Here is a 72,089-nt window from a genome sequence, read left to right on the forward strand (position 1 = left end):
AAGTATACAAAGATGTATCAGGAAAGACATTTTTCTGAAATGAAGGAAGAAGAGCCTTCCAGATCACAGAGGTGCATTTTCCAGAAAATAGGTTTTAAATGATGACTCTAAAGGCTTATCCTGGTTGTTATTAACCTTCAAGGGAAAAATCAAGAATTCTTCAGTCATCCAAACAGAGAAACTCCTGGGGCCTAGTTGGCTGGCCTTAGACTTGTCCATAACAATCTTCACAGCCAAAATACATTGGAGCAACGTTAGAAGGGAAAGAAACTCTGATCTAAGCATGTCACACCCAACCAAGATGTCATTCAAGTACAAAGACAAAAGGTCAAAAGTCCTGAACATGAAAGAACTCAGGAAATATAGCACCCTTGAGTCCTTTCTGCAAAACTATGTATTGATGACATGAAGCTCACCAGGGGCTACATGGAGAAACTGAGGACTAACATTTCATGCCAGAAGATAGGCCAGCAAAGTTTACAAGGTTTACAAGGTTTCCGCTTAGGGGAAAGTGATCCAGGAATTTGAGATCCAGCCAACTTTTCCTTTCAAACATTTAAGAATGAAATCCAGCCAAACGAGTGATAAATCAAAATAAAGAAACAAGGAATAGAACAGCCACAGTAAAAGAATAAACGGTAAGGCATCACTCACAAGTACAGCTAAGGCTAAGCAACCTGTGGTTATAAATGAAATAAATGTGTTATGAAACTTACTAGGAAGAATCATAATAAAGCGTAAGAGAAGTGTCAGGAAGAATAGAAGTACTCAAATGTCCCACTGTTCACAATAGGGGTGAATCTAGCCTATCTAATACTGAAACGTATTGTAAAATAGCCAATCATTTCTACCACTTATTGTTTTCCCATTTTTATTAACCATAGAAGGATATCTAGACCAGGCACAGTGGCTCATGCCTGTAATCCTAGCACTTTGGGAGGCTGAGGCGGGCAGATCACCTGAGGTCAGGGATTCTTTTTCCCTTTCTTTTTTAGATTTTCTGCATTGCTTAAATTTTCATAAAAATTATGAATTGTTTCTTCAAAAAGAATGAAATAGTTATTATTAAAGGAAAATAAAATTGGTCCCAGGTAGTGAAAAGTTGGATGGGGAGGGAGAGAGCTGTACACCCCAATAGTCAGTTTAAACAACTCTCCTACAGTGACAGAACTAATCCGAAAGACAAAGAAACCACTTCCTGACTTTGTGTGATTTGAAGGCACAAGAAGCTATCAGTCCATCCAAAATGATCATTCTTTCAAATGATTAACTATGAGTCTATCAAGGTGAACTCATTGATCAAATTCCCTTCCAACTTGTTAGTTGCTGAAAGACCACAAAGCATGCAAACAGGGGCCAGGCAAATTGTTTACCTCTTGGCTAGGGCAGACCAGTTTACAATTGAGAAGCAGGTGAGGATCTTTGCTGGGTGTGCAGAGTGACCAGCATGGATAGATCCCCTCACCCTGATCTATAGAACCCTCACTTTTGATGTATAGGAGGCTGGCCCCTTGCCACCTGAACATACCTTTTGCATCGGTTCTTCCACACTTTGCCTTGGCTTATTACAAAGGGTGTGTCCTACAGTTTCAACAGGGGCAAGACCAGTTGGTATGGGGGAAAGTGTGAAGATGTCAGGTTGACTTTGGGGGCTCACCCATCACCCATCTCCTCACACACACTTTTCAAGGCTATGATTTGCCCCCTCCCAGTGAAGACTCGGACATTGCCTGCTCCTCCCAGGCTACAACTGAGCCTCCATCAGAGTCAGCCCACTTGGATCATGCCTGATATTTAATGTTGTCATTGCACCCTTCAGGCACCAACATTGGAGAGTTGCGCCTATAATGTGAGCCAGGGTCCCCCCAGAGAAGAAGCTGGCACACAAATCTTGCCCAGGGAACTCTCTTAAAGGAACTCATCTGAACCTTTATTCTTCCACCTTATCTTCCCTTGGCTCTTAATCGACTTTGGTTCTCAGACTGACCTCCTCTGTGCTGTATGCAGTCTTGGGCTCTCTGGGTTGCTGTTTCTTGGCCAGTTTTGCTTCTGCCTACTATCTTGGCTTGCTTCCATCCTCATCCTCCGTGTGCCACAGGCCTCCAGCCATCTGCTGACCCTGGGATTGCTTTTCCTAACTCAATCAGGGTACCGATCACTGCTGTCATGGATCAGGGTGAGGAAATCTATCCGTGCTGGTCACTCTGCACACCCAGCAAAGACCCTCACCTGCTTCTCAATTGTGAACTGGTCTGCCCCAGCCAAAAAGGAGAAACAGTTTGCCCGGCCCCTGTTGCACAGCAGCAGAATGGAAATTGCACCGAGTCCTGTGAAGCTGGCTGAAACATGCTGAAACTCAAGATTTATTTCTAATTAGTGCAGTGTGTAGTAGAAGGTGCTCCTCAAGCAGCCTTGAAACACTCCCACTGTGTCAACAGAGTTCTCAAAGATTGTGTTTGGCAGCATCATGACCCAGTGGGCCAAAAAGGGAGAAGGGATTAATATCAAGCAATAGAAACTCATTTAAAAACCAGTATTAGTCACTCAAGTGTACATCCAAAGACTACAAAAGCCAAATACACATACTGCTTCACTAATGTGAAACTTGGAACGAAGTCGAGAAAAAACAGGCACACACAGGGTCAGAGTAGGAATAAAGAGCCACCTGTGAAATGCAGTAAGTGGTGGTCTCCTCCTGAAAGAGGCACGATGCCTCCGTTAAAGGCAGTTGAGGACTAAAGAGATGCTCTGAGCACAGCTGCTGAGAACAGCTTCTCATCACCACTTATAAAGACCATTGGACAAACCTACCTAACAGGTGTATGTAGAAAGCACCATGGAGATATGATTAGTCCATGGAAGAGAGCGAGTAGTGTGGCAAGAATGTTCTGTACGGTCACACACAGCTCCTCCTCTCACGGACGCTGTGGCCTTGGCCAATCACACAAACGCTCAGGGTCTCAGTGTTTGTCTGTAAAATGCACATTTGGTCAGCACCATTCACTTGGCCCCAGACCACAGGCCTTGGAGTCCTCCTACATTCTTCCATGGGTTGCTAAGTCCAGTGCACTCAGGCTTCCAGCATCGTTTGCCTCTTTCCCTCCTCATCCGCGTGCTGCGCCCAAACACCTGCCTTAAGTCATGGCGTCTCCCACCCAGGTCACTTCAGGGGCTTCCTCCCTGCCTGAGTCTCACCCTCTTCTAATCAGTCATCCACATGACTTTCAAAGTGATTTTTTAAAAACAAAAACCTTGTGCCGGGCACAGTGGCTCACACTGAAATCCCAGCACTTTGGGAGGCTGAGGCAGGTAGATTGCCTGAGCTCAGGAGTACAAGACCAGCCTGGGCAACAGGGTGAAACCCCGTCTCGACTGAAATACAAAAACTTAGCTGTAATCCCAGCTACTCGGGAGATTGAGGTAGGAGAATTGCTTGAACCTGGGAGGCGGAGGTTGCAGTGAGCCGAGATCAGGCCACTGCACTCCCACCTGGGCAACAGAGCGAGACTCTGTCTCCTCACCACCTGCCCCCGACAACAGCAACAACAACAACAACAAAAACCTTGTGATGTACCCTGTTTACCGCCGTTTTTATGGCTCCCAGTGGCTTTCCAGTTAAAGCCCCCTGACCTGGCCCGGGACAATCAGGGTGTGAATTATGCCCACCTGTCTGGTCTCATCCTCTTGCTGTTCCCAGGTGGCCAACTGTCCAAGTTTGCCCAGGACTGTCCTGGTTTTGGTCCTGCGTCCTGGGGAAACTCTCAGCCCCTGGCAAGCCAGGGAAATTGGTCTCCCCACCTGGGCCCTTCCCTGCAGCAATAAGACTTCCACAAAGGCTTCCTACCTGGGGCTTCCCCCATGGCATTTTGCATGCCTAGGATGGTCCTCTCCTTTTATTCCTCCTGCAAAACCCACCCAGCATCTCCTCCTCTAGGACAGTGGTTCTCAAAGGGCAGGCTCCCAACCACCAACGGCAACAGCCCCTGGGGGACTTTCTGGGAATACAAATCCTTGGGCCTTACCCCAGATCTACTGAATCAAACTCTAAGAGTGGGGCCCAGCAATCTGTGTTTAAACAGCCCTCCGGGGGGTTCTGGGGCACACTGAAGTGTGAGAACTGCTGCTCCCTAAAACCTTCCCCAAGCAGTGACTGCTTCCCAAAGCAGATTTGCCTAGTCCCCTCCACACATTACCATGGGTCTGTTTCCTATTTTTATTATTGTACCCATCCCACTAAATTGCAATTAGCTGCTAACATGTCTATCTCCCCAGTCCAACTACAATTTCTTTGCAGTGTTGCCACGTTCTGTTGCTTTCCAGGTAATATCAGTCTATGTTTATAAATCCTTGGCAGTTTTATTAGCTCTTTTATTAAGGGAACATGCTTCTTAAGTTATATTTAGTCTCCTAAGTCAAACTATGTCAAAGAGAAATATGTAATCCTAGCGAGAGGATTGTCAGAAAATGAAGAGGAGCAGGTGCTTCTATGCTTCCTTGAAGTATCTGTATGGGTAAATGTTGCCCTAATTCTCAATAAAAGTCACAGATCTTAGATGCTGTCATTTAATACTGAACAATAGACAGCCTTTCTCCTGCTCTAAGGATTGCCACCACTTTTCCAACTATCTTATCCCTTGAACTCTAAGGCCGTACACTGAATTTTTTGGCACTTCAAAAAGTGAAAAACAAAACAAAGCCTCTGACTATTCCCAGTCACTCCTGAGCATTTCACAGTCTGAGTTTGCACTGTCTTTGTACTAGGAAGAACCTCACTTTTGATCTCAATTAAAAACACTACCACATGTCTGCCATTAATAATGACAGCAATTTACTTCTGTTGAAATTGAAAGGCTTCGATTCACTTTGAAAATCCTAAATGCATTTCACATGGTTTACAGTCATATTTCAAAGCTTTCTTCTCCTTTATAGGTTTTTCTTTCCTTTCTGTTTTTTGAAATAGGCTTAACCTTCAAAGTTTATGGTGGCCATTTGGTGTCTGAAGATATACATCTAGACATACACATATGTATGCATATGTGTGTGTGTTCATATTGATTTTATATTGATGCTATTTATATGTTGTGGTCAAACAAATAGTTCTGCCTTCTGGAGCAGCTTGTTATTGTTCATGTGAATATAATTTAACTGGTTTTGTTTCTAGAATTTTTACTTGACATGTTGAAAGTCAATGAATCTAATGAAAAATAAAAAGGAAAAAAACCTTGCAATGAGGAAACATAATTGTTTTCAGCAAACCACATGTGCCACCTCAGATGTAGGTTTTATATGGTATTGTCTTGAAAGAGCGTATAATTGGCATGATTTTTAAAAGTAAATCATTAGGAGAAAACCTAAAACAACTAATTAACATTCATCAAACACATAAGAAGAAATGTGATTTTGACCACATCAAATGGCCAATCTTCATGCGCTGAACATTCGAAAAACAGATCCTGATTCAAAGGGATTCTTTTCTCCCCCAAACAAGTGCTAACGTTCTGGAAGGGCTAGATGGGTCCGGAAAGGACACCTGGAAGCAGTTAGGGCAGGACTTCCCAGTATTCAGTAGGAAGCAAATGCTATGCCAGGGACTTGGCTTTCCGAAGGACTCAGGAAACAGGGTCAAAACTAGGTAAATGGTTTGTAAGGTCATAACTTGGAAGATTCACTTTTAAAATTATCTTAAAGCCATTAACAACAAAGTTTGGGTTTTTGACTGGATTTCATTCAATCAAGTAGCCTAGCTGTCCCAGTTGCTGAATAGACACAAAATAAGCCAATGTGCAATCATGCAATTAAGTACAATATAGTGAATCCAGGAAATGTTCTATCTGTAAAATGTTCTATCTTTTTCATCATAAAGCATTTTCATTTATTCGTTAATTTATTTGTTCGTTACTGAAGCAGTGATCGGGTCCATTAGATGCTCCACAGATTAAATCTTTTAGTAATTGTTCAGTAGCTACTATGAACTCCTGACAGATAGTATATTTTATTATATTGCCTTTTTTTTTTTTTTTTTTTTTTTTTTTTTTTTTTTTTTTGAGACGGAGTCTGGCTCTGTCGCCCGGGCTGGAGTGCAGTGGCCGGATCTCAGCTCACTGCAAGCTCCGCCCCCTGGGTTCACGCCATTCTCCTGCCTCAGCCTCCCGAGTAGCTGGGACTACAGGCGCCCGCCGCCTCGCCCGGCTAGTTTTTTGTATTTTTTAGTAGAGACGGGGTTTCACCGTGTTCGCCAGGATGGTCTCGATCTCCTGACCTAGTGATCCGCCCGTCTCGGCCTCCCAAAGTGCTGGGATTACAGGCTTAAGCCACCGCGCCCGGCCTTATATTGCCTTTTTAACTTAAGTTTGTGCCCAAGAGTTGAACAGACCAAATATTTTAGGATTATATATTTATGAAGCCATAACGCGAAAGGCGTAGATAGATGCTGGGGTGGTGATTAATGAGAAACTAGTTGGAAGTGACAATATATTGGTGAATCAAAAGTAGGCAGGTAAATAGACTGAAAATTCAAATGCTGCTGTATTATCTCCACAGGAGTATGCAATTAAAATCAACTAAATATCAATCATAAAGAGCTCAGTTAAAATAACCAGATTTCAGTGAACATACAGAATACGCAAATCTTTGCAATAAAGTTAACATGGCATACATTATCCTGAGCAGACTAACGCAGGAAAAGAAAACCAAACACTGCATGTTCTCACTAATGAGTGGGAACTAAACATTGAGTACACAAGGACACAAAGACTGGAACGGCGGACAGTGAGGCCTACTTAAGAGTGGAGGGTGGGAGGATCAAAAAACTACCTATTGGGTACTACCTGTATTACCTGGGTGTTGAAATAATCTGTACACCAAACCCCCAAGACATGCAATTTACCTATATAACAAACCTGCACGTGTATTCCTAAACTTAAACTCAAAGGTTTTTTTATTTAAAGTGAATGTGGTGTAAACATTCACCAAAATTCCACTTTAGAGCGTATCATTTTTATTAGCCATTTGAAAAAAAAAAACTGCTTTTAGTAAACCAATTATTTAAAATATATCAAAATTAGAGCCTGGAAATAAGCCTTTTAAGACAAATGCAATTAAATTAAACAGGTTACTATATTCAAGTGGTCAACAATTTCTGTATGATTTTTCATGTACTGCTAACAGCTATTTTTGACCTTTGCTTATTAATGTAATGTTAAAAATCTCATAGTCAATACGTTTATAAATAGTTAAACATGTAAAATTGTACACACTTTCTCAGGTTAATAATCTTTGTCCTTCACTTCTTATTTGAGACATGAAATTAGCAAATTTCAGTCATCTCCTTGAAGTTTTAAATTTAGCTTTAAATTTTATATGGTGCAATTAAAACACCTTCTAACTTTAGAAGAAAGTTCAATGGAGAAGAGATCATCTTCCACTTGCCTCACCTGAAGGAAAGAAATCAAATTTCTCCAAATTTATAAAACATTTACAGCTGAAGTCTCTTATTACTATTTCTTTTTATCACATTAGTCCTATTGATTAAAGAAAAAAAAGTGTCACACTGCTATGTCCTTAAGGAGACATATAGGAAGACTAAGATTTTTAAAATGATGAACTAAAGGTAAACCAAGCAATATTTTAAAGCTTATCAATGATACAGAAATCTTGTTCCTGCATGGTTGACTATGCTTCTTTGAAAATCTTGCCTTTGCACTTTGTGATAAAGTGATTTAAATATCTGGCTCTCAGCTCATTTATCTGATTCTCTGCTATAGTGGCTTTGGTGGCTGAAGATGGCAAGACTCACATTTACATAGCTACAAATGGAAGAAACTCTATTGGCTGCGAGCACCCTAAATCACAACACTTATTCTTCAATCCCATCCACCAATTTTATCAGCATTTTAGAAATTTACGTACAAAGTTTTCATTTCCTTATTTCAATCAAGATTTTGCAGTGTTCTGTTTCTTTGCAAACTAATTAGAAAGTTTTGCACTTTAATTTTTGGACATTAAATTGGATATTTTAGAGAATTTTCTTTCCAACTGTTTAAAGAGTAGAGATATGAAGGTTTTTGTATTATTTTAGTAACAAAATCATATAATGATTGAAATAATCACGAACATCTATTTTCATCCTTTTCTGCACCAAGTGTTTCTTTTGAAATCCTTCCTCCCTTCCTTCCCACCTTCTTTCCTCCCTCCCTCCTTTCCTTCCTTCCTTTTTTAAGTCACTTTTTTTTACTTATTTTTGAGATTTGCTTTTCTAGGAGATAGCTTCCTACCAACCACCCAACAAAAACCCTGCTAGGTAGCTTTCCACTGACATAGAATGAGTTTTTGTTATAGAAAAGGTCAGAATTTCTAAAACATGTTGCCTTTTATTAATGAGAAATAATGCACTACCTATTTGTACATTAGACAACTTTTCTAAGAGCTTTACCATGAGATAGCAGTAAATCTCCGTGTGGTACAAAATATTTTCATGTTAACTCAGAATCTCATTACAAAATATTGTAAGTATTTCCATTCAAAATTCTTAGTGAGGTCAGGCATGGTAGCTCATGACTATAATCCCAGCACTTTGGGAGGCCAAGGCGGTGGATCACTTGAGGTTGGGAGCTCGAGACCAGCCAGGCCAACATGGTGAAACCCTGTCTCTACTAAAAATACAAAAATTAGCCGGGCCTGGTGGCGTACGCCAGTAGTCCCAGCTACTCGGGAGGCTGAGGCAGGAGAATCACTTGAACCTGAGAGGCAGAAGTTGCAGTGAGCCGAGACCACGCCATTGCACTCCAGCTTGACCAACAGACGGAGACTCCGTCTCAAAAAAAAAAAAAAAAAAAATTATTAGTGAAAGAGCCAGTGGCTGACACCCTAGGCAGATGGCATGCCACCTGTCACGGACTGGAAGGGAACAGGGAGAAAAGGTGCCTCCTGCCGTGTGGGAGTCCCCATGGGCTCACGGCATTTGATGTGTGATTTGAGACTTCCTGACATACAGACCAACTGAGGGTGACGGGCCAGCCTATGAGTTAAAAATTAGGGAATCTTCAGTATTTCTTATTTTTAACATAAGAATAACAACAAGGCAAAGTACTGCTATTGCCTTCCTGTCCTAAGGCAGCGGGCGCACGCACACCACGTTGGAAACCTCCCTGGCTTTCCCAGTCATGCCCTGTGGTTCTATCCTCCAGTCTCCAACCTACTTTCCGCCTGGGAAGAGGCAAAGCTATAGCTGCATTGAATGATGTCACATCAACATGTGCCAGTGATACCCTAAAAAGCTCTAGCTAGGGTGTTCTCCCTAGAACACCCTCTACCGACCCAGGGTTAGGGAAAGCTTTGATGATGTTCCATGAACTTTGCTGGCAGGGCTTACCTAGGAGTAAAGGCTCTCTGAGTACAGGGAGGGGCATGAGGAGTTTCTTCAACCTTTCTCAGTACACAGGACTGGGACTCAGATAGCCCAGGCCTGAGCCTGTGACGATGAATATGACACGCTGAACTCACCTCCCAGCAACACAGGCATCCCCGACTTCTCAGGACCACGGTCCCAGGTGCCGGAGATTTGAGTCAGCTCTCCTGTCTGCCCTCTCGTCGCAATGTCCAGCGTTGTCTTCCATCTTCACATCTCAACACGTTACTTTCTATTCCCAATTTGTTTTCCCTGGCTTCATCTCCCAGATGCCTTCTATAAGGAGGCCTGCCAGTTTCCTCCTTCTGAGCTATAGAGAAGATGGAGGCAGTTTCAGGTGGGTTGAGTCAAAGGAAAACACGTGGGCCTGCAGAGCCCAGGTGTCAGCCAGTCTTCAAACCTGGCTTCCTCTTGACACAGCTGCAAGGGCTGGAATCCACTCGGGAGCTCCAGTGCAGAATCAGGCAGCCCCGTGGGGCAGTCATGCAGAAAGCCTGAGTAATTTCAAGGGGCTCCAAGGCACAAAGCCCTCAGGAACACAAAGGGAGTCCTCCTGTGCCTAATGCAGTGAGTAGGAAAGGAACTCTCATTTCTGTGTCTTGTGAGGTGGTAGCACAGACCCAGCCCCTGACTAAGCTCCACTGCCTCCCGGCACGTGTCCCCATGCCTAGACTCTATGCCTTCTCTGTCTTTTCCTCCTATCTTTGACCTCTTTCCTGGCTCAGGACACAGCTTTTCTCATGATCAAAGAACACTTGGATTCTGTGGGAGACAGGAAGCCCAAACCCAGCGCATATGGCTCCCATAAAGGATTTATTCTTCAAGCGTGCTAAGAAGTACAAGAAGAGGCCATGGGAGAGGAATCTTAAGGACCCTCCGACAACACAGGCATGATTCTAACCATCATCTCAGGAGGTAATCAAAGTGCAAGGACCAAACCATCTGAGGGCACTGAATGCCAACTGTGTCCTAGGGACTGTTGTAAACGTCATGTAATTTATTCTTCCAGTTCCATTAGATATGATGATGATGCTCATTTTTCAGATACAGTAACTGGCATCCAGAGATCTGCTGTAACGACCCCACAAAGCTAGTAACCTCACAAAGCTAACAAATGATAGCGCGGGTTGCACCAGGTCTCCTGACTCTGTCCAGTCCTCTTTCCACCATCCACAGCTCTGTCTCAACTGTCAGATACGTAGAAGGTCTTTAAACACGCGAGCTCACTTCCCACTTCTGAGGCTGTGAGGAAATGGTACTCCCTTCACATTGGGCATAAAGGCAATGAACATAATCCAGGATATGAGAGAAAATTTTCTGCCTTGTCAAACACTCCAAACATCAGTCTATCATCGGCCTCTAGGGAATCAGTTCATTATTACAATCTGAGGGTGCAGACAGTGAGTAGACAACTACAGGAAACTCTAGGGACATCTGCCAGGGTCCTTGTAGTAGACATTTGTCATTTTTGCTAGCCTCCCAGCACGTGAACTCCATGGACGTGATTAGCGGAGGAGCCCACCTCCCACAGAAAAGCTAAAAACGCCTGCCCCCTTGCAGGTGGGGGTTCAGGCATGAGATCTAGGCACTGCCAAACAGCCCATCCACCCTAAGTTTGGATCATAAGCTCGTGGTGATAAGACGAGTTCTCTAGGAATCCCTTCTGCTATGGGTGGGGGCAGCAGGGGCAGCCGGCCACCATTTCAGAGGGGACAGGGGCATAGTTCTAGTGGCTATTCCCAGAGCCCAGGGTCAGTGGTGTCTGTGAGGCAATCTGCACTGTCTGGTGTGATGGTGCAGTGACTATGTCTTTACAAACCCAGCTCTATGCTTTGTGATTAAATTAACCAAACTTAGCCTCTGCTGCTTTACAACCAAGGGGTCTCCTAGCTTGTGCAATCTGATAAGTGGATCCAAGGCTGTGTGGAGTACTGCAGTCTGCTCTCAGAATTGGCTGTGGACACGGGCCCAGGCAAAGGCCAGCATCAGGAGGAGCTCACCTGCTCAGCTTCTCTTTGGGCTGCTCACCCATCACCACGATTGAACTTTCCGTGGTCATCTCACCGAATCTTCACAGCAGCCCTCAGAGATCAGCTCTGTTGCTGCTACCACTTTACAAAGGAGAAAGTAGGTGTTCAAGGGATACAGTGACAGGGCTGGGGCGGGGGTGGCTCATGCTTGTAATTTCAGCACTTTGGGAGGCCGAGGTGGGCAGATCCCTTGAGGTCAGGAGTTCGAGATCAGACTGGCCAACATGGTGAAACCCCGTCTCCACTAAAAATATGAAAATTAGCCAGGTGTGGTGGCGTGCACCTGTAATCAATGCTACTCAGGAAGCTAAAGCAGAAGAATTGCTTGAACCCAGGAGGTGGTGGTTGTAATGAGCCGAGATCGCACCACTGCACTCCAGCCTGGGCAACAGAGGGAAAGTCCGTCTCAAAAAGAGAGAGAGAGAGAGAGAGAGAGAGAGATCCAGTGATGCACCAGAGTCACACCGATACAGTGAAAACTTCACTGCAGCACATCAGACACTAACGTCTGCACTTATACCTGCTTCCGCAATCCAGTCTCACCAGCCATTCCTCCCAAACTCAGAGCTATTTATCACTATGCAGATCAGCACCTCGTTGCTAACCCTGACAGGAGTCTAACCTTTGATCCAGCATGAACTGATTTTGAAATGGGGAACAGGTTTCAACCTAGACATTCAGACCTCTGCTGCCAACAGCACAAGTTTGAGACGCCTCAAACAGCCAATTCAAGTCATGTCAAATGCAGCTGTGACCTTCAGTGTAACTGAAAAAAAGTTTGCCTAAAAAACTGTTGAGTACTTAGCCTTAAGGAACAGAACAGAAAGTGCTCTTCCACCATTCGGCAGTCTGTGGCACTGTCTCCTGGGAGCCTGCTGCAGCGTCCTGCCTTAGATGCCGAACACCGCATCACTGATAACACAGTCTAGTGGTGTTACGTTGCCAGACCATGAAACACTCTCAGAATCTTCCCTGAGCCTCTGATCAGCTGCCTCTCTGCCTTGGCCCGTTCAAACTCTCTTTTGTCATCTGTGTTGAGGCTGGGCAAGGCCGTCATGGAGTTGGGACAATACAAAAATCAGTGCTCTGAATGCTCATTCAATGCAGATACAAGGCCCAATAATGCCTCCCTGTGCATGGGTCTTGTTGAACAGATGGTTTGTTTTAGTGTTACAAAGCCATGTTGTCCAATCTAGTGACATGGCTCCACTTCATACAAAAGGAGTGGGTTCTGGACTCTATGGTTTTAATATTGTTCTTTTTTGTATGAATATTCATGTTAAAATGCTCAAAGAAGATTGTAAACTGGCTGGCAGTATTAACTTTGTCCAATTCTGCTTTGATTTCCTCTAACTTATTCAGTTTATTCATATTACCATGTGTATTTTGTAAATGTATGAAGTGAGCACCACACACACGTGCAGACACACACAAGCTTGATTGTTTAACGACTGCCTGAAGATGGCTTCTTTCGGGTAATAACATACAATGTCATTTAATACTCTTTTTTTCTTTGTGTAAATTCAGGCTGTATTTTAGTCACTCTGCATATTTTATGAACTTTAAATTAAATTGCACCCCAAAAAGAAAATGAAAGCTAAACCATCCCATTTCTGCTTTTGTAACACAAGTTTTGTAAAAACTTTGTAAGAACTTGTATCTCCACTTGAAATGAAATTAACTTAATGGGTTGAAGACACCACATCTTCATAGTGCTAGAAAAAGTCGTTCTACTTCGAAAGAAGAAAATAAACAAAGGGGAAATTTCGAATAAACATGGACAGTACACCTCTCAGTAGGACTAAAAGAAACTTCTCTTTGCATTTCCCATGTCTTTTAAAGAGTCATGAGGCTTGCTGTAGTCCGCAGAAATGTTTTTAGGTTTTTTGTTTGTTTTTGTCTTTTTGTTTCTATTTATTTTAACTTCAAAGAGTTTTGTATCTAAATGGAATAGAAAGTGCAAAAAATTGCATGGGGGGTGCGGGCAGGGTGGCTCATGCCTATAATCCCAGCACTTTGGGAGGCTGAGGCGGGTGGATCACAAGGTCAAGAGATTGAGAGCATCTTGGCCAACACGGTGAAACCCCGTCTCTACTAAAATACAAAAAAATTAGCTGGGCATAGTGGCGTGTGCCTGTAGTCCCAGCTAACTGGGAGGCTGAGGCAGGAGAATCACTTGAACCCGGGAGGCGGAGGTTGCAGTGAGCCGAGATCGCGCCATTGCACTCCAGCCTGGTGACAAAGCGAGACTGCGTCTCAAAAAAAAAAAAAAAAAAAAAATTGCATGGGAAGTCTGGTAAGAACATATCTTTGCTTTCATCTGCAAGATTGGCAAACCTCTAGCAATCCTATGGTGTCTGTCAAGGTCTGTACCATTTATTTATTTAAGCCAGGTACACTGTTATGGCAGACATTTATGAGATCAAGGTCCCAAATGTAAAGACAGACTATTTATCTTCTCCTTAGATAATACCAGAGTAATTTGCTTAGGTCTTGGGCCAGCCACCCCTCACTCCACCCAGCCCCAGGCCACTATCACCACTTTTGGGGCCCTTGACACGTCTTGAGATCCATCTAGAGCCTGTGAAATCCACCCCAACACAGCCTGCTACTTGCAGGTATCCTCAGGTTTTTCCATCTCACAGTGTTCTTGGACAATACGGAGGATCATCACCGTATTCAGTGCCAGCCCTCACCAGCTGTGGAATGCATCAACTGTTCATCTATTGGAAAGGACCTCGGGAGTGGGGCCACAGGCCAGCAGGGGCAAGCACTAGAGATCACAGATGCCCAGCTTGTTAGTGTTGGAGAAATCACCACTAGGAAATGGAAGAGAGAGATCAGGGCAAAATGTGGAATAAAAAGTTGGTAGTCTTTGGTTAGCGCCCTGCATGTGAAGTCTTTCTCAGTAATACCTATATCCCCTCTCTCCCAGGAGGAGGAGGGAGGGAAAGGAAGGGGAGGGAAAACGAGAGGAAGGAGGGAACCGCATGTGAGAAGCAGACAAACCTAAAAATTCAACTAACAGGTATGGTGGCGATCTGTAGACAAGTCCCACTCTTCCTTTTTGCTTTCACATGGGAAAGAGAAAGGTTTTGCAACCTGATTAATGGCTCAGATAATTGAGATACTGGATCTATATTACATAAGGTGGAAAACAGAACAGAACTAGATAACATTTACAAGTTAGAACAGAACCAAAAGACAACACTCAGTGACGTTACCAAATTCCCCACCCCCGGCTAAAATCAATAAATAAAACGACCACAGCTATAACATAAATGAAAGAGAAATCTGGCTGGCCCAGGGCTCAAGATAAACACAGCAAAGCCAAGTCTCCACCACTCCCTCCAAACTCACACTCCCAGAGGGGGAGGGCGGTCTCTGAAACACAGGTCAGTGGTTCACCGGTGGTAAAGGTAACAGTGACACATCATGAGTGCCATGGAATTCCACCTTTCCAGGTCTCTTCTGGCTCAGGGCTTCATTTGCAGTTTAAATGCAAAAATCCAGATAAAGGCTAATGCTTTTGGACTTACAAATTATTTATATTTTAGCATGAATGCGTTTGTGACATCAATTCTTATTTTGTTAAGAAAGGAAGACAGAAGACATAAGAATACTCTGGTATCTTTTGGGAGGATGAGGGCAGAAAAAGAAGCCCAAAGAGATGAATGTGGAGTCCTGCAAAGCAGAGCACAGCATGGGGGACCTGGGAGTGAGAGAAGCTGGGAAGTGTTTCTCACTGAAAGTCTTTCATCCAGTCCGGCTGCTCTTCTGTGCTTTCCTAATGAAAGTAGTGGTGTACTGACTGCATGGTGCCTGAAATACAGTGGATACTAAGTAAATATTCATTGAATGTATGCGTGACTCAAAGTAGACATGGAAAACCCGTGTTCATGTTCCAAGCAATAGTCATAATAGGTGGCACAGGATGTGGGAGGACTTAAACAGAGGCAATCAGAGCTGCAGCCCCTCGGGCCACCGCACTTGACCACGGATGAAGCACATTCAGGAATCAGACAGTGCATTAAGTACTTTCCATCATCCACTTCCCTAATCCACCATTGACTCTAAGCAGCAACTCATATTGCTCTTAGGACCACTGGCTTGCACGAGGAGTCACAGGTGACAAGTGGTAGAATCAGAATTTTCATCCTGTTCCGACAAATCCCAAAGCCTGTACTCTTAACCACAGGTGATGCTGCCTCCCTTCTTGTGGAAAAGGTGAAAATACCATTATGATTCTTTCAACTCTTATCACAAGTGTTTGGCAAGACCTTAGATATAACTTAGTAGATTCTCTCAGGCAATTCTGGAAAACCACTGGTTTTCAAATGAAGAGTGTATCTGTCAGCAGTAGTTCCCACACACATGTGACTATACTTGTCACTGTAGAGACCTTAATCTTCAAAAACATACATGTGTAAGAGGAAGAATCAGATTTGGTTCTCAGTAAAGCTTTGTGTAACAAAAAAAGGTCTGACATGCTTCTCTCTCTTTACTGCTTGGCTATCTGTATACAGCAGCTTTCTTCAAGGATTGCGCTGCAACATTTCTTTTCCTTAATCTTTTTTTTTTTTTTTTTTTTTCAGATCTACCTATTCTCTGGCTGGCTGGAGAGAGATAATTTGATTTTCAAATTATTTGGGTAACAGATTATCTCAGTTTTTGCTTGTCCAGAAGTCCCTGGCCACAGCCGTGCTTAACCAGCCACCTATCTCTTGGAGCTAACCTGGCCAGTGGCAGATAGAAGAGAGCATCTTTGTCAGCATCACTTATGATCCAAGGTGAGGATTTAGGTCTTGGAGCTGGACGACACATACATGAATGTGTCCTCTGGTGGTAGTTGTAATAACTCCTGACTGGAAGCACTTTAGAGTTCTTCCATTCCAGCATCTTCTACACTCCAGTGGTCAGACCCGCATGAACGAATGCTTGGGTTCCATGGCAGGGATTTCTCCCTGGCAGAGTGGGAGGTGAGTGTGTAGGAGGGGATGGGGAGGGTCTTTAATGCAAAATGTTGTGCAGGTGATTGGTCAAGATTTAAAACCCAAGCTATTGAATTCAGTACAATAGGCTGGGTCAACCACCTTCAGATGGCTTTATAGCAAGACGACCCACCTTGAAGAGTGTCTGCTTTCATGAGGTCTGTCTGCCACAGTGGCTTCCATGGAATTGGTGACAAGGTGGACCAAGTTAATTTCAGCTTGGGGTGGGAATGACTTCGTCTCTTTTCCATAAAGTGTGAACCAACTGCTGCCCTTATCGTCCCTGCCCTGTATTCCTGGAGGGCCACTGGTCTTAGCATACTCGGCACATCCAGCTATGCAGTGGCAAAGAATGTTTTCTGTACTTTATTCTGCATTAAAATACGGGAAAGACAGTTTGAGGACCTGCAAAGTATGGCAGAATGCACACGGGAATGTGGCCTCTGACGTCTCTGCTTGTCTATCACTCTCCCAGGCAATCCAGGCCTGCTCTGCAACAAGAACAGATTCTTCTGGAATGTTCTCCCGATGGCTCACCCTCATGGAAGCACAAAGGCCATCCCACAGAGGGGCACAAAGGAAACAGCTAGGACGAGCAAGGTGAACACAACACAAAACAACACTCGCAAGTACTGCAGGTAAGACTGAATTGTTTAGTTTACAGTGTTAAAAGATTGTATAATGGTTAGAAACCAGGGGCTTGTGGTGAAGTAGCAAATACGTGGATACCAGAACGGGAAAGCCTAACATATCTTTAGAAGCAGCAAAGGTGGAATTGATGCAATGAAGAAAGGAATTTGTGATGTGGAATTCATATTTAACAGGCATCTGGCATACAATTAATTGAATACACATAATGTTTCATAAGGCCCTTGCTTTCCAAGTTTTTAATCATTACGAGAGATAAAATATGACCCCGAAGCAGAGGAAGTGGAATTGGAGGTGGAAGAGGCCCTAAAATGAGATGAGGAGACCTGGAATCTAAACAAGCATTCATACTCAGGAGAAGGTCTGACTTCTAGAGGTCTCGGTTTCCTTGTAGCCCCAAACCCTCCACTGAGACTCAAGGCTCTCTTCCACCCACCACGGGTGGACACCACCTCCCTAAGATGAAGAGTTCTACCTCAGTGCTTCTTGCATCTACTGCTACTGATGATTTTGGAGTTGCTCAACCCTTCTTGAGTTCCAAGAGAAAAGCACAAAGGTCTGGTCTAAATGCCAGCAGTACAGCTTTACAGTTTACCACCTGCTGCATCCCCGGGACACCTGTGGACACCACATCTGATGGAGACTGCGCTCATCCAACTCTCTCGCTGGGGGAGATGTTTCGTGCCCGCTGATGTATGGCCATCCCCACTGACATAAGATCAGCCAACTGACTGACCTCTCATGCCCAGAGACTCCTCCCTAAACCTGCTGTCCTGTAGCTCATTCTGGATGAGCTCATAGCCATGTTGATCTTCTGTTCTATAAGTTCTCCAGTGCTTGGTTGGTGTCCTTGACCCTGCTTCAAGAAATTCTCCTTACCACCGCAGAGCAACGTGTGCTGAGTATGCAAAGACTTGGAGGCTCTCCAATAACACAGGGATTGGGAGTGGAGGCAGCAGATGATTCAAGCTTTACTCAAGTAACGCTAAGCCGTTCCCGTAAGGCTAAGCCATTCCCAGACCAAGCTGAACTTAATATGGCGCACATTATGATGCTAGTCTCTTCTCCAGTATGATTTGCCACCATATTAGCGGCTGTTCATTTAACTCAAATGGGTCTATTGGAGTAAAACATTTGGCTTCACCTCATCACTCAAGAGTCTGTGAAGAGTTACTAATTTAGGCACTGGGCTAAAGCCTATGAAAAATTTAGAGACACATTGTAAGACAATAAACTCTACAAGCATGTAAGGTTTTCTTAGGTTTATAGGGTTCATTTATTTTTGACTCTGGGGCATGTTTTTTGTTTGTTTGTTTGTTTGTTTTTGTTTTCGTTTTTGTTTTTTGAGACAAGATCTCTGTCTGTCGCCCAGGCTGGAGTGCAGTGGTGCAATCGTAGCTCACTGCAGCCTTGACCTCCTGGGCTCAAGAGATCCTCCCACCTCAGCCTCTCAATTTGCTGGGACTAGAGGCATATGCCACCCTGCCTGCCTGATTAAAAAAAAAAAAAAATTGTAGAAACAGGGTCTTGCAGTGTTTCCCACGATGGTCTCAAACTCCTGGTCTCAAGCAATCCTCCAGTCTTGGGTTTGTGTCTGTTTATAGAAGTTTTCTCTTTTTGTAAGGACAAAGGCATCAAAGTCACTAAGTTCTGTATGTGAAAATAAAACACATTGTAAGTTAGCGCCTGGTATGCTCTCGCAGAACAGAAGGTACATACTCTCAGCGCCTGCAGAGGCATCTCAAAACTCTCTGAACTTCAAGTTTGCGTCTCCACATTAAAACAGCCTTGGCTGTCCTCTGACACTCAAAAAATTGCATGGTGATCAGAAGAGACCATGTATTCGAAAAATCTTTTGAGCATTTCAAAGTGTTACACAACTGTGGAGATTAGGCATCATGTGAACTTTGTGATGTTGAGTTTGATGGCTCAGAGGACTGTTTAGTTTTCGCTTAGCTCTGCTTTAGAGACCTAACCTTCAGCTAGATGAAATGTGATTTCTTATGGCTCCTCTCCCTGAATATGCATAACCCAAAGCAAACACACACAAACGTGTACATTCTAAAAGGACTACTCAAGTCCTAATACTGAAAATTTCAGACATTCATGGCAATGGGCAGCATTTTAGTGGGTTAGCTGGTCCACCTGCGTATCTTATAGAGTGCAATAATCTGTTTCAAACACTAAAACGTTTGAATATTTTATGCACGAAATAGTGAACTGTAGTACCAACCAGATACCAACTGCAACAAATGTCCAAATAGCCTATGTAACATTCCCATCTTTCCCCTTTAGCTTGAGTGTCTCAAAACACATCTAAATCAATTTTTCTACTTTCTACTTGTTTTTTTGTTTGTTTGTTTGTTTTTGGTCTAGTCTTAGAGCTGAAAATAGCACCTTACTGAGAGCCAGAAAACCCAGTGACACTACCCCTTTAAAGTTGTGACTCTTAGGCAAACTACTCTTTGGCCTCAGTTTTCCCATCTGCAAAGAGAGACTAGTAATAGCTGAATTATCTCAATGAGAGATAAGCAACACTGAATGTAATGCTACAATGATGTAATCAGATGGTAGACTGCCACCCCAGATGGTCAGCTGAAGTAAAACATATTTGGTTTCATATAATCAAAACATAGTGAATTAAAGGAACAAAGTTATTAAAATGTTTGATACATGATTAATTGTAATAGGACTAATCTTACAATTTTTCATCTTGTACAATGTTTCTCAAACTTCCTTTTTATTATTGCCCCTGAAGAAAGCTTTTTAAACATTTTCTTCTATTCATGCCATTAGATTGTAAGTACCATGGATACACTTTACATCTGTTTAAGTACTGTCTTTCTGAAGGGCTATAAATCATTGTAATATCTAAGAACCAATTTTTGCTCCCTTGGGGGCAATTTTGCTATTGTTGAGAATGTACAGTCTAATCTAAACTCATTATTGTCAGTGAATTACTATTTAGGGTACACTTATGTAGCACTTAACTATGTGCAGGTATATGCTGCTATTATCCCCATGTTATAGACGGGGAAACTGGGGCACAGCCAGATTCAGTAACTTGCCCAGGGTCATAGAGCTGAGAGATTGTGCCCAGGGAATCTGGCTCCTTAGAATCGTGCCAGGCTGCCTCTTATTTGTCGCATTTGTTTGAGTGTTGCTATGTGTGCCATAACAACCTCGGGCATGCTTGCAGTGAATACCAGAGCTTTTTTATCTTCCTGTTTCTGTAGTTGGGTGCCGAAGTGGCTTAGGGTGGTGTTGGCTCATAAAGACTCTTTTTTGATGGTCTGATCTTATCCTGCCTCATTTACGAGTCCAACAAACGCCCATTATAGAAGGACTTGTGAAGGGACGGGGGGAGGAGACACACACATAATACCCGATTTTCTTCCTGCCTTCAAAGGGCCAAATAATTTAGTTGCGCAGATAAAGCAGTTGGACATAGAAGGCAATCGGCACTAAAAGGAAGAATCGTCTCTAAGTCACATGAAGGTACAGACAAAAACGCTATTGAGGTCCTTGAGTGTCCCCTGTCCCTGAGGAGGTCTCATATCTTCCTCCAGTGGGAAGGGTCCCTAGTCTTCTCATCAGTCCCCCAAACAGACTTGTGACAGAGGGTAAATGAACAGTGAAGCCGAATCCGCTTCACACGTATCTGTTCCTGTTTTCAGGTGGTTGTACGTATGTGTCTGACACTCAGCAGTTGGTCAAAACATGAATGAATGTTTGCTAAGCTCACAAACATTTTATTTGTTTTCTCTGATAAATGCCAGGAGTATAAAATGGAATTTAACATTTAATTTCTTAACCTCAGAGGTTGTGTTGCTCAGGGATACATCTCAACTGCATTTTATTTTCAAAATAGAGCTTGTTCTAGTTAGCGTGTTTAAAAAGGATATATCCTTAAAAAGGATAACTCAAAAATATGCCCCCTTCTAAGGACCCCTTGGGATAATTTCATCGTCTTGGCCTCTGAGGGAGCTGTGTAGGATTTTTGAAATTTTATGTCTACCATTTCTCAAAATCCTGCTGTGGGCAAAAGACTGAAAATACTGGCTTTTGTGCTAAAAGGGGATCGGTGATGACTCAGCCACTCCTGGCCTTTGAACGCTTCCAGTCTGTGGGAATTTAATGTAACCTCACAAGCTTTGAACTGATATCTGACAAATTTCAAGAAAAGTCTATTCCTGGTGACATTTTGCAGGCTCTGAGGACTCAGAGGGTAGTCAAATGCTTTCGACCGTACTCATAGTTCGCTGTGTTCTAGAATCCATGTTTTAAATACCCTGGCCCTTCTTAGAACGAAAAGGCCTAGAATCTCAGAAATTCCAAATGACTAAATTACTTGCACAATGGTCCAACTTTATACCAATTTTCACAACGACTGCGTTAGAAAACCAAACTGTGGCCCAGGTTTTAAGAGGCATTGGTCCTTGTGCCTCCCAGGACAACAATGAAACAGAACTTTCTACTCCTCTGTGCTCACTGAAAATCAAGACACCCTCCAAAAAAACCAAGCCAAGGCGATCACCCAAGCTCTACATCCCAGGAAATTTACTCATGACTGAGCGTTCCTAGGGAAGAGCAAAGGTCTGGTTCTGACTCAAAGACAGGCAACTATAGAGGCTCAGAGTTAGGGCAACTGCGCTTGTGGAAAAAGACTGCTTGGTAGACATGTGAGAGGCCTCATGAGTTGGTGACTGAACAAATCACAGGCGTTCCAAGTGCACTGGTGATGTGTTGTGTGGCTGGGAACTTAGCTCGTATGAGTTTCCTCTTCTTCATCAGCATGGCCAAGGCTATTTATGAACAGCTCTGGATATTCTAACACACTTGTTGATGCTCTTAAGGGGATCCTGTCCAGCTGTCCCTGCCAAGGACACTCCCATTATCACCAGGACCTGGGCTCCACACGCTCCTGCTTGAGGCTTGGGTTCTCATAAGTGGTCTGGGGAATCCCCTGTGCTTGTTTCAGGGGTCCCAATTCTGTGCTGGATTTAACAGCCACTTCATTACCTCCCTAGCAATGCCTCCTTCCCAGTTTTATTACGCTAAACATATATCCACAAATAACCTCCCTAAGACAAATTTACATGTCTTCCTTTTTCTTTCATTATTCTTCTCCAGAAGGAGGTACATTAACAGCAGAAGTAAAAAGTAATGCAGAAAATGCACCCTATCCTCGGACAAATCTAGATCTTCTCGACTGTTGGACGTTGCGGGGACATTTTCAGGGAGTAGTCACTCTGGCAGGATGTTATGTTGAGGGTCGAGTATTTAAATCTGTGACGCTACATGGGGGAAATAAACTGGCAAAACAAATTTCAAACTGCTGACTTCATTCTGGCTACGTTTATACCACATCAGTAAAACCAGTTGGAAAAACAAAAATTGAAGCAACTTGACTGTCAAAATGACACCAAATTACAGCTGACCTATTGGTTTTATCCTTTTTTTAATAACAAAATAAAAAAATTAAGCACATACATGACCTAACTGTTCTTCTAATATGTGATGAATAACCTAAACATTTTTCCATTACTGTCAACCAATTTGCTTATACAAAAATGCACCATCCCTAGCACCCTCTTACGCCATTTGCTTGTTTCAAATATTCTTTTAAAGACTAAAAGGCATCAAATGACTAAAAGATATTGAAAAACTAAACACCGCCTCATATGTGTTTTTGGTGACAAGGCTTTTGTTCTGCATAACCAGCCAAGTATGCTGTTTACATCGTTTCCAACTGCCCCACATTTGTGAAGAAGTCAAGCTCTTGGTTTAAAATGAAAATTTGATTGGTCCTTGGCAAACATTCAAATCTTACAAATCATAGCCTGCTACCCAAGCCTAGCAACCATGATGAGAGAATGATTAGGAACAAAGTCAGGCTCAGGAAGATGTGGCAGAGGAAGACTAACGCAAAATAATGCCTGCGCTCATAGGCATCGCTTTCATGATCTTCTTTTTGCCCACACAGGTATTCTTTCATCTTCAAGATTTGCAAACAGTAGCACGTTAATCTTCACAACGTCCTTGTGAGCTGAGCAGCTGGTACATGTTATGATCCTCTGTATTAACGATGGAAAGATGATAATGATGGTGATAAAAATTAAGACACATCAAACAGCGTCAGCACTATCACATCAAAACACCCATGGATTTCTCAGGTTAAAAGAAAAGAAAAGTGGAAACTGTCAAAGGTATTCTCATCTATTTTACTATTATACTGTTGCTAAGATCCAACTAGTTTTGAAAGTCTAACACATAAGGAGTTGAATTATTGCATTGTTCAAAGGGGCAGAGAATTCTCTCGGGAAATCAGGCATTTATTTTAATTTTTTTTTTTTTTTTTTTTTTTTTTTTTTTAATGAAAAACACTAGCAGAGTTGAGTCCAGAAATGTTCTCGAGACTCCACTGGGTCTCCTGTCTGCTCTCTATCCTGGTGTGGAGAAGAGGTGACATTTGCCTCAGGAGAGGGAAAACTCCTGGGAGAGGCGAAGGTCTCAAGCAGGCCCTTGGCAGGGGAGGGACCTTCCAGGTAAATCAGATGGCTACTGCCTTGTACCCGCCCTGGAGAACGAAGGACCCCAGGGGAAACTCTTCCTGCCTTTGGGTCTTAAACGCCCATGTAGTCCCCCCTCCCCCACAAGACCGCGGGACACAAATAAAATCAGCGTGATTGTGGTGATTAAATCTGCCCTGGGAGAGCAGAGGACTCGGCGAAGGGGCCTAAGTGCACGTTCTTAGACTGACAGGGAGCGTTTCTCGGAGATTTCTCCCGTGTTTCAACAAGTCATTTGCCTCGTGAAAGGGGGAGGAAAAAGTGAACGGGCTCCTGCCGCCTATACCGTGCCCTTCGCAGGTTGGGGCCTGTGACAAGGCTCCCTGTGCTCCCCAGAGGAGCCAGGCACTGCGCCGGGGCAGGCGATTTGTAGTGAAGACCTGCCCCGCACCCACGAGGGGGCCCAGCGCTGAGGCATCCTCACCCCCAGCAGCCCTCCAGGCCTCTCTCTGGCCTCCCCGCTCTCCCATGCCTGCGCGCTGGCACACACCCCGGCTCAGCAGGCCGCTTTGCTCGGATCCCACGCGAGGCCTCCAGCCTCGCCGCCCGCAGCCCCTTTGAACACCTTTCCCCAGTGGCGTCGGCGGAGGCGGGAGGGTGACCCGCGCATTCTCTTTCCTGGCGGGCGGGGTGCGGGGCCGAAGGTTCCCAGCCCCTCCACGGAGGAAGCGCGCCCGGAATGGGGGGCGGGGAGGAGAGAAAGGGGTGCGCAGAGCCAGAGGGAGGCAGAGGGCCCTGGAGGGAGGAGAGGAGGAGGGGAGGATGGAAGGGGTAGGAAGCTGGGAGAGGAGGGGTAGGCGAGAGAGGGGAAGGAGGGAAGCGGGAGGGGAGCGGGGGAAGGAGGGGCGGCCGGAGTGGGAGGAGGGGAGGCGTTGCCCGACGCGCCCTTTCAAGTCTCCGCGCTCCCCCCGGCGGCGGCTGCCCGGGGGCGGTGGCTCGGCGTCGCCTCCCCCGACCGCCCCCTCCCGGGCCCCTCCTCCGTGCCGCGGCCAGGCTGCCCCGCCGGCGGCGCCCTGGAAATATGAAGAGACGCTGCAGCTGCGGTGGCGGTGGCGGCCACTGCAGCTCGGAGCGGCGCACGCGGCGGCCGGGGCGGGACGCGGGGCCGGGCGCGGAGAAGTCGGGGCGGGCGGCAGAGAGGCCGGGACGCGGACCGGGCCGGGGCGCCCACAGCCGCCCGACGGCGCCCAGGGAGCGCGCGCCCCGCAGCCCCGCGCCTCGCCCGCCGGGCATGGGGCGCGCCGCAGCCGCCTGAAGCCCCGGCCTGGCCCGGCCGCACCCGGCCGGAGGCGGAGGGCAGAGCGCGCGCCCAGCTGCCCGGTCACCAAATCGGAGCGCAGCGTGCGGGAGGGCCCAGAGCAGGACTGGAAATGTCCTGGCCGCGCCGCCTCCTGCTCAGATACCTGTTCCCGGCCCTCCTGCTTCACGGTGAGTTCCCGAGGGCCACTGGAGCGCTCCCAGACGGAGGGGGCAGCCGGGCGCCGCGGAGTCCGCGGAGGCTTCGGGTCCGGATCGCGGCACGGTCTACACTGTCCCCTCGGCGGGGCGGATCCGAGGGGAGCAACGCGCCGACTGTGTCAGCCCTGGGAGAGGGGGCTCTGCCCGCTTTCCTAGGCTCGGAGCCCTCTACCCCAGGGCGCCCGGAGCTCTTTGCTGCGCGACTGTTCTTTTTGGAAGGGTAGAAGCTCTCGCACGCAGACACCTTTTATGTCCAGAATCCTTTGCATCCAGTCCGAGGGAAACTTTCGTCCACTCTGCTGGATTTTCTAACTGTACACTGCCATGAAATCGCCGGCTCTGCGAGCCTTTTTCCAAAAGGTCAGAATGCAGCAGGCTCTTGATGTGTTCCAAGCTTTTAGGAGAGTGGAAAGAGAAACTGATCATTTGGGAAGACGCATCTGTCTGCCTCCGGAAAACTAGTGTTTGTTGTCTGCCTGCACTTTGCCTCCCGATTGAGGCGGGGTTGTAGGGTTTTCTCCCAAGTGGACTGCTGCGTTCTCTGGGTGTAATTTTAAGAAACAGGGGACTCCTATTAGCCAAGATTTAAGCATTATAACCAGTCTCCTAAGGTGCACCCAAACTTGACGCCCCATTTCCTGGGCTTCCTGTGCCACTTTTCCCCAGGGGTTCTAGTAAACCTTTAGCTAGAGAACATCAGCCCTTTCAAGGGGTTCCAGAAATTGCACTGAAAACACCAAAACAGAATTTCTTTGGGGTGAACAAGGCAGGTTTTTATGGCGCGTCGGGTTCATAATCCTGACAGGCCGTGGCAGATCACGTCGTGTTGATATGGGTGTCCTGAGCAAACTGTCCCTAATGGTCAGACACCTGACATTTCAACAGCATGACTTCACGGCTCTCCTTCCTCAACACCCACCGCAGCCACCCCAAACCTGCAGCGGGCTCCAGCTTCAAAATGCATGGTAGCCAGGACTGAAATTCAGGCTGAGGACCTTCCCTCCGGAGGGTCGAGGGATTGTTAACCCACAAGCCACCGGGATGCCGTTTTCTTTGTAGTCCTGCCCCAGGTGGATGGCTTGCATAGCTCCACAGTCTTTGTGAACTTGTCTGGCTGGGCCAGACCTGTCCAGTTGCCAAGGTGTACTCAGAGCCCCAGTGATCCCAGAATTTTAACAGTCGGGATAGAAGGCTTGCAGTTCAAGGGCAAAAAGAGAGAAGGTATAATTATAGGGTTGGACTCCTAGGCCCATCTGCTTAGAATTACAGAGCAGTTTTAATCTTTGGCTGAAACATGAAACAAATCAGAGCCAATGAACAGATCAAACAGCAGCTGCCACACACACAAGAAAAAAGAGAGATGAAACAGGAAAAATTGTCCCCCTTAAATTGTTGTAATATCTGTGAAGAAAAAAAGATAGTATGGTCAAATGATTTTAAAATTTAAAAAATTACTTGAAAGCTTGGCATGAACAGCATTTTTGGGGGTAAAATAATTGCCTTTTAAACTACAAAAGTGATCCTCAGAGATGCAACCTAGTGTAACTCTGAACATGTTCTCCCTCTTTTGAGAGGTAGGAGTTGTAATTACACTTCCTATTTAGCAGTCCAAACTGGGGTAGTAATGGCTGACAGGTAACAAGAGCCCAAGTATATCCTCAATGGGGACAGGAGCCCCAAATTTCCTGAGTTTGAAAATGTGCATCTGGAATCTTCCCTAACTCTGGGGATCGGGGGAGGAGGGCTCCCCAGACCCCATGGTGTTGGGAGGGGGATGGGGAGCAAGGAAATAACTGGGAAGGGTAGTCTGAGCATAAATGGGAGCACAGTGGAGCCAGACCGTGTGCGTGCTGATATGTGTGGGTGCATGTGTGTGTACACATATGTGCATATGTATTTTGAAGATAAGATAAAAAGGGAGGTTTGCAAAGTTGAGTTGGATGACATAGATAAACCTATGAAAAGTTATCCAATTTCAGAATGGATCTGCAATGGCACAGTTATTAAAACTAAAGTTGCTCAAAGATCTACTTAGATCCAGCAGAGAGTATCAGACTCTAGTGCAGAAAATAAACAGAGGAAATCATTGTTCAAGTTATAAATCCTCAGGATTCAAGAAAGGTTTGCCATAATTAGCAAGGATAATGTAAAGCACTAGAAAAGAATGGGATATTCTTTCTTTCCCCTTTTCCCCATTGACATCTACTTAATTGAAGTAGTTTTAACAACAAACGGGTATTACTCAACCTAACCAAGGGAATGGTTTGCTGAATATTCCTACTCAAACTGATAGGCGCTTTGCAGGCATTTAAGAAGTCTGTAGTAACAGATGGAGCGTGATCATATATTTAAATAGAAGTTATAAATCTGAAGGCAATTCTTGAAATCTTCTTAGAATGGATTAGTGGTTCTTTTCCTGATAAACAGGCATTTTATTTTCCTAACCATAGGATACCATTTGTCTATTTATGGGTCAACTTAGTAGATAAAAGCATTTGTTCTAGGGTGTTGAATGTTCCTGTGAGAAACTTTAATAAATTCAGTTTCACACATCATTTAGAGATGATTTGTTAACACCACCAAGTCAGGTTAAGAAGTGCAAGAAGTGCATCCTGCGTGAGGATGCAGTAGATAACCATTATGTTTGGCATCCAGTCTTTGTTCAGTTTTGTGGCTACTTCTATTTCAATTCACTGCAATTTATAAATCATCCCTAAATCCTATCACTGAAATGAGGCTCTGGCAAGACTTGAGCCTGTTGTTTATTTAAGACTGCAAATGTGGTGCGAGACCCAAGTTCAAAATTTGATGGCATAAAAGTATACATGTCAGTTTTCCTTTCCTCCTCTTCAAATTCTGAAAACAATTGCAATACTTAATCCAAATAAAGCCTATTTAATGTCATGAAGGTATGCAGCTGGAAGATGTCCATTATCACTGTTTTCTTTGCTTAGATAAAAGCCACAAAAGTTTCAGATGTCAAATGCTAGAAATCATTCAGCTCCAAAACACAGATTAGCATGAGGTATCCAGAATAATTGTGACTGTAATGCCACAGCGGAGTGCCTGATTCTCTTTGCTAATGGAAACATTTGATTTTGAGTTTTGGAGCTGATGTTGGGAGAGATGTTCTATTCCCACACCCTGTTTACTTTTGTAGAATTCGTTGACTTTTCTGAGAGGTGAAGGCTCTTTCAGCTCTCCCCTTTCATTAAAGCATATTCTGTCAAGACTTTTAAAAACTTTGCAGGTTGCCAGATGAGAGTTTAACCAACACAATGTGAGGAAACATTTATATAGGGTTAAATAGAAATCTTTGAAAAACTATTTTACTAAGGACAGTTTTTGTGGCCAAAGAAACATTGTCTTTCTTGCACTTTTTTCCCCTCTCTTAGTCATAAAAAGAAAATGAGATCTTGAAAAGAAGCATGACTCATCTGTACCCAACAGGGGCAAGGGTCTTAGACAGATGTTAAATATCCTCTTGTTAAATACATTGACAAGCCAATTTCATTCTTTTATACTAGCCAAGTTCATTCTTTTTCCCCTTAAATGAGAAAAGAACTAAATATAGGTGGGTGATATGTCTGTGTAATTGCATATACTACTATTTAGGGACAGACTGATGACAATATAATCAATCAAAGGGAGGCATAAAACATTTCAGACCAGAAATAGAAGATGATGTGTTAGTGATTATTGTCTACATCGGTTGAAAGATACACAGCAGGCATGTCTTCGGTAGACTCTTCCCCTGGAGTTGAAGTGATCGCAGGGAAAACCAGGAAAAAATCCACTACCGTCCTCCAAGTGTGAGTTCTTAATGGGTTGGTTTTGTGGACACAGGCCATTGCTTAGTCCTCGCCAATTTGGGAATAAAATTATTCTGGAAAGTCATGTGATAGGTATGTACGTCTCAAGGTTGGAGAAAGGATATGGTATCACCCTAAAATTATCAAGAGTATTTTGTTCTGCAAAGGTTTTCTGGTTTCATTCATTCAGCTAACCATTTATTCAGTAAGTTCATCTATGAGGGCCTACTACGTGCCAGGAGCCACCATTTGCCAGGTCTAGTGGCTGAAAGGGAGTGTTCCCCCTTCCTTGAGGATTCTTGAAGAATATATAGGGGAGGGAAGAGAAGAAAAACTGAATGTAGAGCCTCAGAGCTGAGTGGATGGAACACTGCAGTTGATTGAACTATTTTCCCTGCTGGGAATCCCACAAATGTGCGCGCACACACACACACGCACACACAGACCCACACACAGACACACACACAGACACGCACACACACAGACACACACACAGACACACAGACCACACACAGACACACACACGCACACACAGACACACACACAGACACACACACAGACACACACACAGACACACACACACAGACCACACACAGACACACACACAGACCACACACACACACAGACACAGACAGACACACACACAGACACACACACACACACACATAGACACACACACACACACACACAGACCACAACTGTGCTGAAGAGGCTGGATGTGACTAGTCAGCTGCAGATCCAACATGCAAACTTTGCAACCTCTGGTTCAGCCCCAGTGTCCACCCTGAGGACTATGGCACTAGAAAATGGCACAGAAAAGTAACTTGTTTTCAACTAAAGTCAAATGGAGCGAGGAATTTGAAAACTTGACCTTATTACATTTCTCATAAAGAGAGACTGCCTTTAGATATGAAGATTTCAAGATGGGTAAAAGCAGCAAGCTTACTGCAAAAAAAAAAAGAAAAAGAAAAGGAAATAAAAACAAGAACTTGATAAGCACAAGTACCACAATGGTGGTAAAATTCAGTACTGTCTGCAATACATACATGCTTTTATTTCAACAAAGTGGAAAGCAGTGCTGGAGTTTATCTACCAGCCCCCACTTCAAAGCACACATTTACAGTAATGACTGCCTATTTAATTGGGCAGGCAATTTCATGGCTAAGTAATTACCTGCATTTAATCTAATCAGTCACATTTTATGTGTCACAACAATTCTAACTTGAAAACACTTTTCTCAGTCTGATTATTAAAGTATACAGGGCACATTATATAAAGTACAGAAACTTGCAAAATGAACAAGGAAAGAATCATTTTAAGCTCTCCATCATTGTTGATATTTTGACATTATACTTAGTCTTTTTCAAGTTCAGTTTTTTCCCTTAAGCCTTAGAGTACATGTATAGAGATTAACCTGATCAAAGATTAGTTTAGCCCCAAGTGTGCTTGAAAATTATTGTTTGCTTCCCAAATAATTTTACACTTTATTATGTGTAAAATAGATTGGAACTTTTTATTTCTCAGTCAATATAGATAGGCAGGTGAAGAACCATGGAATATATTCATCTAGATAATTCAGATTGTTAAAACTTTGTTGAGGTTGGGCGTGGTGACTCACGCCTGTAATCCCAGCACTTTGGGAGGCCAAGGCGGGCAGATCACCTGAGGTCAGGAGTTGGAGACCAGCCTGGCCAACATGGCGAAACCCCGTCTCTACTTAGAAAAATGAAAAAAAAAAAAAAATTAGTTGAGTGTGGTGACGCATGCCTGTAATCCCAGCTTCATGGGAGGGTGAGGCAGGAGAATCACTTGGAACCCAGGAGGCAGAGGTTGCAGTGAGCCGAGATCGCACCACTGCACTCCAGCCTGGGCGACAGAGCAAGACTCTGTCTAAAAAAAAAAAAAAAAACAAGCAAAAAAAACTTTATTGAAAAATCAGGGACTTGGACATGGAGTATACTGTCCTATTTCACTTTTTCCCGTATATGTCACGATGATTCAAGCCTAAGAGATACCTGAGCACATAGTTGGCACTTAACCATTTGTTGAATGAATGAATGTTGACTTGCAAAAGTCCAGCAGGCACCCCACCCTTTTTCTTCTCTCACTCTCTACAAAGGCTCTGTTTGGTTTCTGCGTACACTGGCATGCTTGCTCAAAGCACCATGGGTTTAGGAATGAGATCTGCTGTGGAGGGCTCTAGCAGAAGTACTGTGTGTGTTCACTTTGGAAACTATGCCAAGGACTGCTTTCTATGTGCATCGTCTGGTGAATTCAGGGGATGTGAACAGTTAACCCGACACATAGACCTTTTATTTAGGGCATAAACCTCCGTGTAAATGGTCAACCCTGTGCCTCCTTTCATTTAGGTGACTCTATTTTTAAAAAGTGTTATCTTTGGGAATTTTCACTCTCCGGTAGACTATTGTGATTATGATTGTAGTTACAATCATTGTGCAGTCATTTAGGATTACTGTCGTGGGGTAATGTATTCCTTGGGAGTAAATCACTAGTGCACACACGCAGGTGCACACACTTACATACCACCGAGCCCTCCAGAGCTCCAGGATCTCATTTAGTTTTCTGGACATGGTCGTCAATAAAATTATGTCCTAAAGCACACAGGACTTAATTTGTTTCTAACAGATGAACCACTCCTTCCAGAATCTACTTTATTCTCTGACATTCATTTGAAAGAAACTACTCCCTTTGCCATAATAATTGTATCAGGGCCCAGACCATTGGCCCCCCAGTGTTTGAGACCATTTTATGGTGGAATCATTTGGATAACCTTATTCAGAATTCCTCTGGACTGGGAACAGTCCCTGGAGAGCTTCCAGTTTAGATAGTACCATGGAACTGACTTTGTACATTCTCAATCAAGAGTGCCTCTGTACCTGTATAGTAGCTAGCATTTGATCAAATGAGATGATATATACATAAAGTGAATTGTCAAGTGTAATGCAAACATTCTTCATCATCATCATGATCATTATGTTTAGTTTATAGAGGAAAAAGAAAGGCATATATTAGATGACTTACCCAAAACCACTTTGAAGACCAAAAACTCACAGCCATTTTCTTAATATTTGTTTGATCCTTTCAGATAACTCTTTTTTGCAGATTCACTCGCAACAAAATCTTAGTGAATGGGAACTCCATTCCCTAGTCCCCTTAATTAACATCTAGAATCTTCAACTAATCAAAATGTTGACATTATTTGTGTGTGTACTCTCACATATAGTATATGGTTTCTAACTCTTGTTTTATATGTAAAATAAGAGGAAAAAGCTTTTCACGGTCTACACAGAATTGTTACAGGTTCATTCCTTTCTACCCACAGTCCCACTTTACAGGCATGGTTGTTCCTAATAATGACCTTAAGGCACTTTTAAGAACCTGGATCATCAAAGAAAGATAATAAGGTCAAACTGCATTTGACATACAATGGCAGAAGTTTCAACAACCGAATATTGTGATTAACCAACACTTCCAATTACACAAGTAATCCAATTAAGTGGAGGAGCTTAAAAACTTAGCATTATATATAATAAGCACATTTATTATTATAAATAATAGGTGTACTCACACAGGAATGGTTATTATTAGTGTGGTCCTTGAACTTTGCATTGCTAAATAGTGGGATGATTGATTTATGCAATTTAAAATGTATTAAAAGAGACTGTATATATTTTACAAAAGTTCCTTTTCAGATGCAGATGTAGTGCTAAATTACTGTAGCTTCTTTCCTTCCTTCCTTTCTCCCTTGCTCCCTCCTTCCTTCCCTCCCTCCCTTCCTACTTCCTTCCTTCCTGTGACCCTCCCTCCTTCCCTCCCTCCCTCCCTCCCTCTCTCCCTTCCTTCCTTCCTTCCTTCCTTCCTTGCTTCCTTTTTTAATATAACTTTTTGGTAATTCTTCCCCCCACAAGATGCGAAAGATGGTCAATGCCTCTCCTACACTACAAAAGAGATTTACTGTAGTTTGTTGGGAGCTGTTCCCTTCTTTTATCTTTCTCATTTATCCAATCAAGAAATCATGCAGGACTGAACCATTGCAGTAGCCTCATCACTGATCGTCCTGCTTCCAATCTGTGCCCCATGTCCCTCCAAAAAAACCAGAAAAGCAATTTTTCCAAAATGAAATTCTTACCACACCACGACGTTGCAGAAAATCTTGTGGTGGCCCCTCTTCACCTTTCCAGTGAAGTCCCCACTCTGCATAACAGACATGTGGTGCTTTCAACTGTGGCCCTGCCTCCCTCTACCCCTCGTCCTAGGTCACCCTGTGTCCCCTTCTCTTAGAGCCTCCTAGGTGAATTTGTCACTCCTGTCCCCCCATGCTTGAGTGTGCTCAAGCACACTCCTCCTAGACCACTTCTGTTCCATCTTCAAGATAGAGATGCCTCTCCTTGAACCCTCAGGGAAGAATTCAGACCCTTCCCCCTCTGGGTAGAGTCCTCTACAACCCTACAGTTTCTTGTCCAACGGAGACTCCCGGGGGAGAAATGTTTGTAGCTGCTATGTCCAGAACAGTGCCTGGCCCTTCAGAACCTTACTGATTGAATGAATGAATGAATGAATGAATGATTCGCTAGTTCCAGTCCCGAATTTGAAATTGACTTACTTCAGGCGATGCAACAAACACAGGAGCTCCTTAGTTGACCAGAAATCTAAGACGAGTGTCCTTGGAGGGTACACCGCGACTGATCCTTGAGAAGGAAGCTTTGGGGTTTACCGGTCTAACTTTTAGGCTTGGCCTCTGCCGCAGCTGAAATTGGTGCTTCAGATGACTTTTTAATTCCCAGCCATTTAACAGAAGTAGTACTCACAGGAAAGTCATCCACATTCGCCACATCAGATGAGCCAAGTAAACACTGGAGAGCACTTGCCGTGGTGAACTGAAGGCCTAAGAGTCAGTTTCTCCTGCCTTACAGCAACTTCTTTCACTTGACCCCTTTAATTTTGCTCCTTAAGAGTAAAATTAATTTTGTTTCTTAAGAGTAATGAAGATGTTGGGTACTTTGAAGGGAAAATTTAAAAATGGAATAAATACCAACCCCATTTTTCCATCTTAGAAATAGAATATTAACCTAGAGTGTGAGCCTGAAATCACTGTGTCTTTGGGGAGCTGTGCCAGCCTTGGGGTTCTCCATCTGGCCGCTCACATGGGTGCCCTGGCTGCACTGCCAGCCTCGCTGGGTTCCTGAGCTGTGCTCATTGTCAAATGTGAGCAATAGCGAAATGGATATTGATCTTTAGAAACTCTGGGCTCTTTAATATCATTTTTTCCTGCTTTCCAATGATTTGCATATTGGAGGTTCTTAGATTTTATTTCTTCCATCACTGGTTAAAAACATAGCTGTAGGCTCCTTTCCTGTGTGGCTCTAGTCTTATGAATGGCCCATGCAAGTGCTACCCACCACTCCCTCGCTCTCTGCCTTTGAACTCCCTAGCTTCCTCCCCAGAACCTCCTTCATCATTTTGACCCTTGTTCTTTGACATCCAGGCCAGTGAGACCTTAAAAGCTTCAAAGTAAAAACAAAACAAAACACAAAACATCTTTGTTAGTCTTTATGCTTCTGTCTTCTAAAGTCTAGCAAGTCAAGGTGAATAGGTATGTTTTATTTGTTTATTTTAGAGACAGGGTCTCGCTCTGTCACCCAGGCTGGAGTGCAGTGGCGCGATCATAGCTCACTGCAGCCTTGAACTCCTGGGCTCATGTAATCCTCCTGCCTCAGCCTCCTGAGTAGCTGGGACTACAAGCATGTGCCACTATGCCTGACGGTTATTTTCTTGTAGAGATGGGGTCTTGTTATGTTGACCATGCTGGTCTCAAACTCCTAGCATCAAGCCATCCTCCCACCTCAGCCTCCCAGAGTGTTGGGATTACAGGCATGAGCCACTGTGCCCAGCCTCATTGACAGGTATTTGTTAAACTGAGTGGAACTTATCAGCAACCGCAGAGCCTGGCACTTTGGGCCTCACTCTCTCCTACATTGAGGGTCATCATTTAACTTTGCCTGGAGCCCCTGTGTCCTTATACTTCGTCCTCTTCAGAGCTCAGAGTGAGCCTGGCTCCTCCATGTGACTTTACCCTGATTTTAACTGTTCTGTTAGTTAGAGGGGACTTTTTGAGGATGGTCTAAGATCATTACTTGAAATAATACCAACCAACATGGTGCTAAAGTGAAACCAACCTTAAGAAATGGGTGATGTTTTTATCCCTTCGTCACTGACGAGTAGACCGAGGCTTGGAGAGTTAAGTGATTTGTTTAAGGTCACTGTGCTCATATTGGGTTTTATTGACTGCAAGATACCCATCTTTTTCGTAATTTAAGATCTCTGCAGGGGGTGTGCATCTCACGGTCATTGGGGGCCCCAGTTTTCCTTGGCCTCCAGGCAGTAGCCATGAGGGGTGACATTCCCTTTGCCTGTGTGAACCTGAACACAGATGCTCATCCTGTCCCCACATCACCTCTTTTATGTTCATCCTTGGGACTCATCTGGAGTTTCATTGCAAATAGGGTGGTTTTGAACATCAAGAGAGTACACATCTGAGTCAGCATGCTTGGTTTTTTTCCTCCCTCACTCATAAGTTATACTCTCAGCACTGAAAAAGGAAAATCACGGTGAAAATCAGACAGATCTTGTAATAGAGCAGTGGAGTGTTAATTTGACATTAGTGAAGCAAGTATTTATTGCTGGAAGAATAACTGCAACTCCGTATTTTCTCACACAGCATCAATCAACTACTTGGAAAGGAGAAAGGCCAAAAAAGATGAGGCTTTGTTTTTGTTTTGTTGCTGAGATACATGCAGAGCAAACAGATTACCTGTCACACGTGCAGCAGTGCCACCAAATGCAAGAGAAATTGCCAAATGTCTTCGACTAGATACAGAAATGTCAGTGCCATCGGAGGCTGCTGCAAATAATTCACGGGTATCTCAGGACTGTTGTTCAGGCATCATGTCATTGTTTAAATGTGCATGTTTTGTCACTGATAATAAAATAATGATACATCTTAACACTCCTTGATGTCTTGGATCCAATGCGATCCTTCAAGTGGCAGATCTAGTTTCAAACTCAAGCAGCTGAACTCTGGAGATTTTACCCACATCCACTACACTCCTGACTTTTATTATCTTCATGGGAAAACCCTTGCAGGGTGTAGAGGTTTACAAATCAAGTTTTAGAACACAGCTTGGTTGATAGTGAGATGGTGGCTTCTTTACTGAATGCTTAGTAGCATGTTTAAAGCAGAATCTTCCCCAACTCCCAATACCTTGTAACTTTAACTAAAATCTATTTTAAGTTAGCCGCATCAAAATCAATCATACTGTTGACCCACCAGACAGCAAGTTATACTCGGTTTCATTCCTTGACTGCCTAGCAGGGACACTGAGGAAATGTTGACAGTTATCAAGATAACTACAACTGTTGAGGCTGGTGGAGGTCCAGTGAGCAGTCCCCTCTCCCCTACTCTGGTTCAGAACTAAGAGAGTGTTCAACATGAGGGTGAGGCACATGGGGATTAAAACATTAGCATAGTGATGAATACTCGATCAGAAGACACAGTGTAGATGGGTGCCCATGACAGGAGTGCTCACAGTTCCCCCCGAATGTTTCAGACTTCCCATCTGGCCCAGTGCCACAGCTGAACAACTAAAGGGGCATGGTCCTCACTCCCTGAGGAAGCTGATCAAAATGCATGTGATTGGTAAATAGGCTGGTTTTGAAAAGAAAAAAATGACTGAGTCAAGCATGCTTGCTTCCACTTCCATAACTCATGTGCCTTCACCAGGGGAGGGCAGAATGAGGGACAGGGAGGGAATGCCCAATGGAGACGCCTTCCCTCAATGGAACTTAAGGCCTCAGGAAAGGAAGCCCTGGCTTAATAACCATGACCATGAATAATAATAACACTGGGCAGAGTTCTCATGTTTAGAGTTTGCCCCATTCTAGCTCAGGCCAGAATTAAGGGACTTGGCTAAACAGGGCTGAGTGAGGTTGCCTTAAATTTGAACATGGCGCTGTCCTCTTGTGTCTAGAATCTCTTTTCACAATTTTCATTTAGTTGAGTAATACCCTTATTTGTCTCACTGACATCCATTGCATGTAAAATCTGTAAGAACAATCAGAAGCTGTCTTTCCATCTCAAAGCCAGAATCCTACTTAGAGGGAAAATCTGGGAGTTCAGATACAGAAAATTCTGTCTTCTCAACACCAAGACTTTCCATCAAAAACTAGTTCAGTCTTTTGAATGTTTTGTCCACATGATGGTAAATATCTGAATATTTAACAGATATCTGAAGTTATCATCCTGCAGGTCTCAGTTTATCCAGGTAGATTTTCATCATGTTGCTGTAAGTCACTATATTCTGAATCTAACTTCTCATTTTCAAATCATCTGTCAGAAACCACACCTTCTCTATGAAGCTGTTTATGTGTTGATTAAAACATATAATTACGTCCTCACCAGTAGCATTCTAACAGGTACATTTTATTTGTTTTTTATATTTTTAAAAAGTTTGTACCGTTGTCTAACTAGTGTCTTTTCTGCTAACACAGGGCTAAATACGTAGTAGGTCTGCCATAAATGCCTGTTGATTTGTTAATCACTTTGGGAGTGAATATCAGAGGAGACCGTGGCTTTCGGATAATAACTCCATTAGTTTAGTTTTAATTGCTTCATTCTGAACATTAGGCTGGTGGTAGTTTTGCTTGGGAAGATTGTGGCCAACCTGCATGACTCGTTCTGAAGATAAGCTTACTGCTAGTATTTCTTTACCCCTGGGAAATAAACATATGTAATATTGCCATTATTCTTCATTTAAAGCCCTATATTGTATGTTTAGCTTGTTTCTGGCCTTTTGAGGGTGAGGGGCTGGACTTGGAAGATAATTGGGGGGAAATGTCACACCATGTCCCTATTGTAGGAGGGTGCAAGGCTCACACCCCCTGGTGAGCAGCCGTGTAGGGGGCATCCACTTGAAGACAGAGAACCAGAAGATGCAAGGCTTGGTGTAAGCAGATGGAGTCAAGCCAGCAAGCAGATCCCAGCTGGGAATCTTCCTAGTCCCCTGGGCCTTCTCCATCCATCACTGCCCAGGCTGCAGTTTCACTGAGGCTGGTCTCCTTGCTGTTTCCTTTCCTCACTGAAATCTGCCATTGTGTACATTCACCCTTATTGATGATACCTCTTTCACCTCTCCCCACCTCCTCCACTTTGGTGACTCCAGAACATGTTCATTTCTCTCTCCTACAGTGCCGGTCACATTCCCTTGGCCACCCTGCACAAACCCTTGTTAGATGCACAACCTTCACTGTTGCTTCATAGATGCGTGGATTTGATCTCTGGCTTTGCCAGGAACTAGCTAAGTGACCTCAAGCAAGTTATGCTGGTGATCTCCAAGGACCTCAGTTTTCTCACCAGGGAATTGATCTACAATGACACTTGCCACTTTGGAATGTGCATCCTATATGAGAGCGTGCACTGTGATGACACTTTGTAGAATAAACAATCATTTCCCACCTTCAGCCACCGACTGCTGCAGAGGTGGTTGTTTGGCCTGATTCATGTCTGCTGCTACTTCTTCTTTTGGCTAACTTTCCACCTTTATTTTTCAGGGCTGGGAGAGGGTTCTGCCCTCCTTCATCCAGACAGCAGGTCCCATCCTAGGTCCTTAGAGAAAAGTGCCTGGAGGGCTTTCAAGGAGTCACAGTGCCATCACATGCTCAAACATCTCCACAATGGCGCAAGGATCACCGTGCAGATGCCACCTACAATCGAGGGCCACTGGGTCTCCACAGGGTAAGAGGACAGGTGGGGTCTGGGAGAGGCCAGAGAGCACACCCCTATGGAAGACCCTTCTTATGGGTTCTCAGATGCATAGAGACTTCATCACTTACAATGATTTAGGTGTTGTCTAAGTTCTAATGAAGAACCAAACTACTCTTTGAAATTATGGTTGGTTAAGAAAAAGAGCTAAGTACTGTAGAAATCTTATGCTAAAGCAGAGATTATATTGTACTCCTGTTAACCACACAGTGTGAGTGAATAGATCCTTGTTTACTGAACTCTATGGGACTACTTGTGTATAAAAAGAAACCATTAGCAAGTGAAATTAAGAGTCTGTGTTTCACCAACCCTGAAACATGACTTGCAAGCTCTGGATGGTGTAAATATTCTAGCCATATTCTGGTAATTTAATATATGGCTCCAGGGTTCTAAGAGTAAGTTAAAAGCTACCTCTGCTAGCCAGGGTGCAGTTCTTGGATTCTTTTCCATGCTATGAAGCTGAGATTTATCCCAGTTTGAGCTCTGGCTTATCTTCCATTAGAGCTTTTAAAAATAGCCTAGAGGCAGATCTGCGATTTTTTTTTTTTTCTACCCATTAAATTGCTGAGAATTAACAAGACTAACTCTGGGATCTGATCACTTCTCCCTATGCGCTGTTCCTGGGATATGGATAGCAGCCTCCAAGTTCCTTGGGGAGGGATCAGATGAATACGGAGAAGAGAAAAAAAGAAATTGTATAAGATGATGAAGACGCAGAATTTTATTTCATAAAAATGAGGTCTCTCAAAATAACCACAATAAACAATTTGCGGCCGGGCGCGGTGGCTCAAGCCTGTAATCCCAGCACTTTGGGAGGCCGAGGCGGGCGGATCACGAGGTCAGGAGATCGAGACCATCCTGGCTAACACAATGAAACCCCGTCTCCACTAAAAAAATACAAAAAAATTAGCCGGGCGTGGTGGCGGCGCCTGTAGTCCCAGCTACTCGGGAGGCTGAGGCAGGAGAATGGCGGGAACCTGGGAGGCAGAGCTTGCAGTGAGCCGAGATCGCGCCACTGCACTCCAGCCTGGGCGACAGAGCGAGACTCTGCCTCAAAAAAAAATAAAAATAAAAAAATAAAAAATAAAAAAAATAAACAATTTGCATAAACAACCTTCATGTTACATACTTTTAAAATATTTATCATTTTATTCAACAAATATTTATTGAGTGCCTACCATATGCCAAACCCTATTTTAAGTTTTGTTTATATAGCAGTGAACAAAACAGACCTGGTCCCTATCATCAGGGGTTTTATAAGTAAATACACAAGAAGTACTATGAAAGTGGAGGGGTGGGGAAGGCAACAGGTGCTAAAAGAGAATACCAGAGGGACCCATTTTAAAATTGGGGTGGAGTTCAGAAAGCCTACCAAGGAAGGGGACCCTTGAACTGAGACATTGTTGGCTGTGCAAAGACTGTGGGAAGAGCTTTGTATTTAAAGAACCAGAGGCCAGGTTAGATGCAGAGTGAGCAAGAGGCTGGCTAGATTGAAGGAGCGGCCGGCTGAGAGCCCTGTGGCTGGGATGCAGTAAACCAGGGCAGATAGCCTCAGATGAGGCTGTTGGGGAGGGTAGGCCAGCTCTAAGGCATCCTGCAGACCAGCTTTTCTAACCTAAGAGAACTGAAAAGTCATTGACGAGCTTACAGCAGGGGCCATGCTTAAAACATGATTCAACTTTTTGAAAGGGCATTCTGGCTGCTGTTTGGCAAATGGATGGGAGAAAAAGTGATTTGGGGGTGACCAGTTTAAAGACCTTTGCAACCGTTCTGGTTAGAAAGGACGGAGGCTTAGGTAAGAGGAGCTACAGGGGCAATTGAGAAGTGAGTGGGCCTGAGATCCACTGTACGTGGCAGGCAGAATCAACAGACTGTTGATGCTTAGATTAAAAAATTAAACATAAGGGATCTTCTTTTCTAAACCTCATCTAACATGAATCACTGCTTACACTAAACTTCTCTTTCCCTGTGGGAGAAATCTGGGGTGTTTTCTGTCTCCTTTTTCTAAGATTACAGATACCCCAGGTACCGTTGAGTGCTTTATGTCCATAGGATGCTACTCGACAGCAGGTGTCAAACTTTACGTAGCAACGGTACCCCCTTCTAAATAATGCTTATCTTTCACCAGTCCATCAACGAACAAATTAAAGTGTTCGCAATCTTGAAAACCACTTGTGTTTGGCATTTTAGCCTGACTGCTTGATTTAGCAACGCTTCGTCAGTTCAAACCAGAACCTGTGTTAGCATCATAGATGAGAGCAGAGTGGGAAGGCCAGAATTGAGCTGAAAGTCACGGCGTAACTGAGACTAGGAGCTAACAAAAGGCTAAGGCCAGGTTATTTGGCCAGGGCTTTAAGTACCTCCCCGTGCCCCCCGCTGCAGCCTCAGCTAGTATATATGAATGGCTGACAGAGCCGTATGTGAAATCCCTCAATTCCATCCCACTGCTGTTACGCTCTGTAGATTCTGCCTTAGTGTTTCTGGCTCAGGAACCTAGCATTCATCTAATGCCACATTGGCAACCATCACAAACTAAAAGGAACCCTTACTTCTGTTGTGCCAGCTTTGCTTTTAGTTAATTGCCCCTTTACTTTTCTACTAGAGAGAAAATTAATTTTGAATGGACAAGAAGACGCCAGGTGACTAGTTTCTGTTTCGGGATGACAGACATTTTGCACCTGCCTACTGTAGACAAGGTCCATAAAATAAAAGTGCTCAGGGAGTTGACCGTTTTTGAACTAGCATAAGGAAACTTCTTTTATAGGCCAGCACAGCACTCGTCCTCCTTATCCAGAAGGAAATGCCCGCATAGGGCAGCAGGTATTTGCCCTCCTGGCCTGCTCGTGAAGCTGGTGGAAGGCAGGCTGAGGCAGTGATTAGGAGCACAGCGTCAGAGCCAGGCTGCCTGGATTCATGGACTGGCTCTGACACTTGCTGGTCATGTGCTCTTGGGCATGTTCCCTAACCTCAGTTTCCCCACCTGTAAAATGTGGGTGATGATAATACTAGCTCCTAGGTTGTTGTGAGGAGTCCATGAGTTGGTATCTGTAAAGGGCTGACAACAGTGTCTGGCCCACCAGCAGAAGCTTATTATTATTTCTGTAATTTCTTCATACCATAACGAATCTCTTTCCCATGCCTTTGGGCTTACAAAGGTCTCTTCTTCCCCTTTCCTTTCCCAGCTGTGAAGTAAGGTCAGGCCCAGAGTTCATCACAAGGTCCTACAGATTCTACCACAATAACACCTTCAAGGCCTACCAGTTTTATTATGGCAGCAACCGGTGCACAAATCCCACTTATACTCTCATTATCCGGGGCAAGATCCGCCTCCGCCAGGCCTCCTGGATCATCCGAGGGGGCACGGAAGCCGACTACCAGCTGCACAACGTCCAGGTGATCTGCCACACAGAGGCGGTGGCCGAGAAGCTCGGCCAGCAGGTGAACCGCACGTGCCCGGGGTTCCTCGCAGACGGGGGTCCCTGGGTGCAGGACGTGGCCTATGACCTCTGGCGAGAGGAGAATGGCTGTGAGTGCACCAAGGCCGTGAACTTTGCCATGCATGAGCTCCAGCTCATCCGGGTGGAGAAGCAGTACCTTCACCACAACCTCGACCACCTGGTCGAGGAGCTCTTCCTTGGTGACATTCACACCGATGCCACCCAGAGGATGTTCTACCGGCCGTCCAGTTACCAGCCCCCTCTGCAGAATGCCAAGGTACCTCAGAGCTCTGTGTTCTCCTCTTTATTGAATAAAGTGGGTCATCCTTCTTAAAGGCTTGCCATGGGGGCTTCAGAGCACCCTTGAAAGGGGGAATTCTGCTTCCTGGCAGGGCAGGCCAAGGTGGGGCTATGGCGAGGTGGGAGGAGACGGGGAAGGCTGGGGCTGGGGGGCACTGTAGCCAGTCAGGAGACCTGGGTCTGCCACCAACTTGCCCTGTGACTTGGAACCTCGGTTCTCTTCTGAAGTGGGTGGTGGTGTGGGATGATGGTTCTAGAAAATTCCTAAGGCTCCTTTCAGCTCTCCCATCCCAGAAACCTCTTCAGTGATTCCAAGAGGACAGTGCGAAGGTGATGTCATAACCACACCTGGAAAAGATACTGAACAATAGCAGCCACCCGGGCCCTGGAGGAGGTGGGGAGGGAGAGAAAAGGAGGTGACAGTGGGATTTGTGTGGCGTGTTAGACTCCACAGAGACCATCCACCAGAGTCACTGCTTCCAGTCCTCAGGACACCCTGCTGAGTCCCGACACTCTTAGGCGGCACAGCCTGCTGAGGTCCCAGGGGTTACGGCTCCTGCGCAGGCCACACGGCTACTGAGTTTTCCTGCTGGACCATGAGCCCAAAGGTCCTTCCTCCATACCCCACGTTCTTTTCATTTCACTAAGGAAAATGTAAAGTCACCATAATCAGAAGAGGGGACTAAGGAGGGCAGGAAACAATTAAACCTTATAATGTCTTTTCCTTGAATGATATTCTACTAATTATATTTGGAATTCACAAGGCGTTTCCTTCCCACCAGCTCAGAGTACATGTCCATGTGTAACTCGATCGCCTCCACCATCTCCCCGCAGAGCCTGTGGAGTCCCAGGCAGGAGGGAAGCGGGCTTCTGCCCAGGGCGCAGTGTGAACATGCAAACCCGGGCCTGCTAGGGCTGGGCGGTGGGTCCCAGGGCGCAGTGTGAACATGCAGACCCGGGCCTGCTAGGGCTGGGCGGTGGGCAGGTCTCTGGAGTATCTCCCCGGCCATCCCCAGTGGCTTCGTGGAACTCTCTAGCACAGCGGCTCCGTAACTGTGGAACCCTGCTTAACTTTTGTTTGGTGGTTTCTTCATTTTTTTAAATCTTTTTTCTGATTAGTCCTCCAAGACTACTCATAACCAGTAGAGGTATCACAGGGCACTTCCTCTGCCAAGGCTGCTCCGTGTTACCTTTTTTTATCTATGTTATTGTGAGCTTGTGCAATGCAAGTGGCTTTTATTATAATGATGAAATGGCTGCTGAGAAAGCCCGCTTGGTGGAGGCTGCTTCCTCGGGATGAATCTTTTCATGGCTGAGTCCCCGCGTGTGAGATGAAGCCCTGTGCTCAGCCCGTGTGCCCAGGCCCAGACTCCCGCCGGCTCAGGATGCCCTCGGGGGTTTGTTCCAACACAGATCAGGAGCCAGGCTCATTTCATTCTGCCTTGTAAGTTTCAAGTGCACTGAAGAGGCCAACATGAATTAGGGCAGAGAGGCAGGGCAGCCTCTGATGCAGGCTCCATTGCTGCCACTGTCGGGGGATCCCAGAGGTTTTTCCTAGAATGGGACACAGGGAAAGGAGACCAAAGTTCTGCCCCTTCAACATGTGGATTCCCCAGGACAGGTATCAGGAGGAGAATCGGCTCATAGGGTGATACCTGGACTAGGGTGTGCTTTCCGGGTCAGGCTTGAGTGGGTGTCTTGGGAAAATGGGTGGGAATAACGGGCTTCGAATTACATTTTGGGACCTTTCTGGTTGGCAGCACTGCCCAAAGGCAGCACTGGACACCGTAGCTGCATAGCATTTCTCCTGTTTTATACTGGCCAGGTCCACTTGGTTTAAGATAGTAGCAGGAGAAGGGGCTTCATACCTACCTTTGGCTCACTCTGAGTATAGTCTAGCCATCTTTCTGGGAAGGTGTTTTTTTTTTTTTTGAAGCGGGGTTTTGCTCTTGTCACCCAGGCTGGAGTGCAGTGGCGCCATCTCGGCTCTGCAAGCTCCGCCTCCCAGGTTCAAGCGATTCTCCTGCCTCAGCCTCGCAAGTAGCTGGAACTACAGGTGCCCACCACCACGCCCAGCTAGTTTGTGTATTTTTAGTAGAGACGGGGTTTCAGTATGTTGGCCAGGCTGGTCTCCAACTCCCCACCTCAGGTGATCGGCACGCCTCGGCCTCCCAAAGTACTGGGATTACAGGCGGGAGCCACCGGCCTCCGCCTTTCAAATGATCTCAGGTAACGGGAGGAAGCTGTGAATGTCAGGAATAAAAATGGCCCAGATAATCCGGAAACCTGGGGTTAGCCAGGAGCATCCCCGCAACCCGCCGTTCCCTCGGGGCCTTTGTGAATGTCTGCTGAATAGGAAGAGCCTGCCCACCCCCTAGCAGAGACACCAAGGAGCCGCAAAACACCAAAAAGCACAGGGAGCCTTGAGTGCGAGGTCTGAGTGAGGAGGCAGGTGCGGCCAGGGAACTTGCTGTGCCGGTGTCCGCCGGGCTGTAGGCTCCGAACTTGACCTTGGGTTAGTCTTTTGCACCCACTCGGGTTCTGGTTCCTTTTCCTCACCTTCATGCACCTGCGTGGGCTCTGATCTCTTTTGCTCTTTTTAGCACTTGGGGAAAAATTAACCATAACCACGTTTATTTTCTTACCTGCCTCTCTACCCCATTGCACTCCGGGGTGTGGCTCCGCACATGGAGTCTGAAAGCCCAGCCAGCATTGCTAAGGCTGGCGCCCAGGGGTGCTCCAGGAGGGGACACTTCAGTCCCGTCCGTGCCCCTCAGCAGACCTGTCTGTGGCTCCTGGAGGGAAAATGCCCCGCAAGTGAAAATGATTAACTATTGGCATGGGAATTAAAGACAGCAATTGTAAAGCTGACCTTTTTAGAATTCAACACCTTCTGGACAAATTGGCAGGTTATGTGGACTTCAGAAACGGTAGCCAATCCTGGAAGCCAGTTCTGCTGTCATCAGCCGGGTGGCATTGGTAGTTATCTGACCTACTGGAGACTTCGTTTTCCTTTTCTGTAAAATGGCAAAAATATAAGAATCAATAGGGTTAATCAATAGGGTTATCCTGTGGGCATCAGGATAGGGCCTGAACGCAAAGCTCCATCTCTCTTAACCTAGAGTAAGTCGCCCTTCTAGGCCAATGGCTCAGAGAGGAATGAGAATGACAATGACAACTGACCAGGGAACATCAAAGTGTTTCATGATGCCTAGCCATAAAACACTTCCTCCCATTTTCTCCTCCCTGCTCTGCTAAGGCAGTTGTGGGAACATTTACCCAGATTCTTAAGAAGTAGACTCTTTAAACACTAGGCCTGATTCCTTGATGACAGAAAATTAAGGTGGAAAGAGCTTTAGGACCTTAGATACTGCAAGAGACATACTATTAAGTGGGAAAAAAGGAAGTTACAAAATAGCATGAATAATATGATACCATGTGCATAAAACTAATAATGAAAGGAGAAGAAGAGGGACTCTTTGCAAAGGAATCAGATGTTTCTGGAGGAAACTGATGGCTGCCTCAGAGGAAGAGACAGAGCTGTCTGTCTGGGATGGTCAGACAGAGACTTCACTTTCGGTTCCTCTTGCATTTTGTGCTGTGATCTTCTATTACCTAAGCACAGTCATCATGGACAATTTAGATTAAAAAAAAAAAAGCCAGCGAACACTCCCAGACCCAGAGGAATGCTGCGGCCACAGATGCAGGTGGCAGCCCAGCTGGGAGGAGGACCCAGGCTTCCTGAGCCAGCCCGGCTGCCTCGCGAGATGGCTGGGGGGTCAGTGGAAGGCCGAGTGGCTCCGGGAGCTGAAAGGGTCCATTCTTCTCTTGTCTCTCGCCTTGTACCTCTTGGCCTGCAGTGTGCAGTGGAGACTTCAGGAAGTTTTCAGATCCTTCCCCAGGACAGCTGTGAGAAGGAACAAAATGGACTGAGCCATTGGTGTCTTTCCAGACCCAGGCACCAGCAAGACTGGGCACTGTGTGCCCACACGGGCCCAGCCACAGCAGGTTGTCCGAGCTGTCTGTGGCCGCCCGGCGGAGACAGGAAGAAAGGCTGGGAGAGCGTCTTCAAAGACCGCACACGCCTGCCCAGGAGAGGCTGAAACCTTCTTCTTTGAACTCTTCTCCTTCCCTAATTGCTGGTCCATAGAGACCGAGCTGAAAATTAGTTTAAATGCTAAATTGAGTTTCAAACCACGAGTCTCAGCCCCTCTAGAAACAGGACACCGTGTAAAAATAGAAACTTTAAGTCAACTTGTTTTTCTAAGCTTTATACAGCTTTGCTGTGAGGTCCAGAGTCCTTTGGCAAATAAGTGATGTTTGAAGAGATTCAGGTGTGCTGGGAGGGTTCGTTCAGGATGGAATTGGCTACTCTTCATTATAAAAAAGTCAAGACAGCCTAAAGTAATCCTGAAAGAAGATGCTTTGCCTGAATCAAGTTTAGCATCAGAGCAGCCATAACCCTCTGCCGAGATTCTTCAGAACCATGCAGTTGGAGGGGTAGAAGCCAGGCTCATTCTTTCAGGGATGGGATCAAACGGTAATTAAAAGCAAATGATTGCCAGGGTCGTTAGAGATGCCAGAGCCTCAGGATCAGACTCGTAAGCAAATGGAATTGGTCTTTCTCCAAAATCCTGCACTGATTTAACCACAGGATCGTAAATCAAAGGGGCTGTCTGAAAACGAGACAGCCTTCCCCAGGCCGTGCATCTGAAACACTCAATCCCAGCACACGTACAGCAGGGGAGCCACACACGGGAGGAAGAAAAGCACCGGACTTCGGGAGTACCTGAGCACTGCAGGACAACAGCATGCTGCGCTCTCTCTCTCAAATTCTTCAGGAGCCGCTAGGCTGTGAGCCAGCTTGTATTTAAGGTAGCTTGCCTCTCAGAGGCTTTTTAGAGGATGTGTGACCTGTGCGGCTTCCTGGTATCAGTGACACCATGGGGATGTTGAGTCAGGTAGCCTTGGGGCCTGGACTTTTCAGCCCAGCTGCAGGAGCCGGCATGGAGGGACGTCTCCCTGAGCATGTGCTTGGTGTGGCTCCTGGGTGGGTGGGCGACCGCGTCTCTGGTGTATAGAAGGAGCCAAGTGCTTGTGGAAGAATTCCATGCCACTTCTCTTTCTGCTGGTGTGGATTTGCAGAGGTGATGGGAGATGAAGGAGGTGGTGGACGACCAGAAGTTCAAGAAGTCGTGACCTAAGACAGTTTCAAGGACTAGTCTTACAGGAAGGAGGACCCTAGACGAAAACTGACTGCTCCTGGAGCCACGTGTTTCCTATAAGGCAGCAAATGTTGCACAATTCTATAAAAAACGGAGCTGGTAACTGGGATCTGTTGAGGGGGTCTTGACCCTGAGGGGTTGCTTTTGTGGACATTTCATCTGGGCCAAGGTGTGCAGTGTCACAATTGCTGGGCTACAAGGCTGCTGATATACACTTTTATTGCAGAAACAGCTCATTATATTTCTTGACTCCGGAGTATTTCAGCAGATAAACAGGCATGCAAGGTTGCTTTATTTAAGGAGTTAGGGGACCAGGAAATATTTGTTGTCAGGGACAATGCAAGTGGTAAACATTTTATCCCTTAAAAGGCAAGAAAGCTCCGAGGACATGAGGAAAGCCTGCAAAAGCAGGAAATGGCCATTTGAAAAGTACGCATGAGGTCCCTACTCCAGGGAGAGTTTGCTGAGCCCCAAGGGGAGAAAGGAAGAGGATGGACCAGCCAGGAGTGCCCAGTGGATTTACAGCAGATTTAATAAGTCTACTTTAATTATTTAAATGAATCAAAATGCATAGGAGTGGAAGAAAGAAACAAGTAAAAATAAATGAAAATTCTTTTTGGAAACCACTCTTGAAGTCTTTTCTCTTAAAGAACCATCTTCTTAGGGTCCTTTTTCCCCACCTGCTGGGTCAGCGGTCATGTGTATGTATAAGATGGTGGAGGCAAAATCGTCTTTTTCGTGATTCTAATGTTAATTAAAACAGAAAAGGACTTTGTGAGCTCACGTCTCGGATTCTAAGCTGCCTTGGAAGCCCATTTCCAGAAGGCTAATGTTGCTCCTGAGGACCTATCAGCTGCCCCTGCCGAACTCCAGGACGCAGAAGTGTTCAGTTGAGTTTTGCTCCCCTCTGCTTCGTAGCCAACTGCAGGCCCAGGAATTAGCAACCTGATTTCTCCTTTTCTCCCTCATCCTCCTGGCCCAGGCCCTTCCTGGATGGTGGTAACAGGCCCGGGGTGGCTGTGCAGCCTCCCTGAGGCTCTCTGAGTTCCCCTGGCCCCACAGAGGTGCCTGCATCCTGGCAGGGATGGCAGGATCCTGGTAGCTGCACGGGGTCTGTACACTGAGGGGGCTGCCCTCACCTGCAGGGATCAGGTGCTGGGTGGCAGGTGCCTCAGTCCATCCGGGCTGCCATAGTGAAGCAGCATGGACTGGGGACAACCACTCACTTCTCACAGTTCTGGATGTTGGAGGGCCAAGATCAAGGCACCAGCAGAGTGGGAGGCTGGAATCCTGGTCAGGGCTCTCCCGGGTTGCAGACTGCTGTATCCTCCCCCTGTATCCTCATGTGGCAGCAAGACAGCTGGATAACCCTCAGCCTCTTTTACAAGGGCACTAATCCCCTTCTTAAGGGCTGCACCCTCATGACCTAGTCACCCCCCACAGACCCCACCTCCTAATTTCCTCACATTGGTGGTAAGGATTTTAACATGGATTTTGAAGGGACACAGACATTCAGTGTATTGCAGTGGGATAGACAGCAAGCCTGCCTGGGCAGTCTGTGCCTAAAGCCACAGCTCTTCACCCACTTCCTTCTGAAAGTGGCATCATCATGCTATCTTTAGTTGATCAAAATAAGCCCGAGTTCACAAACTCCTAGAATCCCAGATCTGAAAAGCACCCTGAATTCCTTCCCACAAGGGAGGTGGGGGCCCATTATTTGTGATGAATGCTAGCTACTCCATTTAACTCTTTACATATCCAATGCCAGCTTTCTCTCCATTTGCCTGTTAGCCGAAAGCCCTGTGCAGTTCTCTCCTGGATGTCGTGGGAAATACAACAAAGACAGAACACTTGGTCTTGGCCTCAATGAACTCGTAATAGAGAAGACCCGAGAAGGATGTACCTGCAGGGTTATCTACAGCAGAAATTTAATCAAATACTCGGCACATCCCAGTTACAAAGAAAGCTTTCAATGTGGGCCATTGGCCGCTGCAGGTTTCTTTGTGAGAAACATTTGTGTGCTTTTTATCCCAGGGAACAAAACCCTAGGAAAGGAAGTTTCCATCATCTACTCCCATTTTTCCTCCTTCTTGAACAAAACTTTTAGCTCAAGGAACAGTGCTTTTGAAGACTTGTGTTTCATGCAGCCTGCTTCCGTAGTTGATCTGTTCGCAACAAGATCACATCAAGTAAATTCTTCCATTCTGGGAAGATGGCGAAAACAAGCGGATACTGTCAGCAAATGTTGACGAACCACCTCTCCAGAAATAAATATTGGCAGGGAACAGAGAAAGCCTGGAGTATCCCCATCAGTCATTGGCCGGAGAAGACCTTTTCCTGGGCTGGAGTCCTTGCTGGGGAAACGTCTGTTCTTTGCAGCCTGTGAGGCAACTCTGGCCAGGAGGCAGCACTCAGCAAGTCCTAAGACCAAATTACTAGCCTGGCTCCACTTTGGGTTTGTAAAGTCATCTGACTGTTTCTCTCCAGGTGCCTTAGTTGCCTCATCTGCCGTGGTCTCCTGGGAGGTTGTAAAGTCTAAGGAGATGCTGTACTTGAGCCCCCAAGATTCGAATACCCTGTGAATGCTCGCTGTAGTTATTTAACTTGTTACCTGCAGCTAAGCAGGAATCAGAGAGCAGAGTGGGCAGAACCCCACTCTTTGCCTAGAACCTTGCTCATTTTTAAAGTATAAGCTTCTTTTGCATTTTTAGAATAAGCTTAATTTTTTTCCCAGAGATTATTTGCATAGGATCTTTTTCCTCCCTTCCCCTTTCTGATGGACGCTTTTTATAGTGTGTATAAAGAATAGCAACAAGGAAACACTTTCTGGTTCCTCTGCTTTAACCTTCAAATCTTCTGTGTACAGAAGCTCTGGCTTTAAACAGCCCTTTCTAAGATTCGGGGACAGGGGGTGCCGTGGAAGCCAAATTGGTGAGCCTGGGAGAGGACACTTCTCAAATGAGAGTCATGTCTTGGAACAGGGATCCCCAAAAAAGAGGAAATAATTTTACAGAGCAAATGATATTCCACAGTACCAATCACTCATCATGTTTAAAAACTGCATATGTAATTCTCTTTCCATGTATCCATCTTGGAAGAATACTGTTTCTGAAAAACATCTCAGAAAAGAGAAACTTTAGAACCAATACAATATACAGGCTTTAATTTCTGCTTCTCTGTAGTTGTGCCTGTAGGTCTCTATTTTTTATTCAGGCCAAAGATTATGAGAATTAGGAGCATAAATTATATTTTTAAAATTTGTTACAGTACAGAGGGATCTCCTTATTCAACGGTGGCTAAAACTGCCCCCTTGTTGACAGTGTCCACAGAGGCCAGAAACAACTCCGCTTGTTATGATAACTTTGGTTTCTTCATGGCAGCTAAAGAGTTGTCCCAGCACTTGGAGACGCTGAGGCAGACAGATTGCCCTGAGCTCAGGAGTTTGAGACCAGCCCGGGCAACATGGTGGAACCGCGTCTCTACAAAAAATACAAAAAAAAACAAAAATTATCCAGTCATGGTGCTGCACACCTGTAGACCCAGCTACTCAGGAGCCTGAGGTGGGAGGATGGCTTGAGCCTGGGAGGTGAAGGTTGCAGTGATCCGAGATCACATCACTGCACTCCAGCTTGGGCAACCCCCAGTCTTTCTCTCTCCCACCTCCAACAGAGTGAGACCCTGTCTCAAAAAAAGAAAAAAAAAAAGGATAACTAGACAACAACCAAAAAATAAAAAAATTTAAAAAAATTGGCAACGGAAAATGTAAATTAAAACCACAATGAGATATCAACTTACCCATTGGGATGGCTATTACAAAATACAAAACAATCAAAACCAGAAAATATTCAGCGTTGGGAAGGATGTGGAGAAACTGGAACTTTATACATTACTGATGGAGATGTAAAATGATTCATCCACTCCAGAAAATGGTACGGTGGTTCCCCCCAAAAATTAAACATAGAATTACCAAATTGATCCAGCTGTTCTCCTTCTGGATACATACCCAAAAGCATTAAAAGCAAGGACTTGAACAAACATAAAGACACCTATGGTCCTGGCAGCATCAATCACAGTAGCCGAGAGGCGGAAGCAACCTAAATGTCCATCGACATGAATAAATCAACAAAATGTGGAATATTCATGCAAGGAATATCAGCCTCAAAAGGATGGAAATTCTGACACATTTTACAACGTTGATAAAACTTGAGGAGCTTATACTAAGTGAAACAGGCCAGACACAAAAAGACAAATAGTGATAGTTCCCCTCAGATGACGCACCTCTAAGAGTCAAATCCATAGAGACAGAAAGGAGAATGGGGGTTTCCAGGGCCAGGAGGGAGAATGGGGCGTTAGTGTTTACTGGGTGCAGATTTTCGGCTGGGAAAGACGAAAAGGTTCCAGGGGTAGCTGCACAACGGTGTGAATATAATTTAAAATGGCTAAGATGGCAAATTCTATGTTAGGTATTTTTTTAACACACACACACATACACACAAGCATCCAGTTTAGGGATTCGGCAAGACCATACCCAAGAGCCAGGTTTCTCCCACTCCCTGCACCCTCCCTAAATTCTCAGACCCACCTAATGGAAAACAAGCCTCCCTGAGCCTGTGCCCCCCACAAAACAAACAAACAAAAGCCCTGCCTGGCCTGCTTTTCTCTGCTGTGGAACAGCAACACTTCAGCCCAGGACCATCATTTTCCTGAAGTGACCAAGTCCCACGGGGCCCTCATCTCGGAGCTCAGGACCCCGGCCTCATTATTCCTAAAGGGAAGCACCCCTGAAAACACCCGTTCTGGAACAGCCGGGGCAACAGCAGGGCCCCCTCCCGTCCCCCGAGCCTTTTCCTTGTCTGAGCCAAAGGGCCGTTGCTCCTCGACGTCGTCCCAGAACCATCTCTTGCAAGAACTAACATCCCTTGTTTCCTTTCTCTCTCCCACCCCCAACTCAGAAGCTCTCTGAGCTCCTTCTGAACTGATCCTGGTATTTGAGGAATTAAATCTTTTCAGGAATTGAGACTCTCACCTCCTTAGAGTGACCAGAAATGAAGGAGTCGGCAACTGATGTTTTTAAATTCCCAAATTACAGATGGCAAACCCAAGTTGTGGGGAATGGCACAGAAGGGAGGTGGAGGTTGGGGTTGGTGTAGGGAAGTGGGGCTGCCAGCTAGGCTTTGGGGACCTGCCCAGGCGGAGGGGATAGCCGCTACCAGCGATGAGCTGCAAATGGTAGGAGTGCACAGCTTCTCCGCCTGATTGGGGAAGATCTGACCCCACGCTTCTTACCCTGATGGAACCAGTGCTCCAAGTGGCCTCTCTTATTTCAGCATGTGCTGGGCTCAGCTGTAGGTGGTGCTGGGCCAGGGTCCAGCTCCTGCACAGCCTGTGTCTCTGACAACAGGCATCACAGGAAAACACGACCTTCCTGCCTGTGAAACGTTCGTGATTTGAATCCAAGTTCCGAGCCAGTGTCAGAGGGCGTGTCACTGGTCCCCACACCAGGACCGCAGGCCTGATTTCAATGGTGACAGTTCCAGCACTTATGCAGGAGTCCTGGGCTGGGCACGCTATGTCATATTAACTTTCCATCCTGGGTTTTGAATATCAGAACCCTTGTTTAGGTGAAAAATCTAGAACCTTTACCCCATAGTAGTTGACTAAGGAAACATAAAGCCTAACCTACCGTACTCAGTGATGCTTTAACTCAGTTTGTATTTTCTTCACCTTCAGGTGCATTTGAAAGACAGTGGCACATAGGGTGGCAGATAGGCCTTTATTTAATGTTCACACCAAGTGGGTGCACTGAGTGGGAACCACCTTCATCTGCTGTTCATTTCTTGCAGCAGTTATGCAAGTAAGTGTCATGATCACCATTGTATAAATGAGGAAGTTGAAATGGAGAGAAATAAATAACTTGCCCAAAATCACCAACTGTGAAGCGGCTGGGGCTGGCCTCAGCCCCTAGGAACTGGGCAGAGCCATCTTTCCATCACGTAATTAATCACTGGGCTAATGGGCCTCATGCAGGAGTTCTTCTCTATTTCTCCTGTAGCTTGCAGAGGGCAGCTCACTGCTGAGCACAGGTTGCAGGCAGTTTCTCCGTGTGCCCTAAAGCCCTCTGTAGGAAACCGCAGGCCAACAAATGCACGTAGAGCCTGGGGACTCCCAGGACTTGGCCTTCATGTCAATGCTGGAGCTATTTGATCCAATCGTCTACAAGCCACAAACCATGTTAGCAAAGGAAACATTCTCTCACGTGATGTGCAACTCCACGCCCGTTTAACGCACACAGCAGCAGCACAAGTTAGCGAGCACAGCTGTTCTCCGGGGAGAACGCTCCTCCTGCCCTCTCGGAGAAACCAAACAGCCACCACAAGGAAATCACATGTTGAGTGAGGGCTGTAAACCCAAAGACCCTGGTGATTGAGATCTCCAACTTTAAAGAACTGCTAGGGAATAAGTGTGTTCCTGCGCAGTCAGTGGGCAGCCCTCAGCCTTGGCCGCAGGGCAGATGTGAGGCCGCGAACTCATAGTGTGGGAGCACGGGGCTGGGGTGGCCCAGCCGTCCCCAGAACACTGAGCTACCCACTTCTGTCTCCCCACTACAGCCTGATCCACTTGGCACGTGCTGCTAGTGGTCAGCGTTCTGCTAGCCTGCCAGCTTTGCACCCCCTGGGTGGGAGGAGAATAGCGGACGGATGATCCAGGTGCAGGAGGAGGCAGCCCGGGCTCAGAGGTGTCTGGAGACCTTGGTCAGACAGCGAGGCACTGGCACTGTGTTCAAGCACCCTGTGCCCTGACTTCCACTATCTCTGACGTGTGCACCCCTCACCAGAGAGGACTGTCTGTGCCACAAACAGCCCTTGTTCCCTGCTGTGTTCCTGTGATAAAATAGACTAGGCATTACAGGTTCTTCTGGAAGGTCCGAGCTGTGGCTGTCTTGCTTAAAGCTGAGAAGGCAGGAGGAGGAACACAGAAACCTTCTGAACCCGGAGGCGGGCAGACCGGGAGAGAGAGCAATGTGTGGGTGTGCTTGCTGCTCCGCGGCCTCCAGCTCTCCCTTCTTGTAGGCCACCTCCTCCATTCCCTCTTCTAAAGGACCTTGCCTTTCCTACACAACTCCATTTCATCCACAGCCGGTGGAGTGCTGGCCCTTTTTTTTTTTCTTTGTGTCTCCTAACTTTTTTTATTAAAATAAATTTTAATTGTGGTAAAATACACATAATGTAAAACGTATCATTTAGCCAGTTTTAAGTGTGCAGTTCTGTGGCACTGAGGGCATTCATGTTATTATGCAACCGTCACCACCTTCCACCTCCAGCACTTTCTCATCTTCCCAGACTGAACCTCTATTCATTAAACCACAACGTGTCCCCACACTTCCAGCCCCTGCTACCACCGTTCCACTTTCTGTCTCTATGAATTTGATCACTCTAGGAACCTCATATAAGTGACATTACATAGAGTCTCCTTTTGTGTCTGGCTTATTTCGCTGACCATGATGTCCCCAAGATTCATCCCTATTGTAGCGGGAGTCAGAGCTTCCTGCCTTTCTAAGGCTGAAGGGTATTTCATTGTATGGATAGACTGCATTTTGTTGATCCATTCATCTGTCAGTGAACACGTGGGGTGCTTCTACCTTTTGGTTATTGTAAATAACCCTGATGTGAACATGGGTGTGCAAATAGCTGTTCAAGTCCCTGCTTTCAACTCTTTTGGGTGCATACCCAGAAGTGAGATTGCTGGGTCATATAATTCTGTTTCGTTTTTGTTGTTTGTTTATTTGTTTGTTTGTTTGAGGAACCACCTGACTGATTTCCATAGTGGCTGGACCGTTCTGCATTCTCATCAGCTGTGTGTAAGGATTCCAGTTTCTTCACATCCTTGCCAACTTGTGATTTTTTGATAGCATTTTTTGATAGTAGCCATCCTAATGGGTGTGAGGTGCTGCCATCATTTCTTTTTGAAATCAGGTGTCCAATGCATGTGGTCTGAAAACTTAATAGGATTCTAAAGAGGCCACATCACATCTAAAATGTCTGCGTAGGTCTGTACTGTCAGGCAAACACGTGTGCACTTTGAGTACACAGGCACACATCACTCTCACCTCTGTCTGTGCCCGGAGCATGATTCCAGTTGGTTCTTGGTGTCGAGGTTGTCAGTGATGGTGGCCTGGTACCTGGTGAGACCCCATTTGCCAGAAGCACATGTGCACTGCTCCCTTGGGAAGACAGAGGTCTCCGAGTGTGTTTGTTTCTTGGCTTCAGAACCATGACCACGCCTGCATCGCCTGTCGGATCATCTATCGGTCAGACGAGCACCACCCTCCCATCCTGCCCCCGAAGGCAGACCTGACCATCGGCCTGCACGGGGAGTGGGTGAGCCAGCGCTGCGAGGTGCGCCCCGAAGTCCTCTTCCTCACCCGCCACTTCATCTTCCATGACAACAACAACACCTGGGAGGGCCACTACTACCACTACTCAGACCCGGTGTGCAAGCACCCCACCTTCTCCATCTACGCCCGGGGCCGCTACAGCCGCGGCGTGCTCTCCTCTAGGGTCATGGGAGGCACGGAGTTCGTGTTCAAAGGTAGGATTCCCATCTCGAGTCCAGTATCGCAGCCGATACACAGCCCTGTGACATTGTTGTGGAGGCAGAGCTGAGGGAAGGGACCTCATTTCTGCCTGAGTTCCTAGGAAAGAAATCGGGGAGCCATTTCTGCCTCAGTCCCTCCCAGCGCCCTCTGAGTCTCTCCCTGCTCAGAATGGATCAGGTGGACAGCCTCCGCTTGCAGGCCCGAGTGCGGGAGGCGTCCACTCCGCTGCATGTGGGACGTTGCCAGTCCAGGGAGGATGTTACTGGGAATGAAATCTCTGGCCAGGTACGGAGGCTCATGCCTGTAATCCCAACACTTTAGGAAACCAAGGCAGGAGGATCTCATGAGGCCAGCAGTTTGAAACCAGCCTGGGCAACAGAGTGAGGCCCTAACTCTATAAAAAATAAAATAAATTAGCAGGATGTGGTGGCATTTGCCTGTAGTCCCAGCTATTCTGGAGGCTGAGCTAGGAGGATCGCTTGAGCCCGGGAAGTTGAGGCTGCAGTGAGATATGATCGTGCCACTGTACTCCAGCCTGGGCAACAGAGCAAGACCCCGTCTGTAAAAAACAAAAAAAGCAATCTCAAGTCTGCACTTTGTGTTTTTTGTACACAACTCTGGCGGATTCCATGCTGCCCCTTAATAACACTGCAGTTGCTTGCGTGCCACAGTGCTTTCTCGAGCGGGCAGGAAAGAGGTATTAGTGACACCTCAGGTGTTCAGAGCTGCCCTTTCCAACCCTGAGCTTGTCGTGTAATTGAGAGGTTGTCACCTGCTTGGAGGTGGGAGCATCTGTGGGAAGGTTCAGGCTGTGTCCTTATCACTAAATGAGGAGGGGAGGGAGGAGCTACACCAGGCTGCCAGCAACAAAGCGGGACTTGTGGTTGCTATTTTTAGAAGGTTGCTTTTTTTTTTTTTTTTAAGTTTGAGCATCTTTATAAAATGGTGTTGGCCCTATCATGCCAGATAAAGAGGGACAGCCTCGATCCCAGGTGACTCCTCCAGGATGGCATTCCAGGGTTCAGTCCCATTGCTATAAAATGTTTCTGTTAACCCAGAAAGTCCTGGAAGACTTTAGCCCTCCTTTTGGGTAGCAAGGTTTGCTCCAGGAATACAGGCCCTTTGAGAAACTTAATTGAGAGCAAGCGATCTTTACATTACTCCACCCCGAAGCTCATCGCGTTGTACACGGAAGTGGCCCCCTGGAGGGACCTTCAGAAGCAACTCTCCACAAAAGCTGGGATTTGTATTTAATTTATTTACTCACATTTGTCTTGCTTGCAGCCTAACTTATTTTAGATGCCTGATGTATGGGCCCGTAGGAATGTGTGAGAATGCCAACTAGAATAGGTGTTTGACACCAAAACTTTTAGAAACCCGAAAACCTTTTGATAAAAGCAAAATTCCAGCCTTTGTTGAGTATTTTTTTCAATCCCAAGGAGTCAGCATCACCAAATAAAACTCCTTAGGAGCACTCCGAGCTGTAGTTGTATTTCTTGCCTGCAGGCGCTCCCAGCTGTATTCGGGCTCAGTGTTTCCACACCAGATGGTCTGTGTCGCGTGGCCACACCTGCAGCCTATCAGTGGTACTGCCACCCAGATCAACAGGTTGAACTCTTCCCCGCCTGACAGTGCTTTGACGGCTACTGCAGTCAGACGGGTGGGTCCGTAGGTGGGACTGTTTTTGGAAAACAAGCCTTGTCTCATTAGAGTGTGGCCAGTGTTTTCTGGATCCCAGGCCTACTCCCTGGAGTCATGGAACTCTCCTCTCTCCTTTGCAGTGAATCACATGAAGGTCACCCCCATGGATGCAGCCACAGCCTCACTGCTCAACGTCTTCAACGGGAATGAGTGTGGGGCCGAGGGCTCCTGGCAGGTGGGCATCCAGCAGGATGTGACCCACACCAACGGCTGCGTGGCCCTGGGCATCAAACTACCTCACACGGAGTACGAGATCTTCAAAATGGAACAGGATGCCCGGGGGCGCTATCTGCTGTTCAATGGCCAGAGGCCCAGCGATGGGTCCAGTCCAGACAGGCCAGAGAAGAGAGCCACGTCCTACCAGATGCCCTTGGTCCAGTGTGCCTCCTCTTCGCCGAGGACAGAGGACCTCGCAGAAGACGGTGGAAGCCGCCTGTATGGCCGGGCCCCTGGGAGGCACACCTGGCCCCTGCTGCTGGCTGCACTCGCCTGCCTTGTCACTCTGCTGCATTGGAACATCCGCAGATAGAAGTTTCAGAAAGTTGTATTTTTCCAAACCAGGATTCCTTGCTATTGACAGATTTTCTTTACCAAAAGAAAAGACATTTATTCTTTTGATGCACTTGAATGCCAGAGAACTGTCCTTCTTTTTCTCCTCTCCCTCCCTCCCCGCCCCTGAGTCATGAACAGCAAGGAGTGTTTGAAGTTTCTGCTTTGAACTCCGTCCAGCCTGATCCCTGGCCTGAGCAACTTCACAACAGTAATTGCACTTTAAGACAGCCGAGAGTTTTGGACGAGCGTGTTTGGTAGCAGGGATGAAAGCTAAGGCCCTCTTATTTTTTTCTCTTAATTATTATTATATTTCTGACTTAAACTTAGAAGAAACAACTATCAAGCTACAGTTTTTCCTGCCATTTTCCTGTGGTTGCAGCCTGTCTTCCTTTGAAATTGTTTCACTCTCTGAGTTTTATATGCTGGAATCCAATGCAGAGTTGGTTTGGGACTGTGATCAAGACACCTTTTATTAATAAAGAAGAGACACAGGTGTAGATATGTATATACAAAAAGATGTACGGTCTGGCTAAACCACCTTCCTAGCCTTTATGCAAAAAAAGGGGAGAATCAAAGCTTCCATTTCAGAAATGTTGCGTGGAAAAGTATCTGTAATTAAAGTTTCGAAGTAATTTAACCTATTTTTACATCATTTGTCTTACCTTGTTGAGAGACGAGGCTCGCTTGTTGGCTTCTGGTTGTTGTAGGAGGCATGTGGCTTCCCAGCCCTCTCAGTAGACAGGATCACTGGGAAAATAGCAACATCAATCCCGTTACACAGGAGCAGTGACACAGGGGTGGCTGCAGAGTGGCACACGCCACACAAGTGATAGAGAAAGTGCCCGTTCATTGCAGTTTCCTCTTCCTGGGGGACCTGAACCTTGATTCACACTGTCTTGTTAGGGGAAGGCAGAGGAAGCTGCACTCTAGTATCCATGCCACCTTCTAAGATGGACATGCAGAGACAGAACTGTAGCTGCTCAGAGAGAGTACAGTGGGCATGGTCTGCCCTGGGGGCTTGCTCCATCAGACCCTGATTTGGCATGCAACCAAATCTTTGTGTGAAGCCATCCTATCGTTGCACACACTGACCCACTCAGTGTCTTTCCTGCCGCTGATGTGGCTCTGTGCTGGCGGTTTCAGGCCAGTGCGCTTCTTCGCAGGGACATTAGGAGGGCGCAGGAGCGCATGTCTGCCCACTCCTTTGGAGTATCGCGGATGGTGCTATCCAGCACCAAGTGTTACTGTTCACAGACACTGAGGAAGGGAAACAGGAGTAACCGAAAGCCAGATGGAACAAAAGCAAACATGGAAACCATGATCACGGCGAAGAGCCATCCTGGTATTTAAGAATTAACTTTATGAAATACTGCAGCATTTGGTGTGGCATTAAGTTATAATGACCGCATAGAGTACCAAAGTGCTTTATATTTAGAATATATTTTAAGTTGTGGTGCAGACTGAGGGGGCTTATTCAAAATGAAAATACTAACGTAAATGTCTACCAAGTTCAATAAACAAAGATGTCAAAATACTCTCACAAATACATTTTATCTGTGGATCTATTTAATACTGATACTATCTTTAAAAGACATAATAGGCCGGGCGCAGTGGCTCAAGCCTGTAATCCCAGCACTTTGGGAGGCCGAGACGGGCGGATCACGAGGTCAGGAGATCGAGACCATCCTGGCTAACACGGTGAAACCCCGTCTCTACTAAAAACAATACAAAAAAACTAGCCAGGCGAGGTGGCGGGCGCCTGTAGTCCCAGCTACTTGGGAGGCTGAGGCAGGAGAATGGCGTAAACCCGGGAGGCAGAGCTTGCAGTGAGCTGAGATTCGGCCACTGCACTCCAGCCTGGGCGACAGAGCGAGACTCTGTCTCAAAAAAAAAAAAAAAAAAAAAAAAAAAAAAAAAGACATAATAAAATCATGTGAAAAACTGTATTCAATGCTGAAGAATACCTCAGTGACTTACCACAATTCAGTTCACAGGCACTCCCCTAGACTCAGCTATTGGTGCTTCTTAAAAAAATGCTATATATACACACATATACATATACGCAAATATATAGATATTAACGTGTATACAATGTATGTGCATATATATATTTCTTAAGGATGATATGAAATTCATGTGGTCTTACCACTTTCTGATATAAAATAAATCCATACCAACAAGAAACAATAGAATTTACTCACGGGTCACCCGCACCTTAGCTTTCTGCCTGATGCCATCTCACCCACATACACTCCATCTTATCTTGGTTGTGTCATGTGAGCACAAATAAGACTCTAAACTCCCCCGTGTCCCACGATGATCTCCACGTTACGGGATTTCCCATCACCTCCAAGAAACAGTGATTGACCTCTAAGAGCCGTTCAGGTTTGAGTGTCAGAAATGTTAACTCGAGACCATGGCGCTCTCTCTGAGGAAGGTGTGTCTGGCCCTTAAATATTCCATCACAAGCTTAAAGTACACAGCATGCAATCAGTGCTGGCCAGCCTCCCCCTCAGTTAGGAGCAGGTCATTCTACGTGGGAATACCAGATTCAGGAAAGGTGGCGAAGAGCGAATAAGACCTGCTGGGACCAGGCTTCCTCCCCTGGGGAGCAGGCTGATGAGGGCCAGGTCGAAAAGCTTTTCTTTGGGCAATAGTAAACTCTGGGTGTCATTTAGACTTCTACTTCATACCATCCAAGTTGACCTGGGGCTCAAAAGGAAATTCCTGGCCTTCTGACTATAGCTGGTACAGAACTAAAGGTCGGTTTGCTTAGACATGACAAGTTCCAGTGTCAGAGAGCAGGATCACACATCACACTCAGGTCTGCCACCTCCAGGTGACATCATCGTAGCAGTCCGCAACAGTTGTCTGATCCCGTGGGGGCATGCTAGGGTAACTCAGCACACCACCACGAAGGGCCTGTCAGGGAGGCTGGCAGCCCAGCACATCCCTGATACGGACCACACGCACCTGTGGGAACAACTTGACTGTCAGGCTCTTGTGGTTTCTGGGTGAACGAAGAGCTTTACTGATAACAAACAAGCCATTCTCTATTCCACTAACTCTTAAAATAAATTCTGAAAACAAAGATGATCTTCACAACGGTGTTGTGTTTTAACATTGCAATGTTTTGTCTTAACATGGTACACCCAATCCTTGGAAGACAAACTAGGAACACAGCAATGGGATACCGAAGTCAGCAGACAGCATCTAATTAGGCATTTCGGGACACTGTCCTCAAAGGAAAATGCCAGAGAGCCTGGGGACAGGGAGAGAGTGGGTCCACTCACACACAGAGACCTTCCCTACCCCACACAGCCTTCTTTGGCTTTCTTGAGATATCTGAGCTTTCTTTCTGTTTTGTTTGTGGGTTTTTTTTTGGTTTTTTTTTTTTTTTTTTTTTTTTTTTTGAAACAGAGTCTCTCTCTGTCTCCCAGGCTGGAGTGCAGTGGCGCAATCTCGGCTCACTGCAAGCTCTACCTCCCAGGTTCACGCCATTCTCCTGCCTCAGCCTCCCAAATAGCTGGGACAACAGGCACCTGCCACCATGCCCGGCTAATTTTTTGTATTTTCAGTAGAGACAGGGTTTCACCATGTTAGCCAGGATGGTCTTGATCTCCTGACCTCGTGATCCACCCACCTCGGCCTCCCAAAGTGCTGGGATTACAGGCGTGAGCCACCGCACCTGGCCGACATCTGAGCTTTCATGAGTCCAAACATCTTTCAGGAAATGTCTGCATCAAGAACAAATGCAGTTTGGATCAATGTTTCCCACCAATTTCTAGATTTATGAGAAAATGCCAAGCGTTCTTTTCTTACCAGTAAGAGAATCACATGTCCTAAAGAAAACAATTAAATTCTTCAAATCCCCAAATCTAAGACTGTTCCTGAGTCTTCCTGGCTTGGGTCAACAATCTCGAAATACAAAATTGGGCTCCTGTTTGGTCACAATCCCATTTTCCTGGTGTTTGACTAGGCAGAAGTAACACTGTCTTGGAAAAAAAGTTAGAGAAGTATGGCCTTCAACTTCTCCATCGGCTGAGATGTGATCAAATTGACACACTGCACTTTATGTAGTCATACCTAGTCAAGAGAGACCTACCTGATGCCACCCAAGCTGTGAAACTGGACGCACATGCACCCTTTTACTCCAGTGCACAGTTGCTGTTGAAAGCAGGTGGCAGTGTGTGACCCTCACCTCCCATTCCAAGAATAAGACCATGGTTTCCACAGGCTCAGCTCGGTCACTTTGTTTCTGATGTCTATGGAACAACCACCTCCATCGCCTACGGCCTCTGAAATACTCCATGAGCATCCACCCCCTCTTCATTTAATGAATTTCATGCCGCTGTTACACTAGAATTCAGAAGCACAAGAGAGTTTGTGAGCACAGATTGCTGTGCTTTGCAGCCTCAGCCTCTCAAACTCTGTTGATCAAAGTCTTGTCTTCCTGAGCTGGAGGAAGGATTGGCACTCTTGCCGGCCTCTAAGGAGTTGCTCCAGCCTTTTTCTCAGGAAGTTGCTTCTTCTCAAGTGAAATGAAAGGCAGAGGAGAAACTTCCAGAAGGCTGGAAATTGTATTTTCCAAGGGCTTTAGGCATTTGAGGCCTAAGTCTTCTTTCTGTAGCTGATGAGGCTACATATGCAAGACAATTGAGAGACTTTGACCTTCAGAAAATCAAGATGATAGTAAACTAGTGAGGACCACTATCTACTAAGAGAGCTCACGTACAGAACATCTTTCTATCTCCTCAATAAAACAGTCCAGATTCTCACAGGCTAGGAGTAGGGTAATACATCTGCCATGAGATCAGTTTATTTAGAGGGAAAAGCTGAGATATCTGTTGCGTGTTGAAGTTTTATCCTCCAACTCATTTAGGAAATGAAGCTGTTTTATATCTAGATTCCAGCATTACCTATATGAAAGAAAATAGTTCATTAGCCTCATAGGATCCTTAACTCATAGCATTTTTTAAAGTCCCTTAAAAGAGCCTATAGTCTCCTACAGGTTCTAATGCAGAAGAGGGAATACCCCGTTATATCAGAAGTAAGCAGTTCGGCAGCGTAAGACTGGGTACGCAGTCTGAGAGACAGAACCGTAACGAGATAGCTCTCTACCCACACTGCTGCTGCTCTGTGCCCGACAAACGTGAAAGGCACCTTAGTAAAACATGGGGCTGGTTTGTCCTGACAGTCATTTGCACAGCTTTTGCACAACTTTTAGAAGGTATTTTCTTCCTAATATCAAATGGAGAGCACAGCAATGCAAGTACTAGAGCCCATTAAAAAGCAATACTATTCTTCACAGCGTTCTCTGCCATTTATGTAGGAAGAGAAGCAGCCAGCATCCCACCTCCAGCTGACACCTTTATCCATTGTCAACATGAAAGTCTTTTCCTCTTGCAGTTGCGTATGTATTTCACCAATGGACAAAACAATTCTTCTTCACTACCTGCTCTGGATTACATAGCCCAACAAATCTGGCCAGCTGTTAAAATATTGACTAAAATAAGGCTAATGAATATAGCCTTGAATGCCTTGGAAACTTCAACCAACTGACAAGGTATCATTAATTTCACGTTATAGATGATAAAAGTGGAGCTTTCTGAGGTTAAGGGTTAAGAAGCCAAAGAGCATTGATTTAGCTCTTCTTTTTATTTTTGCCCCAGAATTTTAGCCTGGCTTTCTCAAAAACAACAACAGCAGCCATTTCTCGAATGCACACTAAATCATACAGTATTGTACTCAGTTCCATACAAGCATACTTGATTAATTTTCTAACAACTTACTTACTACAGCAAGATACTTTACAGTTTTAAATTCTTACTGAAAAATCTGGTTGTGACTTTCCATGTTCTCGTCCCAACCCCCGATAGTTTGTTTTTTTTGTTTTGTTTTTGTTTTGTTTTGAGACAGAATCTTGCTCAGTCGCTCAATCTCAGCTCACTGCAAGCTCTGCCTCCTGGGTTCACGCCATTCTCCTGCCTCAGCCTCCCAAGTAGCTGGGACTACAGGCACCCACCACCATGCCCAGCTAATTTTGGTAGAGACGGGCTTTCACCATGTTAGCCAGGATGGTCTCAATCTCCTGACCTTGTGAACCACCCACCTTGGCCTCCCAAAGTGCTGAGATTACAGGCGTGAGCCAACGTGCCCCAGCCAGCTTTTTATTTTTAAGGCCTCCACCACTGACCCCTCCAGAACATGTGGACTCAGTGACGCTTACAAAGCCTCTGGCCTGGCTCCGGACTTGGGGAGAGAAAAAGTGGAGCTCAGCAGGGCGTCAGACTCTGCTTTTCAGTCTGAGTGAGAATCACCAATCTCAGTCCCTTGATCCAGGCTGAGCAAAGTCAGGGGAAACTGTTTCCTCCCAGAAACTGTCCAGGAAGAACACTGGGTGCCCTCTGACAGCAGGTGGGCGATTTCACCTTTCAAACATTCTCAGGTTTGAGTGACCCTCAGCTCCTCAGCCAGTCCAAGAACAATTCCTTCCAGATCTCTCCTGGCCCAAGGTCTCCAGGCCAGTGAGGGAAGGTGCCTTCAAGGGGAGCTCCTGCACACATACACACACACTTGATTTTCCATTTCAAGTGACAAATATTTGAACATCTCAGGTCAAGCTGGAGAGATATCTAATGTATCTAATGAAGCTCCTCAAATAAATGTGTGTTGTGGACACACAGTTGTGTGAGGGATCCTGTGGGCAGAAGTGTTTACTCTTTCACGTCTGCACTCTTCTGGGCCACCAGTATACTTTCGTGAATTGTTCTAGCACACTACTCTCATACCGGCCCTGGCCTATCCCACCTTCTGCGTAAAGCCACATTTGCAAAAGGTTAATAAAAGTATCTATTGCCTAGTTATCACTTACTCAAACCCTCCATAATTTCTCCCAGTGTTTGCACCCAAGTCAAACGTCCAGCCATTGCTTCCATCTGCAAGGCAGTGCTGTGAGCTGGGCCATGGTCTGGTCACTTCAAATATGCAGCCTTGCTGACATTTTGAGGATGAAGTGCTCAGGAAGGGAGGCCAAGCTCAGCAGAATAGGCTCTGAGGAAAATCCAGGAGATGATCTCCATAGTAAGTTATGAAGGTATCTCCTACTGGTCCCTCCAGTTCTCCTCTCCACCCCTTCCCATCCTCCTTCCCCACACTGACTATAGCAGCGGGCTCCCTTGCCTTCTGCCTTCTAACTGGATTCAGCTAACAGGGTGTAGATAGGTGATCCCTGGCAGGAGGAGAGGGTAGAGGTGCCTACTCCCATCACACGGCTCTCTCCACAAGACCTCCCTGTCTAGGTTACCAGCAGCCACTTCCTCCTTTGCCCCTTCAGGTCTTGGATATTTTGGTTCCCACTGTTACTGGCCCTAGAGAACTGCAGTAGCTCTAGTTGATTTTTCTAAATTTGTGGCCCCTACTTTTGTAAATAATCTTCATTTTTTCCCTTTTGATGAGGGACTCTTGAGTTTGATTTTCTCTCTTTGTAGCATATCTGATTTTATTAGAGGGAACAAGTGAATATAAGCTAGAATCGCTTTTTTCAGATGAGGACTTCCTGCTTCAAATTTGGTGCTAGCCTTTCTGAGGATGTGTTTCATTTCATAAGTAGTAAAATCCTTCTTCAGCAAATACAATCTTCTGGTGCATGTCTCCACCCCAAGTCACCTCTCCTGCACTTACAAACCCTGTTAACCCGTAGACAGGTCAGTTACTGGGCAAGAGAAATGGACAGTAGAGAAGAGGTGATGCCACACAACAAGCTGAACTGCCCAGGTTCCACATGGACAAGTTTGATGAAAAATATTTTCCACATTATAGAAACTTCACACTCTATTCTAGTGGCAGACTATATATCTGATAATACAGATTAAATTTCTTTTTTTTTTCTTTTTTTTTTTTTTTGAGGCGGAGTCTCGCTCTGTCGCCCAGGCTGGAGTGCAGTGGCGCCATCTCGGCTCACTGCAAGCTCCGCCTCCCGGGTTCCCGCCATTCTCCTGTCTCAGCCTCCCGAGTAGCTGGGACCACAGGCGCCCGCCACCACGCCCGGCTAATTTTTTTGTATTTTTAGTGGAGACGGGGTTTCATCGTGTTAGCCAGGATGGTCTCGATCTCCTGACCTCGTGATCCGCCCGTCTCAGCCTCCCAAAGTGCTGGGATTACAGGCTTGAGCCACCGCGCCCGGCCAGATTAAATTTCATATTTTTATCCCAAGCTGTTTTCTATGTGTCTCCATTTCCTATTAATCTTCCCAAAAATGATGTATAGAGTCACTATGACCTTGAACTAATCAATACTCTTATTTTCAATGTGAAAAGTTCAATGACAAGACATTTAGTGTGTTTTTAAAAAGACATCTTTTTTATTGCAGTAAGAACACTTCACATGAGATCTACACTTTTAATAGATTACTTCACATGAGATCTACACTTTTAATAGATACTTAAAAGTACACAAGACAATGTTGTTAATTATAGGCACCATGCTGTACAGCAGATCTCTGGAACCTACTCATCTTGTATAACAAAACTTTATACCCTTTGAATAGTACCTCCACCCCAGCCCCTGGAAGCCACTATTTCACTATTTCTATGAGTTTGGCTATTTTGGATTCCTCATATAAGTGAAAAACACAGTATTTGTACTTCTGTGACTGGCTTATTTCACCTAACATAATGTCCTCCAGGTTCGTCCATGTTGTCACATACACAAGATTTTCTTCTTTTGTAGGGCTGAAAAATATTGCATTGTGTGTGTAGATCACATTTTCTTTATCCATTCATCCACTGATGGACAATATTTTACATATTGATGCCATATCTTACATATTGAATACTACAATGAAAGGGGGAATACAAATATCTCTTCAAGATCTGATTTCAGTTTTTCTGGATATATACCCAGTAGTGGGATTTCTGGGTAATATGATAGTTCTATTTTTAATTTTTTGAAGAATCTCCATCCTGTTTTTTATAGTGGTTGCACCATTTTACATTTCTTCCAGTCTTGCAAAGGAGCTCCAATTTCTCCACATTTTCTCCAGCACTTGCTATCTCTTTTTTTTAATAATGGCCATCTTAGCAGATGTGAGGTAATATCTCATTGTGGTTTTGATTTGCATTTCCCTGATGATTAGTAACGTGGAGCATCTTTTCATATTCCTGTTGGCCATTTGCATGTCTTCTTTAGAGAAATGTTTATTCAAGTATTTTACCCACTTTTTAATTGGGTTATTAGGATTTTTTGCTATTGAGTTTTAGGAGTTTCTTATATATCTGTATATCAGATATAGGGCTTGAAAATATTTTCTCTCCTTCTGTAGGTTGGCTTTTTATTCTAGGAATAAACTTAACTAAGGATGAAAGACTTATACAATGAAAAGTACGAAACATTTATGAAGGAAAAAAGACACAACTAAATAGAAAGATATTACTTACTCATGGAATGAAAGGCATAATATTGTTACAACGTCCATACTACCCAAAGTGATCTACAGATTCAATTCATTCCCTATCAACATCCCAATCACAGTTTTTACAGAAATAGAAAGAAACAAACCTAACATTTATATGAAAAAGCCCCAAATAATCAAAACATATTGAAAAAGAAGAAAAAATCTAGAGGCATCTTTTTTTTCTGACTTCAAAATATATTACAAAGCCACAGTAATCAAAACACCATGGTACTGACATGAAGACATAGACATGTGTAGACCAATGGAACAGAATAGAGAAGCCAGAAATAGACCACATATATATAGTCAACCACTTTTCTACAGAGCTACCAAGAATAAACATAGGAAAAAGATAGCTTCACCAATACATAATTTTGGGAAAACTGGATATCAACATACAAAAGAATAAATTGGGACTTTTATCTCACACAATATACAAAGATGAACTCAATGTAGATTAAAGACTTGAAAATACAACCTGAAACCATAAAATTCATAGAAGAAAACATAGGTGAAAGCTTCATGACACTGGTCTTGACGATGATTTCATGGACATGACACTAAAAGCATAGGCAACAAAAGCAAAAATAAACAAGTGGGACCACATCAAACTAAAAAGCTTCTGCACAGTGAAGGAAACAATGAGCACAGTGAAGAAGCAACCTGCAGAATGGGAAAATATCTGGCAACCATTCATCAGATAAGGGATTCATAAATAAGATATATAAAAAATTCCTACACTCAATAGCAAAAACAGAACAAACAAACAAAACCCAAGTAACTTTATTTAAAAGAATGGGTGAGAGACTGGAATAAACATTTTCCCAAAAATATATTACATTTTATATTGTCTTCCTTGACAATTACTTTTTCACTGTGAAAACCACTCAGTGATGTCACAGATGGATTTCATAAACATGGAAGTTCAGACTTCATGAAAGATTTGGCCAAAGACGAAAAATAGCTCTGATTTCCAAACACAAATCATTTCAATGAGCAAAATAACAAAGTGCCTGGTATGATAAAATGCATTCTCTCAACCTTCTTTGAGTGCGTTCCAGCACAAATGTCTATCTACAGTATTCATAGCAAATTCTAGCCAACCTCTGCATTTCCTTATTAGCTTGAAACTAAATGGCAGGAAACACCCAGGGGCACTCGTAACACTAGAATCTTGTGCCAATTTAAAACTGGATAGACAGTACTGTGGAGCTAGTTTCTTAATACTTTGAAAAATTCCATTGAAATGAGAGATAACAAACTTGAAAGGAAAGTACTTTTTGCATCAATAAATAAAACATCAAAGTGATTATTGAGCCAAAGATCCAAAGAAGTCATGTGCAGTTTTCAGTATAATAAAGCACTGCATATGAATTCATATGATCAGCCTGGTTAAAAAAATAGCAATACTTTCTATTTCTGGAACAACCTTTCTCCTAGGGAATGATGGAGGCACTAATATCACTGTACTTAGCCCAATTTTATACTTGTGCTTTGTTTCTGATCATTTTCCCAAATAACAGAGCGCCAGTAAGTTAATTTCAGTTTCAAATCACTTGACAAACACCAGAATGTTAGAGGAAATGGTGGTGATAAAAATAATTAAGAAGCAATATGAATTCTGCAAGCCCAAAGTTTTTGTGACAATACATAAATAGAAGAAGATAATATGAAGTCTTTTTCTTATAATGATTAAAGACGGCCAGCAAGTCAAAGCTATTGCCCTGGAGCCTGCTTTCTCCCTTTGCTGTTTTCTCTGAGTGGTTTGGGCAGGGTTGCCATCCGCTTCCTCCAGGTCCCTCTGTGGATGCCTGGGCTCTTCGGTGCTCTGCTTTTGGCTCTCTTAGATGTGAACTGGAAAGAGTAAGGGCTTTGGAGACAAATAGGCCCATGTTTGAATTCCTGCTCGTACACTGTGCAGTTGCCCATTTTGTAAATCATTCAGCTTCTCTGTGCTTAGCTTCCTCACTTATATGATGGGATTCTTAACCCAGTAGAACAGAAGCTGGACCTGCATTGACCAACTTTCTGGGTTAATGGCACTCCCATTGCTGCAGAAAAGTATGCTGGCTGCTGTGCATGGCCTGATATAGCGACTCGTTCCCCACACTGCAGACCCTAGACCAGCAGCATTGCAGCAACTGGGAGTTTGTTAAAATTGCACAAATTCAGGTTCATTCCAGACCTGCTGAACCAGAATCTGCATTTCATTAAGCTCTTGAGGGGATTCCTGTGCAAAAGAAAGATGGAGAGGCAGGACTTGTCTCCAGCACACCCAGGTACTTTTGCTGCCACCGGCTAAGTTGTATGACCCTACATAATAAGTTTTAATTCCCAAGCTTATGTAGGCTTGCTGTTCTTTTTGTTATAACTGTACAATAATTTTAAAAGTTAGTTTTTGGATGAAAACAAAAAATTAATAAATAATTATTATTTTTAAAATAAAGTTGTTGTCTCTGTGAAACCCAAGGTGAATGTGATGGAAAGATGATATGCAAACGGACTTAAAACATCGCTGTTGAGTAAGGTACAAACAAGACAACTGTTAGTTACTGACTGAGGTGGAGGGATGTAAAAATACAGAAGGAATCTGAACTCTAATGATTTCACACATGTCTCTAAGTTATCCCTTCTCACTGAAGAAACTCCAACTGGAAATCGTAGGCCATGCATTACAAGTGAGATGTATGCAAGAAGTTAGTGCAACTATGGGCCAAGATATGTTCCTGGTGTGTTATGAAAAGATTGATGAATAAATGTATGTTTACATATTTTTAACTAAAATAAAATATTCAATGTACATTGAAACTGTGTTGTTTATGGTATTCTCACTTCAACTCACTCTTTGTCTTAGCAGATCAACTATTATCCCTGTAGCATGCTGGTGAACCTACCCACAGAGTTGGTATGGAGATTAGAAATGGTGAGTGTTCGAGGTACAGGGTAGATGCCTAAGAAGCAGAAGTTCTGAGAGGGTGATGTTATACAGCTTGTCATGGTGCATCTCATGGTTTTGACGCCTTCCTCCTCACCATAAGTCATTTTACTTTAGGAACTCTTACATACGTAACATCGAAAGAGGCACTGTGAGAACTACGGAGATTAACACGTACTGACTCCACTCCAAAGAGGCTGCAATTGAATACTGATGACAAGGTAACAGAAGTAAGAATCATTTAAGGCAATGTGTTATCTGTTTTACTGAAAGTTAATCACTTTTGGAAAAATTTAACATATAGTTGGTGTAGACAAAGACGATGTTTATAAATAACCATCTGAGTAATAACTTTTTACTGTGTTAAAATCATATAAAATTCACCATTTTAACCATATTAAAGTACAAAATCAGTGGCATTTCGCACATTTATAACTTTATGCAACCTTTGCCACTATTTAGCTCCAGAACGTTGTCATCACTCCAAAAGGAACGCTGTCCCCTTTAAGCAGTCACTCCCATTGCCACTTTCCAGCCCTGGGCAACCACTAATCTGCTTTCTGTCTCTATGATTCGCCTATTCCAGATGTTTTATTTTGATGGAATCAGACATTACGTTGCTTTTTCTCTCCGGCTTCTTCACTTGGCATAACGTTTTCTAGGTTCATCCATGTTATAGATGTATCAGGACTTTTTATTCCTTTTTATGGCTGAATAGTATTCCAGTGTATGGATGACCACATTTCGTTTAGCTCTTCATCAGTCGATGAGCATGTGGGTTGTTTTCATCTTTGGATTATTGCAAATAGTGTGGCTATGAACATTTATACACCAGTTTTTGTTTGACGCTTGTTTTCAATTCTTCAGGATGTATACTTAGGAGTGGAGTTGCTAGGTCCTAGGGTTGTTCCATGTTTAACTAATTGAGAAACTACCAAACTGTTTTCCACAGCTTTACCATTTGACATTCTCACCAGCAGTTTATGAGGGTTTTGGTTTCTCTGCATCCTTATCAACATTTGTTAGTCTCAGTTTCTTTTTTATTATAGCCATCCTAGTGGTTGTGAAGTAGTATCTCATTGTGGCTTTAATTTGCACTTTCCTAATGACTAGTCATATTGACCATAATTTTAC

At 45.0% G+C, this 72,089-nt stretch overlaps 1 protein-coding gene across 2 annotated transcripts; it reads left to right on the forward strand.

Moving 5' to 3' along the window:
• The first annotated feature begins 24,651 nt into the window (after positions 1-24,651).
• Positions 24,652-59,207, forward strand: APCDD1 (APC down-regulated 1). 2 transcript variants are annotated; one of them, XM_045377655.2, is made up of 6 exons: positions 24,652-24,723; positions 24,920-25,075; positions 38,545-38,728; positions 41,938-42,469; positions 55,985-56,306; positions 58,095-59,207. In XM_045377655.2, exons 1-6 carry the CDS (start codon positions 24,669-24,671, stop codon positions 58,541-58,543), a joined length of 1,698 nt encoding a protein of 565 aa, XP_045233590.2. In that variant the 5' UTR covers positions 24,652-24,668; the 3' UTR covers positions 58,544-59,207. The 2 variants fall into 2 exon arrangements, with proteins under 2 accessions (XP_045233590.2, XP_005587248.2); XM_005587191.4 differs by having other exon boundaries at positions 24,696-25,075.
• Positions 59,208-72,089: the final 12,882 nt, after the last annotated feature.

Source organism: Macaca fascicularis, chromosome 18 (assembly GCF_037993035.2).
Source record: "Macaca fascicularis isolate 582-1 chromosome 18, T2T-MFA8v1.1".
In the NCBI taxonomy this organism is placed as follows: Eukaryota; Metazoa; Chordata; class Mammalia; order Primates; family Cercopithecidae; genus Macaca; species Macaca fascicularis.

Bases quoted from the DNA above. Each gene is read 5' to 3' on its own strand.
- APCDD1 (XM_045377655.2), top strand. From the start codon at position 24,669: ATGAAGAGACGCTGCAGCTGCGGTGGCGGTGGCGGCCACTGCAGCTCG. The intron at 24,724-24,919 runs GCACGCGGCGGC...CGGCCTGGCCCG, and splicing joins CCACTGCAGCTCGGAGCGGC to GCCGCACCCGGCCGGAGGCG. The intron at 38,729-41,937 runs GTAAGAGGACAG...TTCCTTTCCCAG, and splicing joins GGCCACTGGGTCTCCACAGG to CTGTGAAGTAAGGTCAGGCC.